At 39.4% G+C, this 72,089-nt stretch overlaps 3 protein-coding genes and 1 non-coding gene across 4 annotated transcripts in view; 2 read left to right on the top strand and 2 right to left on the bottom strand.

Moving 5' to 3' along the window:
* Positions 1 to 25,165: 25,165 nt before the first annotated feature.
* On the top strand, positions 25,166 to 31,623 carry DIPK1A (divergent protein kinase domain 1A). The gene is made up of 4 exons (XM_015819054.1): positions 25,166 to 25,300; positions 25,724 to 25,831; positions 28,686 to 28,862; positions 30,387 to 31,623. The coding sequence occupies exons 1-4, from the start codon at positions 25,181 to 25,183 to the stop codon at positions 31,197 to 31,199; spliced, it is 1,218 nt and encodes a 405-aa protein (XP_015674540.1). The 5' UTR covers positions 25,166 to 25,180; the 3' UTR covers positions 31,200 to 31,623.
* An 8,073-nt stretch (positions 31,624 to 39,696) lies between these two features.
* Positions 39,697 to 50,262, bottom strand: RPL5 (ribosomal protein L5). The gene is made up of 8 exons (XM_015819053.1): positions 50,152 to 50,262; positions 48,278 to 48,347; positions 48,061 to 48,176; positions 46,751 to 46,885; positions 45,153 to 45,355; positions 44,144 to 44,321; positions 43,371 to 43,459; positions 39,697 to 39,859 (listed from the first exon to the last, which is right to left on the bottom strand). Exons 1-8 carry the CDS (start codon positions 50,152 to 50,154, stop codon positions 39,760 to 39,762), a joined length of 894 nt encoding a protein of 297 aa, XP_015674539.1. The 5' UTR covers positions 50,155 to 50,262; the 3' UTR covers positions 39,697 to 39,759.
* LOC114922775 lies at positions 44,447 to 44,542 on the bottom strand. Its single transcript, XR_003810479.1, has one exon. It is a non-coding gene; the product is annotated as a small nucleolar RNA SNORD21 (small nucleolar RNA).
* A 13,417-nt stretch (positions 50,263 to 63,679) lies between the features above and the next one.
* The window catches only part of EVI5 (ecotropic viral integration site 5), a 78,633-nt gene continuing 70,223 nt past the window's right edge, over positions 63,680 to 72,089 (top strand). The window contains exon 1 of the mRNA XM_029284703.1: positions 63,680 to 63,774. The gene's annotated coding sequence lies outside the window, so the exon portion shown is untranslated. The remainder of the gene's footprint in view (positions 63,775 to 72,089) is intronic.

Genomic DNA, 72,089 nt, shown 5'->3' with positions numbered 1-72,089 from the left:
CGGGTGGGTGTGGCCAGGGTGGGTGCGGTCTACTGGGTGGGTGTGGATGGAGTGGGTGTGGCCTACTGGGTGAGCGTGGCCAGCTCCACATTGTTCGCGTCAAGGATGCCTGTGGGGGCCTGGGCAGGAGTGGGATAGATCTGAGGGTCTCTGGCAGAAGGGGGTGGGACCAGGGCAAGTGCCGAGACATGGTCCACTGGAGGAGCCTCACTGTTCCTCTCAGGCCATGCAGGAGGGGGCTTATGGAGCTAAGACTGAATGCGTTTCAGCATTGATGGCCACCACAAAATTGTACATTGGCTCCCAGCTGGCCTGGGCCAGGGCCAAGGCAGAGGTGGGCGTTCCCTCACTTTTTCCAGGATGGCTTCGCGGGCCACATGAAACCACTTCGCAGGCCGCATCCGGCCCCCGGACCTTGTGTTTGATATGTCTGTACTAGCCCATCCTTTCCCAACCTTGTCATGGGGCCCTGACAAGCCTACAGATCTCAGCCAGTATAGCTAAACTGGCTGGGCAAGTTGAATGCTCTAACAGCTGGATACATCTGAAGAGTACCCAGTTGAAGAAGGCTGCAGCGAAGAACAATGGACAAATTAGTTTGACCTTATATAAAAAAGCTGCCCCTTAATTGTGAAATAAACTCTGGTGTCAGCCCCTTTTTCTTCAAGCAGATCTCCTGATATTTTAGGGTCCAAATACTAGCGAGAAAAGTTGGAATTTGAAGCTCAGCCCATATAAATATCCTACCAGGCTGGGAAAAGTTGCAGCAACTACTGGCTGGGTTTATTATCAATCATAATTTACAAACCAGGACTTGTTTTACCCAATCAACACAAGCTCTGCCAAAATTAAACATAGTATCGTTTAGTGCAGTGTGTGAATCCAGTGACAGAATGGCTTTTCTTGCTCTTTCAGCTAATTCTCTACTGGAAGATACACTTGTAATCGGCTGCGTCACACTACTAAACTAAATGCACACTTATTTCTAGGTTCCTTCATGCCTGTCTGCCTGCCTTCCAGCAACTCTTTACACAATATTATGGTTGTTCAATTAATAGAACGAGACTATCAAACTGAAATGCGAAAGATGCTGGAGCTTTGATTCACACATTTTGCCACAGTACATCTGATGCTTTAGAAAGGTTTCTGTTTGCCCAGCTTTAAGTTTACCTGATTGTGAGGGTTCACAGCTTATAGAAAAAGACATTGAAAGGATGTCCTGCTACTTTGCTCTTCTGCTGATCCTTGCATTTCTGCAAAAGGCAAGGAATCAGAGGAGTTAAGAAGGATAACTGAAAATAAATCTACCGAGGCTTGCCAACAGCAGAATAATTTTGCTGGGTGCCAGATTTTATTCATAAAGCTACACTGACTGACGTTGCTTTTGAGGAATTCCAGCAGTGACAGCCGGCTCCCAGCTTTCACGCAGGGTTCCTAATCAATGCCAGGCAGTGTGTGTATTCTGCAGAATCTTTGTGCTGTGCAGCTTTGCAACAGTATTCAAACTCTAGAGAACTGCTGATGAGAGCATTTTGCTATTTAAGCGTTATCTATTCATTCTGAAATTGGCTGGGGTTTTTTTTTTCCAACGGTGCATGTATCTCATAATGAAAATCATGCACATAATGGCAATTCCAAGCTATTTGTTAAAATAATACATTTTCCTCCGGTGGAAAAAAACATAAGCCCGGACTAAGAATTAAGTCTGACTATGTTCAGTGGGGGCTGTAACAAAATGATCTAAGAGGAGCAATTTGGCAGCTGGCCTGTGGAGCTGTAGGGCAGGAGGCCGGTTCCCCCTGCTTTACGGTAAAATCAGGGAGAGTGAGGGGGCAAAGCACACTCTGACTAGTAGAGAGAGACTGATTTCAGTCTGAATCACTGCACAGAGATAGTGAGTAGTAATGTTAATAGAGGGATCACTGCAGCTGCATACTTCTGCACCATAGAGAATTTGGGCCACTGCTTTGCAAAGGTAGAAAATATATGTTTATATATTTATGGCACTGATCATTGAGCTTATTCTTTGTAAATTAAATAGATTTAGATCTTCCTAGAAACCATAACTTTGGGTTTGGGATAATTAAGGTACGATTTGAATCTGCAGTGTTAACCGGCTGGAAAGAGATTTTTAAAACCTGGGCAGGGGGAAATTAAACCATGTCATCTGTATAGGCCCACAGACTTGCACGCTCAGCTCAAACAGAGAAAAAACTCAGGAAGAAAGTCTCTTAAATTCATACATTATGGCTATAAGGCAAATGGGATTGATTAAGAGTTTTCCATACCTCCTGGTTCCCAAGGTTTTACTTAAATGGTTATTGCTGGGATGTGAATTCTTTAAAAGTTTTCCATTAAACTCTAAGAAAGGAAATTCTAAAATATGCTTTTTTTTTCTTTCAAGAACTGGTTGTTCAAGTTCTTCTCATGGTGATTCATTGTAATTCCCCCCCCCCTCTTTTCAAAACAGCTTTATAGGATGAACCCAGAGAGCATAAATGATCGATTGAATTTGCCTGCATTTGACTAGTATAGTTTCTTCAATTGTTATCTACATTCAGGTTTAAATCATTCTGTGGCCAAAATAAATTTGGTATAGTTCTATTTTTGCAAGCCAGCACGACGTACAGCCTCGGGATATTGGTAACATCTGCAATAACTGTCTGCTGAAGACATCTTAAGATACCAGGAATTTGAGTAATGCAAGAATATAAGCGAGCAGAATGTATTTGAAGACCTTCCCATTAAATTTATCAGCGCACTGAAAGGAGGTCTGTCTAAGATAGTAAGTGTCAATAATAATGGAAATGGGCACCATAGAATGGCTAGGTGTAAATGAAGAAGAGACTGCAGCACAGTCAATATAGTGAGCTTTTACAATTTTACTCTTTATGTATGGCTCGCACAGCTTTGCTAAGCAACCATTTGCAAAACTGAATGTCTTGCTGAAACACTCTATTGTGTAAATTCTCATCTTCTCATTTTTCTAAACAATACAATATATAGAAAAAGATAATTAATATAGACAAACTTTTACAGGCAGCACTTTAGCCTATGCCCACTGAACTAATGGAAAGTATATGAGTTGGAATTTATCAGAAACCTTGGAATTACAAAATTGCCATTATTGTTTGTTCTGATCTATGGTGACAGAATTTGAGTGGTCTGTTCCAGGAAAAATATAGTGGCCCACACAGATGCTTCCAATTCTTCCACAGTTGCTTTGTTTGATGCAACAAGATTTCAAACATGTGAAGAACTCATTCTCAAAATTGCTCTGGATTGCTATTGGGATTCTCTGGAATAAGATTATGTCTTAGCAATAGTTGTTATATAGTTCATAATGGAAAAATAATAAACAAGTCTATTGCTATAAGTCTGTAAGTCAATAAATATTGCTTTTTAACATACTTAAATTTGAATTTCTAAATTCTAACTCATCTAGTTTATTAAAATAAAGCTTTTAAAATTATATCAAGGCATTATCTTGGAATTCCTGCAAGAAAATTGCAATAAAGATTGACTTGACATAAACATCCTAGAACAGCTATTTCGGTATTATGATATGGAAATGATATCTCTACTTGAAAAAAAGAAAACCTGGCCAGTTCTAAACCTGTCATCTCTGGTATACACAAATATATAGTAAAATTGCCTTATCCTACAGTTATAGTTCAGTTACTTAGGTAATATCACTTACATCATTCTCTAAGCCCAACTTACCTCACAGGGCTGATGTTGTAAGGAAAATAGGAGGAGGAAGGAGTATTAGGAATGTTCATCAACTTGAGTTATTTATAACAATGATCAAGGTTAAATAAATGAAATTGTAGGAAATTGGATTTTATTATATTTTTATATTTTGATTTTTGCTTTAAATCTGTAAACTTTGCTTTTCAGTTATGAATAAGCAAGTTTTATGAATTCTAAATATGGTTCTAGGATGCCTCTCTCTAAGGTCTTAGGATGACTTATTTTTAACTCAACTCACTACACCTAGATATATTAAGAATAAGGGTGAATATAACCCTGTCAGGATAATTAAGTCATAGAAGTAAGAATATCTGAGAGGAACTTAAATGATATGAGTTATTTATTAAAGGATCTTAAGTGTGATGAGTTATTTATTAGTGCTGGAATCTCTTCAGTGATATAAAAAGATGGCACATATTTAAGGTGTTTCATCCCAATTAAAATGCATCAGACTGCAAAGCACATGTATAGGTCTGCAATGTACAGTCAAGTTCCATGCATGCTTATCTATATATACCAGGAAAACTCTTGTATCTGTTTGTTTGTGACCTTCAATTGGCCAAAACAACGCACCATAGGGCAACAATATTTGAATCAATGTACTTCAAATAGGCTAACTTAAAAAAAATGTGTTCAAAATCCAGGTTCCGTGATTGCCATAGGATTGAAATTTGGCAAAATTGCGCAGCTCCACAGTGGGCTGCAGTCATGCAATCATCCTTTCCAACACTTCCTGCTTCCTACAAGGAAATTCAATGGGGAACCAGGAAGAAGTTAGAAGTCTCTCCTGGTCCCACTGATTTTTTTTAATAAAGGAGAATATTTGTAGCTCAGGGTTAGGGTTAGGTAATATTATCAGTGGTAGCAAGGAGTGGGGTTTGCTCTCAGTTTATACTCTACTGCAGAGGTCCTCAAACTTGGCCACTTTAAAACTTGTGGACTTCAACTCCCAGAATTCCCCAGCCAGCCAAGTTTGAGAACCCCTATTCTAGTGGCTTGCCCCGGGGTGATCTTAGAGGGTCTTTGGTTGGGCTGTTTACTGTTGGCTGGTTTGGCAGCTCCTTGATTGGGGGATTGTTTACTTGATTGTAAGCCACTAGAATGTAAACTGAGAGAAAACCCCACTGCTTACTAGCACTGATGATGTTACCTAGTTTGGGTAATGAACCATCTGCAAGAAAACAACCAAGCTCAGACAGCACCAAAGACATCCCACCCCCTGATTTTTGCCTGCCCACATTCAGTCTGCTTCTCTGTTTAGATAAGGAAACATCTCTGAAACTATGACCAGTGGTGGGATTCAGCCAGTTTGCACCAGTTTGGCAGAACCAGTAGTTAATTTTTTGTTGCCCAGGCCCGGAATAGACTTCCGGAAGCAGCATCCACACAGAGAACCGGTTGTTCACATATTTGAATCCCACCACTGACTATGACCCAATTGGTCATGGGTTGTCTAGCTGCAAAATAAAACTATTACGTTTAATAGGCTTATTTACAACTACATTCTTACATACAATTGTGCAGAAGGGTATTGCACTTAAGATTCAATTTACCTTTAAGTAGCCATGTACTGCCCTTCCTGTCTTTTGACTTGCATTATCTTTCCTCACACAAGAAAATAATTGTTTTGTTTTCCCAATTAGAAAGTGTAGCAAGAGACGGCTGAGTGCCTAATGTGAATGGTGAAGTATTTTAACCCTTGTCTCCTAGAATTCCACTGAGTTCCACTTTTTGGTAATTTAAGGCTACTACCACCGACTTTCCTAAGGCAAGGGAATATCTTGATCCGTCTTCCTTCTACCTTACGAGACAAAAAGAGATTTTAAAAGCTTAAGCATTAGCTAGCCAGTGATTTTGAGGATGGAAAATTTAACTTTATATTATCACTTTCTGGCCTTTATAGCTTTGAGGTGTGTCGCTAGGGAAAATAGGCTCAACTTCTTTTAAAATAGGAATGAAACAAAGCAACAATTCTATACAGTATTTTAAAAATCCAATTCATTAAAAAAAAACTGAAAAGGAAAACTGCCTTTGTATTTTAAAAAGTCAAAATGCCCACAGCAATTGCAAATAACTGACATAAATTATTTAGCCCAGAAAAAAATTACAAACAGCATAGTAATCCATAGTGGGTGACACATGCTGTTCAAAATGTGTAAGATCACACAAATCGACAAGAAGTTAATGTACACAAAATAAAATGAGATTTACATGCTATACTAGAAATAAATACTAGAAACTAGTTTGATCTAGTGGTTAAGGCACCAGATTCGAAGGTGGGAGACTGTAATTAAAGTCCCGTCTTAGCCATGAAAGGCAGTTGGTTGACTTTGGACCAAACACTCTCTCTCAATCCAATCCACCTCACAGGGAAAACTTTTGTGGGAAATGTTGTGGGAAAAATAGGAGGAAGAAAAAGGAGTACTGCATGTGTTCGCAGCCTTGAGTTATTTGTAAAAATAATAAAGGCAGGAGATAAATAAATACAGAAAAATACAGAAAAGAAACATCTAAGCGTGTCTGCAAAATATTCACACTAATCTCATCTTACCACTACTACATAAAGACCAGGGCATATGGCAGGGGTGTCAAACTGCCGGCCGCGGGCCAGATGTATCATAGTGAAACCGCGCCCACCCCGTTGCCAGCAATGGCAAAAAAGTCGCGATATGTCGCGACACGTCACATGACGTTGCGAGTTTGACGCCCCTGGCATATAGGAAATTTTATATCGGCCTTTCAGATGTCAATCTGCTACAACATCAAGTGAGATATTGCTAAACTGAGTTTAGCACAGCTTAAAATTCAATCAATGATGATTTCTGTCTTGTGCTTAGGGCTCAACATTGCAAACTAGGTTCGGTGTGAACCGAGTTTGTCATATTAAGGTGCTTTGTAACTAATAGATATATTCCTCCACATGCTAACTTATTTATTGTTATTATTTGTAACCCACCTTTATTATTTTTACAAATAACTCAAGGCAGCAAATATATCCAACACATCTTCCTTCTCCCATTTTCCCCGCAACAACCCTGCGAGGTGAGTTGGGCTGAGAGAGAGTGACTGGCTTTCTGCTCTCCTATACCCATCTAAGGACCCCATCCTTTTTAGATTTTTGCTTTTTAATTTATATACTTTTTTATAAATTTATCTCATTTTTATGTTTTGGCAACTCTTTTTAGAGATTCCCTATTTTTAGATTTTTATGCGACTTCTCAATTACCATATGCTGGGTTATCATCATAACAAAGTCTCACTGAATAAAAGCTAACTGTCTAGGAAGTGTAAAAAGTCTAAAAAAAGCAAAAATCTAATGTTCTGACGCAGGTTTTTTGCTCCATACCATTTGTGGCTTCCTAATATCAGAGCTGATGGCTGCAGGGCATAAAATGTAGAAACTGTTCTGCAGCTCTGTGTTTATTTGAGAGACTGTTATGTGCAGGGGTGTAAAGCTGTTCGTTCTGCATTGGGGCCCCTGCAAATGGATTTCCTAATGGATTTCCACTGCTACCCCTCTGTCACTTTATCCAGTACTAAAACAATTAAAAATTTAATTTCAATTTACTGAAAAATTGGCAGCAACTAAAGGAATCTTAAGGACTGCACAGAAAGGCTGGAATGGGTATAAATTATTAACTCATGATTTAAGGTAAGCATAAAAATACACTATTAAGATCTTTTTTCCGGTAAATTATAACATTGAATTTATCAGAACCCTGGGTTACTACATTTGCATCATAGTCACCACAGTTTCACTGCAAGGACTAACCTCTGCCCTTTATTGAAGTTGGCTCAAAGACCTGCTCGACAATAAAGTACTTCTAATCTTACTTATGAATTGATCTTTATGGATTTTCCTAGTGACACTGTTTATATGACTTGACAGTGTTACACGCATTTTAAACAGTTTTAGCACGAGATAATAAATATTTAGGGGAGATCATATCCATCACCAAAGATGTGTGAACATTTGATCTATAGTTTCACATATACATTTGGTGTGCATTTCTATATATTAATACTGTGCTTTCCTTTGCAATTTCCTTGTCCCGATACATCAGAATTAACACTAATACTATCCCTCTATGTAGCCGTCCTGGGTTACCTAGGTTTCTGCAGTTGCTTCATCAACATTAAAGTAAAATTAAGTTGCTAATCCAACTGCCTCTGTAGCTAAATTATTTGGGTTTGTTCCAGGCAACAGCTGCTCAGATAAACAATAAAATACTCTGTGCTTCATGTATGTTTTTGGGGTTTTTTAATGAAAATTTTAAAATGGAATTGTTAATATTCCTCTTGAAAGGATATGCTGGAAGATACTTTATGTGCCACCTCCTTAATTTCTCATTGTTTTAATGCATTTGCCCTCTAGTGATGAAGCTATACTGGGAATTACATTAACCTTGATGGAATTTGACCTAAATCTACATTTATTTAGTAATAACGGGTGTTGAGTAACAATAGGTAGTGGTATTTAGCTGACCTTGGTAATTCTGGAAAAAGAAAGAAAAGATGGACCAGGTTGGACATACCATCAAGAAATTCCAAAGCCTAGGAAGTCAACATTCCGGAAATTAATAGCAAACCACTTCCACCCAGTTGCCAGAAAAGAACATGACCTCTTCATGAAACCAGGATTCAAATTTCACTCTAAGGAAACCCTGATTGGTTAGAAGGGTATTTCTTCTTAGATTATAAGTATAGATAAAATTATATTTACATGAACTTCACATTCACCACTTAAATGAACATGAATACGTTTTTTCCCTTTGATGTGTCTTTATTAAAAGCAAGAAATATTTCATGTCTTCAGAGAGAACTTAGATATAAAAACTGAGACCACACTGTGGCTTGCTAATGTACATAAAGCCTGTTGTGAACTGCCAGTGTCATTGCATTTATTAATGATGTAAAAAAAACTTGGGCCATGAACATATAAGGAAGTGAGTGTAATTTTATTCACTCATCAGTAAACTTCTCATTGTTTTTCTCCATTGTACATTGTGATTAATCATCTAATGTCTATTATTAATCGAAAATTGTTGGAGTGAAACAGAAGCCTACATCTGTTTTCAGAAGAAAGCAGTTATTCAGGATTTCCATCAGGTATTTTGAAAGAACAAATGACAGATATCCAGCAGATTCATTCAGTACATTCAAAAGGTGACAGATACACTAAATCATGAGAGTTGCTTTATTATAGAATACTGGATTTAATCTTTTTGTTTCACTAATAATGAAAGTATTTCACTAATAGTGAAAGAATTACACACACACTTTCAACGTACTGGGACCAGAATACTATTTTAAAAGTGGATATCATGAGTTTCTAACCCACCAAAAATAAATCAGATTTGCAGTAGTCTGAAGAAATATTTGATAGGTTTTGGGGTGGAGGGATCGATAGGCTGTAACCGGAAACCAAAATGTTGTTTTAATATTTAAAAAGAGGCTAGTTCACAGTGTGTTCACCATAAGCAGATTGTCACTTTCTCTGGATTTCTTAAATATTAACTAATGTTATTATCTGCCCTGCCTCTTGCAAATGGATAGATTAAAGTCCAGTAATAAACTACATTGAGTCATATCAGTACAATTAAGTTGTATAAATTACATATTTACAACAGCAAGTACTACAGAATCTACAAATGGATGCCCGGCACCTGCCTTTGTTTGCCTTTTTTTTTTTCTTTTTAATGTTCACCTGACATTTTAAACCGCACCTGCCAGTTTGTACATAGCATCACAAAGCGATATTTACTTCTGTCACGGAGACACTAAATCCATTATTTGAAATTAAGCACCACTTGGTTGCAAAGTCAAACTATGACAAGTTATCTAGAAACACGTACAGTACAGCATGTCCCTATTTGGCTACACACATAGCACTTGCCGCCCTCCCCCCCATCTTTTTTTTTTTTTTTTTTTAGAAAAAACAGTGAAGTGTTTATAGATAACTTGTCATAGTTTGACTTTGCAACCGAGTGGTGCTTAATTTCAAATAATGGATTTAGTGTCACGCATGGACCCTGAGCCTCTTGACCAACACCAGCACATGGCCCTGCCCGGATCATCGTCCGGATAACTCCTGGATCTACAGTGCTCAGGATCCAGCTTTAGGCGTATCGGGGTACGAGCCCCAGGACCTGAACCTCCCGCCCCACTTCAGCGGGATTCGTTTAGCCCCACTCCACGCATTTCGCGGCTCTCTGCCCCTCGGGTGGGCACGATCCCTCCCCCTGCAGAGCGGCAGAGCTTAGCTAAGCGCTCCCAGGCTCGAGGGAGGCCGCCCCCCTCCGCCCCCCGCCCCCCCCTCCCGGAGGGCTCAAGACGCTTCCGAGGTAGGCGCAAGGCAGCCGGATAAATTCCGGGCGGCGCGCCGCCAAGCCGCCCTTCCAGAACCGGAAGCCTCCCCTTTAATCCGAGGAGAATGAGGGGGAAGCAGAAAGGCGAGCGCAGGCGGGCTTTGGCGCGTCGGCCGAAGCAGCCGAGGTGCCTCCATTCCTCCCTCCGGACGCGGAGTTGCTCCTCGGGCCCCCCTCCCCTTTAGAGGCTCAGGCCACGAGAAAGCCGCGCTTTCTGACAGTTGCCAAAGGGGGCGGGGCGGAGAGAGACGCCAGAGGAGCCGCCCGCCCCGCTCGGGCACGTTTGCTGCCTCCTTGGCCGGGCGAGCTGAGCCGAGCCGAGCCGAGCCGAAGCCGCAGACCGCCGGTGCCCATCGTTCCTCCCGCCCTTGCTTAAGGCCGGCCGGCCGGCTGGCTGGCTGGCTGGCCGAGCGGGGCGAAGAAGAGCCTCCGACTGCTGCAGCCCGCTGCGGGGATGTGCCATTGCCATGGCGAGGAGGGTCTCTGCGGGGGCCTGGCTCAGGAAGCCCTACTACGGGCAGGTAAGTAGGCGGGAGGGTGTCCACTCGGGACGGGGGCTGAAGCGAGCGAGCCGGACGGGGCTGCGGAGGCGGCGGCGGGGCACACCGGGGCTGGCACTGCGGTTGCGAGCAGCCAGGCGTGGGCCAGGCTGTCGCGAATGGGGGGCGTACGCAAGGGAAGCGGGGGGGCGATAGGCGCTCGGGGTGGTGGTGGGGGGCAAAGGAGACGTAGGATGTGTATATTGGGGGGGGGGAGTAATTGCAAAGGATCCTGGCTACGCGTTACTCAGCGAAGCAAGCCCGAGCAGAAGAATGCCGCCCCGCGGTGAGGAATCCGCGCCATCCGTTTCTCAGGATTTGCCCCCCATCCTTCCTCGCTTTTGGGGAGTCAGCAACTCTAGGAAGAGCAGGTAACTCAACCCTCGCGGCGTCCTTCACTAGGCCGTCGTTTTATAAAGGCTTTCCCTTCCTTTTTTTTTTCCCCTTCTTCTTTTTTCTTTCTCCTTCTCCTCCCACCAATCCTACTTCTCTCCTCCTCCTCCTCCTCCTCCTCCTGGTTTCCCAGCCCTGGCCCAGCAGGCTATGTTGGAGGTTTTGTGACCTGGGCTGATGCCTCCCGCTTTTAAAAAGTCTTTCTAACTGATTATCTCTCCTGATTCCGTCAAGCTTTTTCAGGATTTGTTACCGATTCCCGGATTAAAAAATTTCCAGAGTTGCTGGCCTCTTCGTAATTTTGAAGAGAGATTGTTTTGACAAGTTGCGCCCCGAGGTCAGTGGCCCGAATACTGTCAAAGGCTAAAAAGCAGCACTCGCTCACAAAAAGCCCCAAATGTCCTTTGTAAAGTGCTAACCTTTTAGAAAATGTAAGGGAGGAAAAGGCAGTGGATGCTGGTTGCGTTCCTCTTTATTTCTTCCTATATTGGATAAAGATTTCATCGGGAAGGCAATACATTTTCGGCTCCTTGTGCTTGAGCTTCACTACCTGTTACTCCACATTAAAGCGTTGCAATTGTTAGAGAACAAAAATAGATCCTTGAGATCTTTTTTATCAGAGTTACTGAATGTTACTCTTGAAAAGAGCCTAACCCTCTACAAAAATTCCCGGAAGAGTTTAGAGCAGTGATGGCGAACCTTTTAGAGACCGAGGGCCCAAACTGCAACCCAAAACCCACTTATTTCTCGCCGGGTGCCGGGTGGGCGTGGACCACTGGGTGGACATGGTGGGGTGGTCATGGCAGATTGGGTGGGTGTATCCAAGGTGGGCCTGATCATCTCGATGTTGCTCCTGGGGAGGGACGCCTGTGGGGGCTGGGCAGGGTTGGGGGAGATCCAGGGGGTCTCTGGCAGGTGGGGCGGTGGGCAGGAGGCTTGTGCTGCAGGGTAAGGCGAGGCAGGGCAGGGGTGCCATCGTCGCAGGGCAAGGTGAGGCAGGGGCCGGGGTGGCTGCTGCCTGAAACCATCGGCCCCGCACACAGTGAGCTCATGGGTGTTGGAGACATCTGGCCATGTGGGACCTCGGCAAGTTAGCGGGCAGCTGGTTGAAGAGGGATGGTTGCCATCTCCAGGGCATGGCGTGTGTGCCCACAGAGAGGGCTCTGAGTGCCGCCTCTGGCACGCGTGCCATAGGTGCGCCACCACTGGTTTAGAGACTCACACTTGTCAAAATTCTCTGTAGGCCTTCCCTGGAAGGGTAAAACAAGTAATTCCCAAAATCTATTAAACTATAGTCCAGTGGTCGATCGACCATTTCATGGGGGTCACCAAGCAAGGCTGTCCGCCATTTTTTTTGTCCGCCATTTTTTCCCCTTTTCCGGCGGGTGCCTTACCTCCCTTGGGCTGGGCCAGCTGGTGGTCAGCCTGCTCCGTCTCTGCCGCTTGCCAGCTACGTCTCGGCCAGCGCAGGGGGCGGAACCACACATGCACGGCGCTCCCGGGCAGGGAAAGTCCTCGACTTACGACCGGTTGGGTAGTCCTCGACTTACGACTGGTTTAGTCCTCGACTTATGACCGGTTGGGGTCGCGGCATTAAAAAGGTTGAGAACCACTGCTATAGTCAAACCTTTTACAAAATCACTCGAACCAAAATAGTTGCAGCATCGACATAACTACTTGTATGCATATCTTTGCTGTATAAAAAAAAAAAAATCTTTAGTGACTGTACCTATTTTGTTGTATTGTAGTATTTTTTTGGTTTTTAAAAAGTGTGGTTGAGAAAAGCAAGTTGACATTTTATTTTTTTAATTTTATTTAATCTGTATCTTGCCTTTATTATTTTGTACAAATTACTTGGGGTGGCAAACTTATCGAACACACTTTCCTCCTCTTCCTTTTCCCCACAACAGCATTGTTAGGTGGGTTGGGCTGAGATAGTGTGACTGGCCCAAAGTCACCCACCTGGCTTTCATGGTTAAGATCAGACTTGAACTTACAGTCTCCTGATTTCTAGTTTGGTTCTTGTTATTTTATGGATTTTTCATATAGTTTAATTCTCTGGTGTAATTCCCTCTATAGGATTTTGTATACAGGTTAACAGATACTTGGGATGTACCTATATAGAAAGTCTATATTTAGACATGGAGAGAAGAAATAAATGGGGATGTGTAAAAATGATGTAAAAAGCTTTTGCAGTTACTTCAAATACTGTAGGATGTGAGGAAGGGTAGGTAAAATGTAAAAGACTTTGTAAAAAGTGCTTCTTTCAAAAAATATTCAAATGAGATTAAACTGGCATCATCGGATGAAGAGAAGTCATAGAAGTCTTCTGAAATAAAGATGGGAAAATGTTCATTTTTGTTTTCTCTTATTTTAAAAGTTATCTTTATTTAAACAAAAACCAGGGAAATTTAAATGAGCAACTGCTTTTTAATAGAATGGATTCAGAAGAGGTTTGTACAACACATCCCTTAAGAGGATGGTGTGATTATATGCAAGGGCAATCAAATGTCCTTCTTAGTACAGTATAGTGGCAGAATAATTTTAATACTGCTTTTGTATGTTCTAAAAATAAAGAGCATTAACAAATCTATATTGTGCTCTGAGCAAGAACTGTATCTTGTTTCTATGTTAGAGCTTCCTAATCAGATTCAGTTCACCTATATTTGCACATGGTTTAAACATGTTTAAACTTTTTCTACACTTTGCATAAAGTTGCTTAGCATAAAAGAGTTGCATAATGGGTGTGTATGTTTAGACAAGAGGGAAAGTCTATGCAGTTATTTAAAAAAGCTATACAGGAATAACAGCCACTTTTTAAAAAGGAACAAGCTTGTTTTGATTAAACGTAATAAAATAGCTAATTATTATGGCTTTTGTTTCTTTGTATCATGGCGTTTCAGAGTATAAAATGCATCCTTTATTTTCACAGCCTTTCTTTAGTTTGGAAATCTACCATATCTGAATGTCTTCATCATTCCCCTCTCCCTAATTTGTTCTCAAATCTTTGTGTCCTTGGCACAATTTCAAGCTTTACTTCTCCTCCTCCACAAATACTTTTAAAAGCCCATTAATTCTGTGAAGCATCACAGGACTCATTTGTGATCATTTACGTTTGTGCTCAAACTTGTAGTTGTTTATATTTCCATTTTAAAATACTTTGATTTTAAATTTGACAATTTCATGTAGGATTATATTGACTATTTTCTATAGTAGAATATTCATATATCCAGTCATTGCTTAAGCCCTGTTCTATATGACTTGAGATTGACACCACCACCTGTATTTTTCTCACAATAATTTTGCAGCAATTCCTCTGTAACTGAAAGCCTGGTGCTTTTTCATTGCCAGGACTTCTTGCATTGCCACTATCTCCTTGTCTTTCACATTGCACTTTCTGTTCCCATGAAAATAATGGCTGCTAGGTGCTCATTTTAGCAGTTCCCCAATGCCTCACTGAGTGTGGAGCTGACTAACTTAAGGTGGCGGAAACTTCAGGACACTTCAAAATTTGAAGTGCAACAGCATTAAATTGATGCTTATAGTGGGAAGGGGAGGGATTTATGAAAGTGACAGCTGGGTGGAGGAGAGTTTTGAGTTCTCTACTACATAGCCATTATGTTGATTTACTAGCTTGTGGCTCACTGTATTCTCTGAACCAAGCCACTGTGAAATATTTGTTCATATGGTGAACAAAGTTCACTTAATGTGAATAAAACAAATGGTCACAGCTTATTTGCATTTGCTTAATAAATGGAGAGGATAAAAACATTAATTATTTTAACTTTTTTATGAACTTAAAGTTATATAAAATACTGTTAATTTGGGATTGATATCTGATATGTTTCCTTTTCAGAGCGAATTCAACTACTGATTGTGAATAAATGTGTATTTCTATATTTATGTCTGTATCTGTCCTTCTGTATCTTTCTTCCTAGCAACAGGTATTGATACTGTTTGTATGCCAGTAAATATTTCTTCAAATAGTAGATTGCTTTAAAAATGATTACTAGTTATGTACTTTAACATTTATATTGCAAGTTAAAAAATAGCTTTTATACAAGAATGGACACTAATGCTCTTGTTTCCTTTTTGGAATCAAGTTCCTTTCCTTGTTTTAAACATACTTAGGAGACACATTTCTCTGAGCTTAATTGCAGTTAATGTTGGTTACCATTCTCAGATAATCTAAATTTTAAATGTAATTCTCTCTTCTAACAATGTAGAAATCTACCAAGCCCAGTATTGTATTTCTTATTTATCAATACTAATTCATGAAATATTAACCTGAATGTTACTTTTAGAATTATGGTTTGTTCTCTATATGACACAGAAAGGATTATATATATAAAATGCTTTTAGAATTCCCCAATGTGTTAAATCAGAATGTCCACTGCTAATATGATCTGCTTGCTACCTCTAATCTTGGCAATTCCTTTCTGATATAATACTAAAACTTCTTGTATCCAAATTTCAATTGTGTTTCCTGTTGGGGGTTTTTTACTAGTGGTTTAGTGCAACAAAATTATGAAATTCTGATTGCGTTTTTTCCTTTGTTACCCAGCAGAAAGAGAAAGTTCATATAATAGGAAGATAGAGTGAAAAAAGTAATTAAAGCAAGTAGTACGCATCTCTTCATTTATTGGACTGCTTTAAACTTTTGTTTAATTGAAGAATACCGAAATACACTAGACTAGCTCAATGCATGTGCAACAATTTGTCTCATTCCATCTCAATCTGGTATTAAAATCAGTATTCTATGGAACTATTGAGATGTTATTTTTTGCAGAAATGGTGCTACTTGAAATGCATTTGGCATGATGAATAACTCATTGCCATGCAGTACACATTACTTAACGGAATATTGACTCTGTAAACTCCTTGTCAGGTGTCATCATATGCTTTTTCTTTCAGTGTTTTCTGGATCATTTCCAAAAGGATTAGCAGGAAAGAGAAGAGAGGATCTGAAACCATTTTATTTTAATGGGACAGATATAACAAAATACTTGTTCTTTAAAGTAGTTTGCCATGTTGTAACTGCTTAAAGCATTCAAGGGAGCTGATACAACAGTTTGTGTATTAAAAATATTTTGCAATTAAATATGTTTAACTTTACTGCATTAAGCACATAAAAGATTATCAGTGCTAAAATGAAGAAATTTATTTAAGATCATATTAGTGGAAGTAATTTTATCAATCATTTCCTGTTATATCTCCTGATTATCCATTTTGAAATAAGAGTTTGTAAACCAATATGCTGTGGACAAATGGATGACATGTTACTAGTTATGGGGAAAATATTACCAATGTCCTGAAAAAACTGTTCTAGCTATCTGTTTTTAGAACAAATAAAGATGATTCTTTAATCATCAACTCTGTATGATCTAATTATCTACAAAAAAGTGTGGACTATCATAAATTCTTCCCAGATAATTCTGTTTATTGTTTTTCTGCTCAAGTCTATCTTTTCTTGATGTCAGATAAATAGTATTTTATTTATTGTAAATTGTTCTAATGAATAGTAGTGGGTAATAATCATTTGAAGAGAGTTGGGGTAGTGGTTAAGATGCCAGAGTAGAGGCTGGGAGTTGTAGTCCCATCTTAGGTACAAATCCAACTGGGCTACTTTGGGCTGGGCACTCTCTCAGACCTAGAAAAAAGATCATAGCAAAATTACTCCCAATAAACCTTGCCAAAAAAATTGGACAGACCAGTCCAGGCAGTAACCAGGAGTCAAAACTGACTCAAAGGCACCAAAATCATCATGTGATATTTTCATAAATATGTAAACCTAAGTTTCATTTTTTGTATTATGAAATTGTAGGTTTTATGTTTGTGAGTCTCATAAGTAAATACTGAAAAGTGGAATATAAATCACCTATGACAGTGGCAACCATGGAATATTCTAAATTCTTAATAGTAATACTAGATTCTGACTAGACTTTCAGAAAATTGACAGTAGCCATCACAATTATGATTTGAACTGTAATTATACTGATTGCATATCTTATATTAAACTCTGTCTTAAGTAGTTTCACTAACTTTCTAATTTTGAGCGATACATATGCTTAAATTGCAGGCTGACGTGTACTTTTAGACTTAGAGTTATTCAACAATTCCTTTGCTCATTCAGCGTTCTATAGATAGTAGTTACGTCTGAAATCAAACTATTTTTAGAACTGTTCACAGGATCAGGCGGGGGGAAATATTTAGTGTTCCAGATTACTGATTTTGGGTATGACTTAGTCTTTTCTAAGGATTAATCAGTTACTGTCCTGCAGTGAACACAGTATTTAAATACTCCATTCCCAACAGAATTCACATCAATTTAAATATAACTTGTTTGATTGAGTAATATTATGATAACAAATTCGGTCAGTGCCTTTGTATACTCTACATCAGTGGTTCTCAACCTGTGGGTCGGGACCCCATTTGGGGTCGATCGACCATTTCATGGGGGTCGCCAAGCAAGGCTGTCCGCCATTTTTTTTGTCCGCTATGTTTTTTGTCCGCCATTTTTTTTCCCTTTTCCGGTGGGTGCCTTACCTCCCTTGGGCTGGGCCAGCTGGTGGTCGGCCTGCTCCATCTCTGCCGCTTGCCAGCTACGCCTCGGCCGGCGCAGGGGGCAGAACCACGCATGCGCGGCACTCCCGGGCAGGAAAAGTCTTCGACTTACGACCGGTTGGGTAGTCCTCGACTTATGACTGGTTTAGTCCTCGACTTACGACCGGTTTAGTCCTCGACTTACGACCGATTGGGGTCGCGGCATTAAAAAGGTTGAGAACCACTGCTCTACATCTTTGTATACTTATACAAGATGTAAAGGTGACACTTTGCTTATGTTAAGTAGCTCAGTAATAATGAGAAAATGGCCCCTTCCAAAACCAGCTCTCATTGTTATATCAATAATTTAAACTTCATAATTGATAAATATATAATAAATACTTGTAACATTAGAGGTATATAGATCAGAGGCAAGAATGTCCATGAATTTTTTTAATGATGATGATGCCATATTGATGTTTTAGAATCCAAATATTTGCAGCAAACTCTAAGACTGTGATGGAATAGGTATAGACTTGAAAATTAATATGAAATACAAAGGTAGTTCTGTTTGATAGAGAAAGTGAAGTGAACAATTCCAGGCTATGCATAAATAGAAAAAATAGAACAAGCATATATTTTAAAAATGTTTACTAAAATGTGAAGAAAGATGGGGACCTGCAGAAAGAAAAGTAGTGGGTAATTTGTGATGTGTTGTAAGGAATGAATGTGTCTTGAAAGAAGCAAAATGGCTATATATAGCAACTTACTTCTGCTCGCTTTGTTATATAAAAGTAGTATTTCAGGAGAAACAAGAAGTAGTGGGAATGGATTATTTAAGAAGAATGTAATAAAAGAAGAGACAGGTTAAAGAATAAATGGATGATACATAAATATAGACTGAATGCTAAAGTGAGTGAACAGTGTGAAAGAATTGTGTTGAAGATATTTGTCATATAGAGAGAATAAGGTCTTAATTGCAACTCAAATACTGTATATAAAAAGAAGGATGAATGGGCTAAGAAGAAGGAAAAAGCAAACCTGCAATTGGATGGATTTGAAGAAATCCTTAGGAAATATGAGAAATTCAAAGAACGAAGGTCACTATATTGTATAAATCAATGCTTGGACATGATAGAAACATGGATGGTTTGCAAGATTAGAAAGGTTTAGAGAGGTATAATAAATGAGGTGTTGAAAACTAGATTTAGCTCTATCTCTTATTCTATTAATTTGGGATTACATTTTATTTTGCTTATTATTTCTTGCTCTTTGCACAATGTTTCTTAACTCAAGATAATATCATGATAGATAAGTATGTATGTAGCTCCAGTTTCAAATAAGGTATACAAATCACAATGAAAGTCTGTGTTTAAATACTCCACAATTAGAGAAAATGGTTTCATCAAATTATTGCAACACTTTTAAAAAAATGTTACATATTATCTCTACATACAACAAAAGACAATATTGAAAGACAATATTATAAACAAATTGTATTGTGATCAGATTGCATCATTGCTCTTCATTTTATTTATAGTTTCTCATTTCCTTTCTGTATAATATTGCTTTGAAAAAGATACTCTAAAACATAATTTATACCATGAGGTGTTTACTTCTTTTCTTGCCTAATTAGTCTTTATAAAAATGCCTCTAAAGACCATTAAGCTATACTCTTGGGTTATTGCATGAAAAGTGCTGATTAGACCCAGGTGGGGACTGATGAAAGAGTTAACTGTTCTAAAAGTAAAATCTTTATCAAATCAAGCTCTGACTTCATGGATTTATGTAGGTATTTTTCTTGGCAATGATAGTGAAATGGTTTGCTATTGCTAATTTCTAGGATGTTTCTTTCAATTTTCCAAACCTAGCTTATAGCTATGATGTTCCCTGGTGATTTCCATTCTATGTATTAACCAAGTCCAACCTTGATTTGTCTTTGTAAAAAAAAATCAAAATAAAAATGTGATTAATTTCAGAGCTCAAAAGCAATCACATCTGCTACATTTGTTGAATAAATGCCCTCAAACCATTAAGGAAGAGACAAGAGGAGAGAGAGAATGGAGGACAAAGCAGATTTTAAAATTGAGATTTGCTGTGAAATCCACAGGAAAAGTTGATCCTTGGAAAAAAAGGAGAAACAAATCAAAGTAAAGAGAGTTAGGATTTGGCGAAGATGGTCAGACTAGCAAATCTCAAGGAAGTAAAATATAGACGAGACTAAGACCAGGAAAATGTAGGCAAGATAATTGTTTATCTGTTACATTGCCATATTTTTAGATCTTTATAAGGAAGGGTAGATTTTGGACCATCAGAAACAATTACCTACAAAAGACTATAGAAGTCAGCTTTCAGCTTATATGCCACTACAACTGATTAACTGACCTTTAAAAATACAAGCAGGAGCTGATGGAAAAGAAGATACTTGAACCCCCAAGCTGCCAATCCAATCGGATTGAGATATTGTTTCTGTATGAGGCTCTGTGATGTGTCAGCTGAAGACTAATAAAGGAAAAGGTTGCATTGAAAAGTGTGTTTTTAGTCTCCCTATTATTTCAAGGTACTTTTCCCTTTGAAAAGGGCAAATGTGTGATAATCCCACAGGCTAAGAGAATAAAGTAACTTTAATGATTTAAGCAGAGAAATAAAAGGTATTCTGGAGTAATAGACTCAGCCCAACCCACCTCACAGGGTTGTTGTGGGGAAAATACGAGAAGGAAGGAACTCTGTGTTAACTTAGAAATTTCAAGTATTAGAAATAATTTTGTCTCTTATTTAACCGACTATTTTTAGAATACAAGAAGAGATGTTTCTCTTCTTCCAGATCTGTCAAAAAGATATAGGCAGTGCATACTAATAAACAGCCAAAAGGGAATTGCAATGTGTGTATGCATATAGATGAAACTATAAATCATAGTAATTGCATAGGCATCGAAACAGAACACTGTGGCCAAAGAGTGCTCATTTTCTTTCTTATTTTTTTAATGGAAAATAATGCAATTGATTCAGTCGCTCACTGCAAGAGGAAGAAAATGATAAATACTTTGACGTATACCAGATTGTGAAGTCTTCCTGATATGTGAGAAGTAAACACTCCAGTTAATTTATCAGAATATGGATAATTTTGTTAAAGCAACGTTTCTTGCTATGTGGGTAATACATTTTATAGATTTGTCATATAAAAGGAACAAAGCGAGTTTGATGTAGTATAGCTTTAGCTGGCTGGGTGATCTTGGACTAGTCACTTTCGGTCAGCCCTAGGAAAGAGACTGTGGCAAATCACTTCTGAAAAAGTTTGCCATGAAAACTGCAGGGATTAGTCTAGGCAGTTGCCAGGAGTCAAAAACTGACTTGAAGGAATTAAAAAAATAATAATAAAAAAAAGAAATGAATTTCTTCTTTCACAGATCATGGACAGGTTAGGGACACAAACTGTTTACTTAGTACTCAATAATCTCTTTACTGGTGCTTGCTTTTGATCTAGCACAGTGGTTCTCAACCTTTTTAATGCCGCGACCCCAACCGGTCGTAAGTCGAGGACTAAACCGGTCGTAAGTCGAGGACTAAACCGGTCGTAAGTCGAGGACTACCCAGCCGGTCATAAGTCAAGGACTTTCCCTGCCCGGGAGCGCCGCGCATGCGTGGTTCCGCCCCCTGCGCCGGCCGAGGCATAGCTGGCAAGCGGCAGAGACAGAGCAGGCCGACCACCAGCTGGCCCAGCCCAAGGGAGGTAAGGCACCCACCGGAAAAGGGGAAAAAATGGCGGACAAAAAAATGGCGGACAGCCTTGCTTGGCGACCCCCGTGAAATGGTCGATCGACCCCAAATGGGGTCCCGACCCACAGGTTGAGAACCACTAATCTAGCATATCGCAAGCATAAGAGGTACTTAAATATTGTTTAGCATTGTTTGAAGGTGGCTGCAGTTGCCAAATATTGTCTGAAGTTGGTAAGTAAGCATGATCAAGCCTGATTAGTATTTGGGTAGAAGACAGCCCAAACATTCCAGGGTGACAAATTGGACTGGAATGGAGAAGGAGACAACAGCAAATCACTTTTGTGCTGTTGAGAAGAAAACTGCATAGTTTTAGTCATACAAGTCACCAGGAGTAACCTCAAATTGATGATGTCTTCAATATCTCTCTTTTCCTTAAAACAACAATGTACATTTAGTGTAATCTCATTTGTAATATTACCTGCTGATGAAATGAAGAGAAATAAACTTGGTAATGACATTCTTATTTATTGAATATAGTTAGTCTGTATTTATCTTTATATCTAGGCAAAAGGTAAAAGAAGAATGTGAAGTGAGCAACTTTGTAATAATAAAAGTGTGAGTTACCAGCACTGGGGGTTTTCCTGGGTGTTTGTGTGTGGAATTGGCTTAGTAGTATTTCCCTTTCTTGTCTAAATGATCCTTGATGTCATTTAGTAATAACCTTTGCTATTCTCTTATGAAAAACTATTTTGATTTACTCTGCAACTTTGTTATCATTTTGTTTTGAAAGCAGTGCATAGAAAAACATGTGTAGAAAATAATAGTTCACATTATCTATGAACAAATAATTCTACAGAAGAATCTCTATTGATTTCTAGGTAGAGAATGGTTCAGGTATTTTGGCTTTGTGGTACAATAAACCTAATCCTTTGGATTACTTGTGAGCCCCCAAAACTACTTAAACTGAGAAGTATATCTAATTAAAAAGGACTATATTATTTTTATTACTTAATCATATGTACTTTGTCTTCTCTGTTATTTTGTGGTAACAATTAATTGGGGAAAGTATGAGTTCAAATTTCCAACATAACCATGAAGCTGATATTAAGCAATCCTTCACAAATCAGTCTTTCATCCTATTTATTTTATTGTATTGATAGATAACCTTTATTGACATTTTTTTATATGGGCACAATGGCACACATTAAAAATGAAATTTAATTGCTTGCTCTCAAAGGGTACACATACATAACACACATTTAAACATGCTATAAACAACATATGTATAGACCTACACTCTTACATATAGGTAACATATAAATATTAATCACTGTCCATCTGGAATACATAATGGAAGCAGGAAGCTTTAGACTAGAGTGTGTGCTTTTGAGAGCAGATAAATATCCAAAATTTTATTTTTCCTTTTCTTTAAATAGAGCATTTACTATTTTATGGAACTAATATAACTTTTTGTAGTTTATTATAATGAAATTTTAGAATTAAAAGGAATTCTTTTTTACGTAATGATAAATCCTTTTTTCTCTGTATGAACAATTCAAGTTGCCCATCAGTCAAATGTTCAGACAATAACATTGTATTTTATTGAGCAATCAACATTTAGAGCAATTAATAAACTCCTAGCTTTTGCCTGCCCTTTCAAACTTTGTTTGAAAGGGCAGGCAAAGCTCCTGACTGAAAATTAGTCTTTTTTTTTAAAGTAAGTAATAAACCAAACAATAAAAATTACAATGAAAACGGGGTTTTAAACCTGGACGGTTGTTAAGATGAACCCCCCCCCCCCCCGTTGAGACAGTTGAAACTTTATTCTGATGTTAAGATCTAATGTTAAGTAGTTGCCAGGCAGTGAATAAAACCACTATCTTTTTCCCCCTTGTTTTAATTTCTGGTATTTTTTACTTCTGATGAAAACAGATACAGTAACTCCATGATTTACCAATAAACATGCTATACTTTGAGAGCTATGGATAAATTCCTTTAATGAGGAATAAACACATTTTGTCACTGAATTGCCATTGTCTTGTTTAGTTGGATGTTTTTTATCCTGAAACACTGATTCCAAAAGAATGAGTCAGAAAACAGCATGAAGTTTGCTTTTCTGCAAGATTCCTAGTTGCCTTCCTGGTAGATTTCAGAATAAAAGAGCCACAGGTTAGCTCACTTAAATTTTAATCTCTTCTCTTTCTAAGCAAGTCTTCCTTTTTTTTTATTAGACCAAGACTATTTATTTTACTTGCTACAGGAATTATGCAGCATCCTGCAGAAAATTCTAACTGTATGAAGCCAAAGGATTGTATTGTGCAATCTGAGGTCCTCATAACTCATACTTCGAGGTGATCTGCATCTGCTGTAATCATTTCAAAGGCAATGAGAACATGTCTTCTTTGGGGAAGGAAAACATGTATAAACAGTGGTAGAAGACTCCAGGAAGGTTACAGTGGATAATAATATCTGAACTCTTGAACTGCAGTCAGTATCCTGACTCCTGTGTGTCTGTGTGTGTCTCTGTGTGTACAGTTAAACAAAATATATGCTTAGTTGCCATGCTGCACTAGATTTCCCAGGCAAAAGCACAAATAATAGGATATGCTAACTGCATCATTCTCCCCCAAATCTGCATACAGTCCAACCATCCCTAATTTAAGTATATACAAAAAAAAAGGGTAGTGTTTGAATTTTTAACTACAAGCATTATTTAACATTGGCCATGCAGACTGAGTCTACTATAAGCTATTCTTTTGCAAAATATGGAGAGTCACCAGTCCAAGTCTAATAACGTCCAAATTATGTTGTAGAAAAGAGCAATATTATGAAGAGGCTTGGACATTCCCAAATTAGGAGAAAGTGGGAGAAGCAGTCCAACATACTGAACATTACTCATAGCAGAAGAGGACTTTTGTGTTGAACTTGGCCCTTTCTTCTATTTCACATTTTCAGTCTGTTATTGTTATAGAAAGAAGGGGTCAGGCAAATGGCAAGAAGGATTAATTGAGAGATGAAAAAAATGCTCTGGGGTCAGCTGAGTGGACAGTGAAGCCTATGACAGAAGCAGGAGAGGAGTTCTCTGATGCTATTCTACCTGGGATTTCAAAAAAGGGAAGTCAAGACATATATATAAGCTAGATCTGGGAATGAAAGCGTTTGCTGTGGGATCACTGGTGTATTCTAGGGTAGATAGGCTTGTTGGGTTAGTACCAGAATGAACTAAAGCTCAGGTGGGCTTTGATAGCAGTATTCCAATATCTCTCCCCGACGGTGTTTCTTCTCCCTCAGTTCGATAAAAGGTTCCGCGGACTTCCGTCCTGTTCTTCGTTACCTACCTTTGATTAGTTCCTCTCTTCGTTGGATCTTGATTCCTCTTTGAAGGACTGTCAATCTTGTTAATTGGTCACCTTGTTGGACGGAGGTCTTCGCCACTTACGAGGTTGACTGGAAGTTTTTAAGAGACTGGACAGCCATTTGTCTGAAATGGTACAGGATTTCCTGCCTGAGCAGGGGGTTGGACTAGATGACCTCCAAGGTCCCTTCTAACATTATTATTATTATTATTATTATTATTATTATTATTATTATTATTATTATGTAATTCATACATGCACGTGTGTATTGATTGGTTAATTTCAGGTGGGATGAATGAGGTGGAATGAAAGAAGATGGTCTAGTTCCCTAGATTTTATTTGCCTCTTTAAAATTGTAAAGGAGAGAGAGAAAAACAGAGTCTTTTTTATTGTTATATACTTCATTCCTAGCACAGGGGAACTAAGATTTTCTTAAATATCATAAATATGACTGGAACTCTTCCCTTTCCACTTGTCTCTCTCTCTCTGTCTCAAGGTTCGCTTCTCTTATATGCGGATGAAATATCTCTTCCTCTCTTGGCTAGGAGTATTTATTGGCAGCTGGATTATTTATGTTCAGTACTCATCTTACACAGAACTTTGCAGAGGGCATGACTGCAAGAAAATAATAGTAAGTATATTTTTTAAAAAATTAGATTTATTGGTACTCCTGACTGGCTCTTTCACCTTTAGTATTTGCTTGTAAATTAAATATGAGAGAAATGGTATGAAAGAATTAACTATCTTTGCTGTTGCATTTGTCTAATAAGGTGTAGCAGTAGTTTATGTTCTTGGTTTTTGTTTTATCATGAGAAATAGTATTAGAAAAAAATACATGATGTAGCTTATTAAAATTATTAAATCCCAGTTCATTGGAGAGGAAAAAATAGCTATATATTGTTTAGGAATTATGTGTAGAACTATAGTAGAGAATCAGGGAACATTGACCGAGAGATCTACATTTAAGAAGATATATTATAAAAATCAATGAGTTTGCTGATAGTGAAAAATATAGCAATTCTCACATGGGGGTTTTTTGGTTTCATTTTTCCAGTGTGATAAATACAAGAGTGGGGTTATTGATGGATCAGCATGTAGTAGCCTGTGTACAAGACAAACACTTTATTTCAGAAAATGTTTGTCAACCCAACCCAACAATCAGGTATGAGTACTCTGATTTAATTTTTATTTCAGAAAACAAGCATGAAATGATAAATAATATTCTGTAACCTTATCTTAAATAATGTTTCAGTTGAAGATAGATGAAAATGGACTTCATGTATTAAAGATAAAAAACTACAGATAGCAGTGATTAATGTCTCCTAATAAGGACTTCAGTTGGTTCGTTTGACCCCTAAAATTGGATCCATCTAAATATAGTGATTGCTGCAAACCTAGACATTCTAGTTTTTCTAAGGTATATTAGTTTGTAAATGTCATAGAAAACAGAATTGTTTAAAAAACCAAAACCAACATTGATTTTGCTTAGTTATTTACAGAATCCACACAATATTGCTGGTATCATTTTATGATAAAGAATTGACTTAATCAAGTATTTTATAATATGGAGGAGAATATTAGGCATTATGTTTAAGAACATCCCACCATGCTATTGTTTCCCCTTCTCATTTTCCCCCAGATTTTCTTTTTCCCAATCTACATAATTCTCTTTCCCCTTTCACACTGCAAGAATAGAAGGGTTCTGGACTATGACAAGCCGGAAATGCCAGAACATCCAACAATTTGACAAAACACCTACAGATAGTTGTCAACTTACAACTGGTTGCTTAACGAACATACAAAGTTGCGGCAGATCTCCCCAGGGCTACTTACAACCCAGATTTGAAGTAGGGCTGCCCCTTCATCCCATGATCATGTGATCCTATTTGGGGCACTTGGTACCCAGCTGGCATTTATATCCGTTTGCAGCATTGCACAGTCACATGACCAGGATTTACAATGGGGTTTTTTTTTTGTTAGAAACTGGTGTTTACTTCCGTTTTCCAGCAAAAAAAATATACTCATTGTGACTAATGGATTCACTTAACAATTGCAGCATTCACTTAATGACTGTGGTGATTGACTTAGTGACTTCCACAAAAAAGGTTATCAGTTTAGGCGTGGTTGCTTAACAACTGGCACAACTTAACAACTGTAATTCACATCTCAATTAATAGACTTAAGTCAAGAACTACCTGTATTCAAGGGCTAGTAACAGCACAGAACAGGAGTGCCTCTTAACCAAGAACTAAAAGTTTGGCTTTGAGGGAAGTTATAAGGAAGGGTATACTGTTCTGGACGTGAAACTTGCTTTTCCAGTCTGGAACAGATAGATAACTCAGAAGAACAAACAGAGAATATTGCTTTATTCTGGGAATCCTAGACAAAGACTTACAGTTTGTAGAGGTGCGTCCAAAATAGGTTTCAGCAATCTGATTGTCCCACAGGTAAATTGACATTAGATTTTCCCTTCTTCTCCCAAGCGTCACATGGTGGGGTGCTTGTGGAGTCTCCAGCCGTGTGGCTGCATGTGGTGGCTAAAGAACAAAGGGACTAACCCCAGGCTAGTGTCCAGGGATGCCTTTTGAAGCTCCGCCCCTGACCCTAACCCCTCCCCTTGACCTGTTACATAGGAATTATACATGGATACATGGATACATGGATACATGGATCTGTGATGATCCAGAACAAAGGGTTAAGAGAAAATATTTTAAGCAGCATGCAGAGGGTTAAGTCATCCATTTCATTGTTGAAATCCCACTACCCAAAGTATTTTTAAAAGGTTGAAAATATCAATCATAGCTAGTGATGTTATGACAAATTAATCTTGTCCGTGTCTCCTACACACAAGACTTAATGTAACATGTAGCTCCCCAATCTATAAAACATACCACACTGTATTAAAGCTTGCATCCATCATAGCATTTTGAGGCTTGCAACATCATCTGCTAAGGGACTTGATAAAAGGACACTTTAGGGGAAATTGCCAAACAGGAAGGAATGTTAGGACTCAGATTCAGCTACAGTAGTTGTGGATTTTTTAAAACGAGTCTTACTGTTTAGTCACATCTGATTTTAAGCTGGAACAGCATCTAGATTTTCATTTAAAACCTGTTACTATAAAATAATTTATAGCAGTGTTTTATTACTAATATTCCATTCAAGAAATGTCTAATTTTGTGGTTATTAATTAGAGTCATAAATCAAATGGTGTGAAATGTACATTCAGTAGTGATTTTAAAGTACATGTCAAAATGTACAATAATGTATGAATTTTAAATGCTTATCGGCCATGATTTACTAAAAACTACAGAATATTATTTATCAAATGCATTTTGCTCCTCCATGTTACATACCATATAAAAAAGTATATATACTGGTAAAAGTGATTGATCACAACTGCTAAAATTAATGTTCTAGGAGTACAGATATCACTATGCAACCATTTTGCAGAGATTATATTTGACCAGTAGTCTTTTATTTCCATCTCTGTAAAAGCTGAGTGAAGAAGCTAGTCTCATTATACTGAAATGCATTAAAACATTTCTATATAAAGTAATTTAAATAATGCTATGAACTTTAAACTCCCATTTCACCTGTTTACTGTATGTCACTGTTTTGGGGTTGCCTTGTATCAATGACTTATTTTCAAGGGAGAAGAATGAAGAAATCAACAACTGCTCATCTGATATTTTGAAATCACTTAAATTTAGTACTTTTAGAGACAGCATAAGTGTCATTTTTATATAAACACAGCATATAAGTACTAATTTAGCAGAAGTGGAAATGCTGTTTCTAGGTTAGCACTTGTCAGCTACAGTTCTTTTATAAATACTATGTTTGTATAAATAGCATATACATTTTAAAATTTGTTATCCAGAAAATAAGGTCATCGTATTGAAAATAATCATTTAAGCCAAAAATTTAGTCGGTGAAATACTGAGCACCAATTACAGAGAGCACTTGTGTAAAAGATAATTTCCATCTATAAGCTTAGCTTATTCCATTTTGTACAGATGTATTTAGGAGAATGGGGCAATTTGCAAGGAGTTATAAAATGCCAGATGGAAGAAATTGCTCATATTGATCTCAGAACTGAACTAGAACCAAGGAAGGAAACAATTCTGTTTGATAAACCGACTAGAGGAACCACTGTTCAAAAATTCAAAGAGATGGTCTACGGGCTTTTTAAAGTAAGTATATTATTTCTCCATTGCCTGGAGTGATGATGACTGAGCTGAAAGTAATGATACTAGACCAGTGGTTCTCAACCTTTTTAATGCCGCGACCCCAACCGGTCGTAAGTCGAGGACTAAACCGGTCGTAAGTCGAGGACTACCCAACCGGTCGTAAGTCGAGGACTTTCCCTGCCTGGGAGCGCCGCGCATGCGTGGTTCCTCCCCCTGCGCCGGCCGAGGCATAGCTGGAAAGCGGCAGAGACAGAGCAGGCCGACCACCAGCTGGCCCAGCCCAAGGGAGGTAAGGCACCCGCCGGAAAAGGGGGAAAAAATGGCAGACAAAAAAAATGGCGGACAAAAAAAATGGCGAACAGCTTTGCTTCGCGACCCCCATGAAATGGTCGATCGACCTCAAATGGGGTCCCGACCCACAGGTTGAGAACCACTGTACTAGACAGATTATTTAATTGCTTCAGTAGATTAAAATTAAGACTTTATGTTGGAAAGTTTTATAAGGATTGCATGAAATGAACTTTCTAAGTTTTCCCTCCCTGTTATGATCTTGCTCTAAGTTGGCTCCCCTATATTAGAAATAAAAAACTTCCATTACAATTTAGTTAACAGTCTTTCTGTTACTGCCCTTATTCTTTTCAAGGCTCCATGTGTAGTGTTTAAACACTCTTATGATAACTGTTAAAATACAGCTAGGTCTTGGATTAAGTACAGATATTAGAAATTGCATTGGTAATTCATTTTTAATCTGTGAGGTCCTTGGTGCTCTCTGAGCTTGGTTATTTTCTTGCAGATGTTTCATTATCAAACCTAGGTAACATCATCCTTGCATATTTAACCCATTTTCCCTTTTAAATAGTTTATTGGAAAACAGTCACACAAATATAAAATAAAAGAAGCCCAACTGAAATTAATATTATCAAATTGTGAGAATAATTTATAAAACTATTTATCATTTTAGGAAATTAACCTGAATTAATGCAGAAGAAAATTGTGTTAATGTTGATGGATAACAACCTGTGCTCCTATAGGTCTTTGAACGAAATAACACCATCAAAATTGGATAGAGACCAAACAGGTCAAAGCTGCCCACAAACAGGTTAGACAAAACCATGTGGGTCTGCAGGAAATCTGGTGATGCGATTATATTTGGTGTAGCTAACTCTACTATAAGGAGAGAAAGTGCAGAGGATAAAAGGTGAATGCTTGGTGCTGGAATGGAATTTTTCAGTCACGGTGTCTTCTTACCTTTAGAATGGAGATACTCACTCTTGCTTTGTTCAATAGTTATATGATTGGTATTTTGTAAAGCAGCTACCTTTAAACACATTTATTTATTCTCACCTCTGTAGTAAATTTCAATATTAGTAAATGTGAACCTGCTGAATAGCTTAAGGTTATCTCACTGCTGGGATACTTTTTTTTGTTAAACTCTTTGAAAATTCATCTGATAATAAGCAACAGTTAATTAAAAATAAGAACTGAGTGCACATGATATTTCAACGTATATATGTGACTTCTTTCTAGGCAAAACTGGGAGAGCAAGGAAATCTTCCTGAACTGGTTAATCTCATCTTGACTGTGGCTGATGGGAATAAAGATGGCCGTGTTTCCTTGCCAGAAGCAAAGTCAGCATGGGCACTTCTCCAGTTAAATGAATTCCTGCTCATGGTAATTCTCCAGGATAAAGAACACACTCCCAAATTATTGGGGTTTTGTGGAGATCTTTATGTGATGGAAAAAGTTGAATATACCTCTCTTTTTGGAATAAGCCTTCCGTGGATCTTAGAACTCTTCATTCCTTTTGGTTTCAGAAGAAGCATGGATCAGTGGTTTACTCCGTCATGGCCCAGAAAGGCAAAAATAGCTATTGGGCTCCTAGAATTTGTGGAAGACATTTTCCATGGACCATATGGGAATTTTCTTATGTGTGACATGAGTGCCAAAAACCTGGGTTATAATGATAAATACGACTTAAAAATGTTGGATATGAGAAAAATAGTGCCAGAAATGAATTTAAAAGAACTTATTAAAGATCGTCACTGTGAGTCTGACCTGGATTGTGTATACGGCTCAGACTGTAGAACTGTATGTGACCAAAGTAAAATGAAATGTACTACAGAAATAATTCAGCCAAATTTAGCAAAAGTGTGCCACTTGCTTAAAGACTATCTGCTTCTCGGGGCTCCTTTAGAAATACATGAAGAATTAGAGAAACAACTGTACTCTTGCATTGCCCTGAAAGTTTCAGCCAATCAGATGGAAATGGAACATTCCTTAATACTCAATAACTTGAAAACTCTATTGTGGAAGAAAATATCTCATACAGATGATTCTTAGGTGCTTTGTCTCAGAAGAAGAAACAGTTGCTGCTGTAGGAGCTGACCACTTTTTGTGAAACATACTTTATAGTTTTTGAAACATTAGTTATCCTCATCTTTTATCAGTTCTCTTTCAGATATGTTTTTCCCCAACTGAAGAGTTACACCTGTACTTAAAATGTATGCCTGTCAGACTACTGAAGCCACATGGCTACAACACTCCTGGCTGGAAAGAATACTAATTCCCTGTTACCCTTTTACCCTTCATTGGCTTCAGAGATTTCATAAGAGCCTTCTGTTGTTAGTATTCATTCTGTTTCTTTAGAAACTTACTAAAAGCCAAATTTATACATATGGAGAAAGCATTTGGTATAATCCCAGGAAATCTGTTCTGTAGAATTTATAAACATACATGTATTCAGCTGAACAACTTCCTAAAAGTAAAAAAAAAAAAAAAAATCTAGCATTTGAAATCTAGCCTACCCTTTTCCCTGACATATTAGTTATTAGAAACTGGGAATTCTTGAAGTAGAACAGTATAAAATACCAACCACACTTCCATTTCTAAATAATAGCTAAAGAGAGATACTCCAGAACCTCTGCATCATGAGGCAGTTCCAGTTAGCCAAGCTGCTTCATCTGGCAGTGGAAGACCCTCCACCCTTCCTTCTAGCTTTCCGGAACACCTTGAAGAGCTGGGATTGGTTTCAGGGGATGGCTGGAGTCTTAGAACTGCAAATGGCGATGTATGGAGGAGTCTGTGTTTGAGGGCTCCAGGAACTGTTTTTTGAGAGTGGTTTTATTGCTCCTTTTTACATTTTTACTTCCTGGTTTTCTGAGCTGTCCAGGAGTATTGTACATAGGATGGGCAGCCATATAACTCCTTTGAATAAATGTATTAATTAAAAGCTCCACTTGATAACGTCCCACGTATCAATCGGCCCCCTGGGAAAATACTGTTCCCTGTGCTTTGCCCTGAATCTTTAGCAAAGGGGAAAGTTAGAAGGAATGGAGCGGGATGGGTGAAGTTGGCTGTGTGGGTTATTGTTTTAAAGCACTCTTAGCTGCCATTTTTGTAAATGCTGGCTACCTTATGAAAAAAATCCTGGTGACTCGAACAGACTTCTCATTTGAACTAAATGTGTGCGACGGGAAGAGCTTTGTCCCTAAATTGTGATATCACTTAGTCCAAGCAGATGAGGGACTGATTGCATCTAGGGATCTGCTCTTGTTCCAAAGCTGCCATCTTGCAGACGTGATAAGAAGCTTCCTTATGTTCTTTTGACTTACTATATCCTTTGTGTTCTTGCTTCCCCTCAAAAAGCTACGAAAATGTATTGTGGTGCTTTTAAAAATATTTGATGTGATTTTTAAAATTCTGAAGTTTCTTTACAATCATCAATCTGAAAGAACCCATCACTATTAGATTACCTTTTAAAAATAATATTTTGGGGGTTATCTATTAATTTTAAGCATGGCAGAATTTGCACATTAGTAATTTTTAGAGAAAATTAATGTGACAATTGAAAATATTTTAAAATGGAAGTTTTTCGAACCAGAACTTTTTGTTAGATTTTTACATTTGTATACACATTTACCTCATACATACATTGAATGTTAGTAAGTTTGCTAAATCTCCTAGTTAAAAATAGCTGTTGTACCATTCTACCATTTAAGGATTTATAAATTGCATACACAATCATACACACATACACACTACAGCAATATGAAATATAAGCTTCAATAAACTACAGTAATCAGTTGGATTATATGAACAGATTTATTAAATACTATTAAGTATTATACATTTGAAAGTAAGAAGTCAAAGGGATCCTTAAGCTTTCGTTTGTCCAAACCACAGTTTTAATGCAATCAAATGATCGAGTCCTAGTTTTTTTATCAGCAAAGTATTTAAATCATAGTGGACAATTTCACCAAAAGAAAGCCTATCCAACAGTTAAATTCTATGTATGACTGTTCTGAAGTAATTTCAGTATTGTAGTTGTAAGGTGGAAGATTCCTATTGGGAGATAACCGTATTTGTTCCTTCAACCACCAAATTCTTGTGATTTCACCATATGCACTTTGGAAACTAAAATATTACATTCAAGCTGATTTTGTAAGAATGTATAGGTTTGTTTTCAGGCTATGTGATGAGCTAATTTCTAAATTGCCATTTGTCTTAAGCTAATGAATATTGGTTTTGGCATTGCTTACAAAGCAACAAAATGAAATACAACCGTGATACGATACATGTGTTCACCACCACCACCCTTCTTGGACTTGTTTTTTTTTTTTTAAATATGTAGTACTTTCCATTTCAGTTGTGTATGTTTCTCAGAACTACAGGCCATAGTCCCAAGATCTAGAAAGAAATGGCAACTTTGATCACACATGGATAATCTTTGGAATCTTATTTAGCATCTAGTTAGTTAAACTACATTGTTCAACATAGTTGTTTAGCAGACCTCTTGTGAAACACTTGTGCATGTTCCTCTTGACACTAATACACCTTTAGCTCTTGACTCGATTCAGTTTGTTTTATAAAACAAGAAAATTACAAAAGTTATTTACAATTTCACTTTTTGAAATCAACAGAATATTCTTTTTTTAACCTATCAAACATGCACTTATAAAGGCAAAAGAACTATTGTTCCCTGTATAATGTGTGACATTATTTGCTTTAGGGTCTTGTACGTTTTTGCCTTGTATAAATATTTTTACCAGCAGTTTTCTTGCACAATGTCCACTTTGTTTTTAAATTGACAGAGACAGCATTAATGGTACCAGTAAACATTCTTAAATCTTAATAAGCAAATCCATGGTGAGTAAGTCTGAATGTCAATATTTAACAGTCATTGCTCAGTGGAAAAATATATTTGAAAGTTTGGAATAATGGAACTTGTTAGCAATGCAGTTTGTACTGTATTTCATTTTGATTGCTGTTATACCACTTTCAGGTTTTTATTTTAAATATGAACTGTTTACAATAAACTGGAACTATTTCCCCTTTCTGGTAGTTATACGTGTTGGGTAGAAACACTGCATTTCTGGTAATTATTAGCATAAAATGCTGGCGATAGCAAGAGCTCATTGATTCTGGGTAAATTTGAACAAGGTTCAATTTGATTACATAGTTGAGTCCGCATAATGTGTGCCTTATCCTCTCCAAATACAAGAAACAAATCAATACAACAATTTTAGTGGACAGAGGTGTGTTGAAATAAGTCCAAAACCCCGATTTCTGCTTATAGTTTTCATATTCTTCCAACACAAAATTGATACCTATGACTGAATTGGATTCATTTTATTAAAGGCTCATTGCTGCAAAGCAGGAATAATTAAGGAATAGGAAACCTAAATCTGTTGAGATGACAAGTTTGTTTGATTCTCTGTTCCAGCAGATAGCCCTTTACTGTCCCCTAGTGAAACATGTTGGGGTACAGTTGCATTTAATCATTTTTATATAAAAGTCAATAGAATGCAACAAAAGGTTAATGAAATGAGATATAGGGTACTTCTGCTTTCCTCTTGAGATTGAAGAGTTCATGTGGTAATGGAAGAGATCGGCGAAGGTGTTTCACCATTACACAATTGGTCATTTCTATTCAGTTTCAATTTAGGGATTCCCATAAGAGCCCAGGGTAAAACTCTATATTTCTGCATAAATATGACCTAAAGTGTGATTTGTTCTTCACACAAGCCAAAAGCTAGGTGAAGAGAACCCTATTAAACAATTGAGTCAAAAACATTATAGTTCACGTATTTGAGGAAAATGATCCAAATCTGTGTGGCAAAACTTATGTGAACTTTCGCTTTCAGTAACTGGTGTGCAATCCTATAAGTGCAACTAAATATTTCAGATAACTGTTGTCCTGAACATTGGCTTGGAGGAATTTTAACCAATTCCTCTTATGGAACAGCGTTAATTCAGGGTTGTTTGTGGGCTTCCTTACATGAATTCCCTGCTTCCTACAACATTTCTATAGGATTAAGGTGAGGACTTTGATGGCCCATTCCAAAACATTTTCTTCTGCTTTAACCACTCTTTGATTATACAACACGGATTGTTGTTATGGTGTTGTTGTTATGTTATGGTGTAAGTCCCACTTTCTCTGGAGCCCAAAGTTCACTGACAGATATCCTGATATTTTCCTGTAAAATTTGCTGGTACAGTTCAGAATTCATAGTTCTATCAATGTTTTATCAATGGCAAACCATCCTGGTCCATTATACTGTTACCATCATGTTTCACGGATGGTATAAGGTTCTTATGTTGAGTTTGCCTTTCCCAAATCTAACACTTGTCGTTCAAGTAAAAAAAAAAATCTATTTTGGTCTTATCTGGCCACAGAACATTTTTCCAATTATCTTTTGGGCTATCCACATGGTCTTTGTACATGGACAGCAATGTTCTTTTTGGAAAGTAGTCACTTTCTCCTTGCAATTCTGCCATGCACACCCATGTTCAGTGCTCTTCTGATGACGGTCTCATGAATATCGACATCTAGCAACGCAAGAAAGGCCTTCAATTCCTTAGATGTTATCTTGAGGTTCCTTGAGACCTCCAATATTACATGCCTCACCTTTGGTATGATCTTAGTTGATCAATCACTCCTGGGAAGGGTAACAGTGGTGTTGAATTGCTTCCATTTGTACATGATTTGCCTGACAATGCACTGGTGGAGCCTAACTCTTCGGAAGTAATTTTGTTAACTCTTCCAGCCTGGTGAGCATCAACAACCATTTTTAGATGTCAGAAATCTCCTTTTTCAAACTATTACACACTTCCTCATACCTGTGTTGTGAAGATCAGTCTTTGATGGTGAATACCCAGAATTCAGTCCTTTAAATAAGGCAGAACTTCCCACACTCACACCTGATTATCATCCTATTCATTGGAACACCTCTTATTTCTCCTTCAAATGAACGGATAATTCCAGACTTTCACATACACAAACCATACACATATATAAATTTGGATCACTTTCCTCAATGAATAAATGAACACGTATGCTTTAGACTTAGTTGTTTAAATGGGTTCTTTAGCTTTAGGACTTGGGTGGAAAACAGATCACAACTTAGGTCACATTTATGCAGAAATATGATCAATTTAAAAGGTTTCACAAATTTTAAGTGCTGCTGTAATTGCTGTTAGCTGGAATATAACATTCTGCTCTTTTAATTAATATATTTATTGTAAACTAGTTAACTTTTTAGTAAGCATGCTGCTGAAACAGAGAATGAGATTGAGGATTTCATCAATTTGATCAAATGTTTGGCAATTAAGTTTGGGTGTCCCTGTCCCCAGGAAACCATATGGCCTATGTAGAGAACTACTAGTCCAGGGGGTTCCCAACCAGGAATGCTCGCAGTCCCTGGGGGTGCGAGATGATATTCCAGGGGGTGAGAAAACTTTGTTTTCAAAATTATAGTGTATATGCATAATACGTTGCCGTTATTTTGAACTTTTGTAAGGGGTGCGAGAATATATCAGCATTCTAGGGGTGCAGGGAATAGAAAAGGTTGGGATCCGCTAGTTTAAAGAACCAGGGACCTTCTATTATAGCTAGTATCGATAAAAGTAGTTTTATCCTTTGTGTAGAGATGATTTCATGGTCTGGCCTTAGGGATCTGGTATTGGTCTTGCAAGTCTGATTGTGCTATATACATCATCCTTCTTATACTTCAATGAATTAGATGGGGTCAGCCTGATCTGCTTCTGAATGTTATCTCATTCTAGATTTAACATTTTAGTCCCTTTTCCCCTAGGTAACAGCTTGTCATATTTCCATCAAGATGATTTCCTTATTCTCTACCATCGTTATCTGCCTGACCATTTTGGGTTAAACTGTATAACAAGAATGAAATCAGCCCTCCCCTCCCACATCCAATCTTTTGAAATACTGTCTTATTTCACAAGAATTATGTAAAAGCAAACTTTACTAAAAGAAAAATCAATATTAGTTTAAATAGTAGCATGGAAATAATGATTTAAAAAAAGGAAACAGAGCTGTTACAGAAGTAGCTGCTCATTTAAAAAAGAAAATACCTAACTACAACTGCTACAAATGGTTTCTTTCACCCAAAATCCCAATAGATTGGCACTCTAATTTACAACATCACGAGATATTAAAAGGAAACAAGCCTGAAGCATGATCAAGGCTATTAAAAAAGAGTTCCTCAATTGCTATAAAAGAAACTCAGATTTATCACAACAGAAATTTAATGTAATATAAATTCCTTGTTAGGCTCATTCTACAAAAATCAGATTCTCTAAACTATCTTTCAATACACCTGGATGTCCCCACAGATTTCTGGAGTTTCCAGCTATGGAGCAAAAGCTGTTTGGGGAGGTGATGTACCTCACTTTCTACCCTCCATCCAGCAACTTTTGCCCTGTTTTAAAAGAAACAAAGACATATTTCTTATTTCTAGGAGCAAGAGGAGCTGAGGGATCTCTCTGTATGCATCAGTCCTCCATGAGAATGTTGATTCCGAGTTTGCAGTTTATCTCACAGGATATATATTAGGAATCTCTGAATCATGTATTTAAAATGATAGCAAAAAGCAAAACATACCCTCAATGATAGTACTATTCTAGGTGTAACATCTAGAGCAGTATTTCTCAACCTTGACAATTTTAAGGCATGTGGACTTCAACTCCCAGAATTCCACAGCCAGCATTGCTGGCTGTGGAATTCTGGGAGTTGAAGTCCACATGCCTTAAAATTGTCAAGGTTGAGAAACACTGATCTAGAGCATCTGAGTGTGACTCCAGATATCTTCACATATTCATATAATTTTCTTGGCAACAATGCAGAAGTGGGCTTTCTCCTTGCTGACTTCCAGTGTTTAACTTGCCAAATTGGCATCGTGGTGGTCTAAAATTTATACTCAATACCATGAGATTTCTTAGCCTTTCAAGACCAATGACCAAGGCCAGCTTGGTGATGCTACTTGAGACCAAGTGAGATTAATGGCTAACTACAAAAGATGCTGCATGAAATCACTTCTATCAGGAAGAAACAGTTGATTGGAGTAGATTATACTTCAGCTCTACAAATTCTCCCATCTATTAAGCCCATGATTAGAGATTTGTTTCTGGCTCTTTTGAAGCTATAATTTTGGCTTATTAAAGATAGCCTTGGAAAATTAAAGGTACCCTTATTACTTATAAAGGGATTAAATACCGGTAGGAAGTTTCCCCCCAAAGCTTGTGTCCTTACTGAAGGAGAGTTTGTACACTGCAACACACTAGGGGAAATAAGTTCTTGGACAAGACAAAGCTATTCAGGAGGTCCAGACTTCAAAACCAGGGAATGCCGAAAGGAAGACAAATGGAAGCACGTTAACCCATTCTAAGAGTCATGACTGTTCTCATGGATATCTTAATTATGCAAATGGTAGAAAGAACGAAGAGGTCTTGTATCCCAAACTTTATTCTTATGAAAAAAAAATTCTTCAAGTGAAGATTAGTGCTTTGAGGAAAAAATAAGTTATCTTTTGAGTTCATGATTTCAAGTGGAAAAGGAATTTAAAGTCAGACTTTCCCGATAGGTCCAAATTTAGACACACACCTTCCCGGTATTGGCTTTATCATCAGTTCTATTAAATAAAGGATGTGGATCAAGAACAGTGAAAACATTAGGATGCAGGTCCCGTCTCACCTGAACACGTGAAAAGCTCAAATGGAAGATAATCCTCTCTATTCAACACGCATATAAGCTTGAGATCTGAAGGGAAGTTGTATTTATCTATATAGTTCTCAGAATGACCCAGAACTCAACTAAGGCAGAAATCAGTTAACTTAAGCATAACTTAGTACAGTTTGAACAGATGCTGGAGAAAAGTTGTACTGTTTCTTTCCACAATACGCAGAATCCATTCTTGTTCCGGCGAAAATTATGTTTGGAAAATTTCCAGATGAGATTCCAAAAGTGAGATCAATGTATTCCAGAAGGGAAAAAAAAGTATTTCTGGGATTTCATTAAATGAGTTTCATTAATTGCTAGTCACTGGCTATATAGTGCCTGGGAATTCTGTAAGCTGTATCTCTAGTAAATCTAGAGAGCACAATTAGAAAGTCTGCTTTCAGATGTCCCTGATAAGGAGACCATAAACCCAGATGTTTATCACTTACCTGATGGATTTTTTTTTAATAGTTTGAAGATTTAGCAGCATGTCGGCACCAGTGAGGCATAGTAGTTGAGATGTTGTATTAATAAGACCACCCAGGTCCAAGACCAACTCCATCCATGAAAGCTTCTTGGGCGACTTGGGGCCAATCATATTCTATAAGCCCAGCATATCTCATAATACTGGTGTTGAGAGGAAAACACTGAAGGGAGTGATATGCCTTCAGCCCCCCAAGGAAAAGTGGGATATAGAGGGGTTTCCTACAGTGAAGCTAGACTGGTCTTCTTCTACAAGTATAAAAAGGGAGAGCCAAGAAACCAGCTGATCAATTAATTCAAATGCAGCTAGAATTCAGTCTCAGCAAGTCAACACTTAACAACATTGATTCAATAAGTTTATTCTGTATTCCAAAATCTTCACAGAAAATTATGGAAGGCATCTTAACTATCAGCCACACGTTCCTGGGCCCGAAGGAAGCTAGCTTTCTTTTGAGCCACACGATCTTTCTTCTGAGCAAGGGACAATTTAGGACGGTTCCACCTGCAAAAAAGATGTTTGGGTTTGATTATTCTTGCTAATGTAGAGAACCTATCCGGCATAAATGAATCTTAAAAACAAAACAAAACAAAAAAAGAACTGACACCATAAGCATCCTTAGCATTAATGGTCAGATACTACACTACCAGAGAATAATTACTCATGTAATTGCACAAAGGCATCCAAACCAGCTCTTCTTCTAGTTCAGTGTTTCTCAACCTTGACAATTTTAAGGCATGTGGACTTCAACTCCCAGAATTCCACAGCCAGCAATGCTGGCTGTGGAATTCTGGGAGTTGAAGTCCACATGCCTTAAAATTGTCAAGGTTGAGAAACACAGTTCTAGTTGAAGATGACCTGTACCTTTGCCCACCCATACATGGTTATCTCTGCTCATTACATCCTTTTAACATTTTCATCAACAGAGCCACATTTTATCATCTAATAATTCACTGAGCAGGAGTTCGGCTTAAGGACGCTTCCACCTGTGCAAACGTCTCTATCTACCGGTATTCTTAGGTTGGTTAAACAGATTAATATACTGGACTTGTAAATGATCTTAGAATTAATAAGAATGATTCCCAATAAGCACATTCTAGCAAGCATGACAGCTATTGGCTTTAACAGAAAATACCACTTTTCTATGAGATAATCCATTTCAAAACAGAATAGAAAATTGTACGATTTTAGATCAAAAGGACTAATAATTAACACAAATTTGCTTCACGTTCTGAGGTTTGACACTGGAATAGTGATGCTTATGTAATGGAACCAATTCTTTTCCTTTTGAAAATGATATGTACAATGCAATTCACACCACCGCTCATGTTGTGCTTTGTGGTAGCTGGGAAAAAAATTGTTCATATTTGGACTACTGCTCATTATTTTGAGGGGTCTGTTCTTATATTCCAAGCAAAAGCAGAAATTCCAATGCAAGCAGGCTGCACACAGCTTATAAATATAACTGTAGGATAGGAATGTGCAAAATGTTCCATTTCTAGTGGCCCATGTCTGTAAGAAAAAGCCAAGGATGTGGTGGAGTTGATGGCCAAGGGGAGGTAAGAAAATGAAGAGGCTAGAAAGATTAAGGGTCAGACAGGGCAGCTAGATTGCTACCATTAATTTCCTCAATTTCCAGCATAGCACAAGGAGAGATAACAAAAGACAGATACTGGAAACTTTGGTGGGCAAGCCAGTACAGGTAGCCTGCAAGTTACAACTGTAATGAAGTCTATCCATCACACAACAACAGTTGCGATGCAAATTGGTACATGTCAGACCTGATTTTCCAATTTTTGCAGTGGTTGGTAAGTGAATCACTGCAGGCAAGTGAACAACACAGTAACTAAGTGAACCAATGGGCGTGGTTTGGGAGAAAACCAGAAATGTTATTTTGCAAAAAAACCCTGTATAAATGCAATTGCAGGACACCACAAACAGCTATAAATTTGACTCAGTTGCCAAGATGTGGTCACCTGGCTGTGTGTGTGTGCACGTGCACATTGGAATTTGAATCCAGGTTGTCAGTATCCCCTAGGTCAAGGGTAGGCAACCTTGGCTCTTTTATGACTCATGGACTTCAACTCCCAGCATGGCTGGCTCAGGAATTCTGGGAGTTGAAGTCCACAAGTCATAAAAGAGCCAAGGTTGCTTACCCCTGCCCTAGGTAGGTCTACTGGAACTTCCAGCAGTGGCTTAGCGACCCATCATAATTTGACAACTATCTATATACATGCTATGAAAAGTGGTGCACTAGTCTTCTCCTACTCACTCCTATAAGACCCCTCTGGGTATTCCTGGTTTTGGTTCTGAAGAACCACTGCCCAGCCAAAATGCATCACAGAACTCTCAAGACAACAGTGTTTTTTCCTGCCTGAAACTGAACATGTTCTGCACACACCTCTAATTATTAAATCCAAGAATGAATGTTCATCAACACAGAAAGGTGTGCAAAAAAAAGCAAAACAGGAGGGACTTGGCATGCTCCTGCAATCTACTCAACAAGATACTATACTAAGTAAGCAAGCAAGCTGGAGTTATTTGCTACAACATTAAAACACAGGAACCTGAGTTTAAGCTTCGTATTAAAATTGTATTCTGCTAGGGGGAAAAAACTAAAATCTTAACACAAAATAAAAATTATTCCTTTTTAGCATCCCCCAAATGAATAAATACCCTTCTCACCCTCACGGGTTCTATACATCTTCCTCCATCTCAGATCCTCTATCAGAGGCCTGCGAGTTGGGAGGGTTCTGCGCAAGATCTTAGCTCTAGCACTGCACTCTTCTGGAGAGATCTCGGTTGTTCCTGGGATCTGTTGGATCCACTCTCCCAGCTTATGGGGTCACAGCCCTCAGTGCTCTTATTACCACTGGGACAACTTTTGACATTTACTTTCCACATCCTCTCTAGTTCCTTCTTCGGTTCCTGGTACTTCTCCAGCTTCTCATAATCCTTCTTCCTGAACTTGCTGTCACTTGGCACCGCTGTCTTCTGGTTGTTGTCCACTACCGCAATGTCCAGTTGACTGGTCAGTACCTGTCTGTCTGTCTGTCTGTATATGGAAGTCCCATAAACTAACTTTTACTCTACACAAGTTCTTGCGGGATCCTCCATTTATACATAGGAGGCTCTAGCTCATATTCTATACAGGTGATCCTGTACACAATGTCAGCTACTTGGTTGTGCTGTTGAATGTACGCTGTTCCTGCCTGCCATCTTACACCCTGCCAGTATGTGTTGAACTGTCTCTATGGTCTCTCTGCACAGTCTGTACTTTGCGTCCTGTCTATTTGTAGTAGACCCGCTTCTATGATCTGGTGCTTAGTGCTTGTCTACTATGATCAGGATCAGTGCTGTCCTTTAGTCCAGCTACGTGAGTCCTTGTTATGCTCACCAGGAGAAATCCCTCTTCCAACAAGCAGGCAGAAACCACAAGAAAAAAAACCACAACCCCTTTTATTCTCAAAGACCTGAGTCAATGTCCAAGGTAAACAAACACAATTCACAGAAACTTGATCCTCAACACGACCAGCACTCCTACACCTTCCCTTTTATAATTCAGCCAAGACGTGGCTTCCTAATGCCCCATTGCATTCCTCTGTCCTACTCCCTTCTCTTGCCTGTGCATTCGTGCATCTGGGATTTGTCCCAACTGTTGTTCAGCACTGTCCAACTCAGGCTCCCAGCACAGCTGTGTCTCAGCCTGAGCGCGAGTAGAGGGGCCAGGCTCCTCGTCCGACTGTAAGTCTTGGAGCTTCTCAGAGCCTTCCTCTGACTCTGATGTCACTCCAGGCCCCTCCTCATCTGAATCCTCAGACTCAGTTGCTGGGTCCACAGGCTGGCGAGGAATCACAATAAGCCCTTTCCAGACAGTAGTAGAATTTCCCCATATTCCCTATATTTCTATATACAGTGTGTGTGTATTATTTCAATGTTTATACATTCCTTCACTAATATACAATTACATGTTTCCTATGGAACCCCTCTTAGGACAAAAAAAAGGTCATCTTACCTCTTCTTTTTAACTTCTCTCTTAGGTTTCTTTTCGTGGGCAGGGTTTTCACGTATTGCAGCATGCGCTTTTCTATACATTTCTTCCATCTGTGGCAACACATTTAATCGTTAATTCATACTTACTACATATTTAGTACTTATTAGACTTTGGGGGAAAACCAAACGGGAGACGGGAGCATTACAATAAAGTCAAATGGAGTCCTTCCCTATCTACAACCCCAAAGTCAATTATACCACAAATGCACACTAAAGAAGGATCTGCAAAATGGTTCATGCACGTCACAACTGGTTTCAAGTGGCCTATATCCAAACTGAAACATTCGCGTTTTATCCATGCGGGGACCAAAAGTGGAACTGTTTTATGCCCGATAAAAACCAAACTGTGGTTTTTCCAGACAGCAAAGTATTTTGAGGGAAGAGGGAATTAACAGTAAGAAAAAGCCAAAAAGCCAACAGCTACTGGAGTACTTCAGGGAAAAGATGGAGGGAAACCTTCCAATAGCAGAAAGCAAGCTAGTAGATGTGCCAACAATCTTGCACACATTGCAAACAAGCAAGCAGGAAAGCAGCCACACTGCTGAGGTGCATTTGTCAATGTTATATATGGACAAGATACTTATTGAACAAGCCATGCTCAAGAGTGCATGTAACCATGCAGCAATGACATCAGGTCCAATTTTTGGTGACCTACAAGTTTGCTTTAGCAATTCCTTAACTACAATGAAATGGTCTGTTGCTAAGCAGTAATTCAAGGACTTTATGATGTATTACCATGTCAGGTGTTACATTGTTCTTGATATACTGAGAGAACTGTTTTTTATAAGCATCTTCGTCTTCTTCCATCAGGTATCGCATGTAATCTGCAACGTTTTGGCCCATGATATGCTTGCGGTGGACTTCTGCATTGAATTCTTTGCTCTCTGAGTCATAACCAGGGAAACGCTTGGTACTATGAAACAAAGAGCTGAGCATTATACACTCTGGGAGCAAACTGGATAAGGTGTGGCGCATACATTGTGAGATTCCAAAAATGGGGGGTTTTTTTGGGGGTGGGAGTCAGATCCAAGAGTTTCAGCCACCATCAGTCCCGTCTTGAAACACCAAGATCAATCATACACACACCAAGGACCAACTACAGAGTGTTCAGTCAGTGGGATATCATCACACAGTAGCCAGTTAAAAGCAAAACAAAAGATGGGATGATTATAGAACGCCACAATGATCCTATTTTACTCATCTTCTCATTCACAAAATCTACTAAAGTGAGAAAGAGAATCAGATTTTTGGGCATCCAGTTCATGTAAGATTTTAGCGGTGAATTGCATACGGCAAATAAGCACTGAGTCCGCTACAGAGAATAGAGTGTTGTCGATGGCAACAGAAAGCCAGTTTGGTGTTGTGGTCAAATCACCAGATTAGAAACGAGGAGACACTGAATTCTAGTCCACTTTAGGCATGAAAGCCAGCCAAGTGATTTTGAGCCAGTAACCTTCCTTCTTGGCTCACCTCACGGGGTTGTTGTGATGGGGGGGGGGGGAAGGAGGAGGTTCACCACCTTGAGTTATTTATAAAAATAATAAAGGTGGATAAAAAATGGATATAGATTTTTTTAGATTAAAAAAAACCTATAACACCCCCAACAGAATACAAATGACCTCAAACACAGTTATATCCTCAAGAAAATGAATATATTCAAAATGTATAAAAAGAGGGGGGGGGGGAATCCATATAACTTAATGGCTGCCTGAATGTGAACTGAATTCAGAAGGGAAGAAGTTACCTGTGTGGAATGGAAAGACCACCATCCACAGCTCCTTTTAGAGCACCAAAGACTTTGTTTCCCGTAGTCGTCCGAGCGAGACCAGCATCCAGATAACAAGTAAAGGCACCAGGCTGTCCATCCACACTTTCCACATTGTATTCATCACCAGTCACTTCAACTTGGCCTTCGTAGATCTTATCGAGACCAAATTTATTCAGAAGCTGCAAACAACAGCATGTGTTAAAGTTTTCCTTGCAAAAAAAGTTCACGCTTCATTTATACAGCGATATGCAATGCTTGCCACCTAACAGGAATGAAATCAACATACCCTGTAAAGCTGGGGGGGAAAATTAGATACGATGTTTTTAAGGAGCAACAATGAAAGCTTGATTTATGACAATTTATTGGATTCTGTTACAGCAGATTTCAAAAGCACTGGATCATGTTTCCTCAGTGATTTACCTCATTTGAATAACATAATCATGCCATTTGTAAAAGGGGCATCATGATGACACTTATCACAGATAATCTACACTGCCAGGATGATGTACTTTCATAACAGTTCAGAATACTATTATAATTCTACTCTCCCCAAGTAGTCCTTTAAAACAAGGTTTCTCTATAATTATGTCCTTGAGTTGGTTCTCATTAAGCCATGCCATTTTTGCTCATTTTTCAGATTTTTAATTTATTACATTTATATATTATCAGTCAAGATTCCAGGAAGTTCAAAATGTAAAACACAATAAAATGCTATAAAAGAGAGGTCTCCAACCTTTCCGGGCTCATGGCCCGGAAGGAGAGCAGGTTCCAAATTGGTGCGCGTGCACACATGCAAACAGTGCCACGTGTGCGCGGCATTAGCAGCCGTTTGCCCATGTGCACACCCGCCTGGTGCTAGCAGCCCCGTTCGCCCATGCGCAAATGGACCGTGCACACACACCCAGGGCTAGCGGCCCCATTCATGCCTGTGTGCATGTACAAACGGGGCCGCAGGCTCTAGCGTGAGTGTTGGGGAGTGCATGCGCACCGGCCATTCCTGTGACCCGCTGGCCAAGAGGCCGCAGCCGCTGGTGGGCTACAGCCCATACGTTGGGGACCCCTGGTCTAAAATACAGAACACAAAAACATACACATTAAATCCCTATTTTATCAACAAAATTCCCAACAGAAAATGGCAGCCCAACATTACTTCAACAGCTCACCTGAACAATGTTCTAATTGACTTGGGAAAGGCCAATAAAGAATCCAAGCACACCTGCTACAAGGTCCCCCACCTTTTCTGTACACTATGGGGTGCAATAACAGACCCCCTGCAAGGCACCGATTAAAACTGGAAAAATCTATATGGTGCTACAAAAAAGGAGAAACGGATCCCCTTTAACACCCAAGCTTAAATCTCTGTAGCTATTTAACTTAAACTCTATAACTTAATGCCTTTTATAAAAATTGCTAATTTAACACATTATTTTCACTGAACTTGAGGGACTAACACAGAAAAGCTATGTGCCTACTGGTTATTAATTTGTAATTCATTCCCATATTATAATATCAATGACTGCAGATCTTCCATATGATAAGAAGGCACGAATAACAACTTTCAAAGAGATACATACCCTGCGGGCCATCAGCAAGCCCGTGCAATAAGCAGCAGCATAGTTGGTCAAGCCTACTTTCACACCATACTTTGGCAACTCGTGAGAGTATGCAGCACAGACAATCATGTCGCCTTCAATTCTGGCATATGCAATCTAAAAAAGGGAACATTGGTCTCAAATCCATTCATTGCAATTGTCTTATGCAGCAAATGCTCCCAAACTGAGTCTCCTTAATCTAGGAAATAGATCCATGAGTCAAGCCAGTATCTGAAAGTCCCCCATATATATAGCCAAACGTGGTTTCCCAGGTTTGCAGAAAACACATTTAGTTTACTATGCAAAACAGAAATCCAGGAATGGCATATTCCTTTATGATCTGTTTTCATCTCTAGCATCTTATAAGGTCTATTTCTCTTTTTGACAGTCCTTTTCCACATTTGCCCACTTCTTCCATTCTCAACTGCAAGAAGACTGAATTTAGGTCAAAGGCTACATGTTGTTCACTCTTTCTCTAAGCATAATTACTGGTGAAATATTAAAAAAAAATATTTATTTTACTATATTTAGCTGTTGCCTAATTCCAAAACTCTTGGCAGCTCACAACTTAAAATACTATAAAAATTATGTGATACAGCATAAATAAATCGGACAGTATCTATCGAAAAACTACACTGTATTAATAAGGGAGCCACATCCATTCTACCCACAGCCAGGGTTTCAAGACCTTTCAGAATTATCATCAGAGTGAGAACCACAGAAATCTCTTAGAAGGTAAGCCATGCGACAGAGAAGGCATGCTTCCCAGGTCACAAGAGATGTCACTGTTTAATCATTGGGACCAAGTATAGGAATTACGAGTCCAAAAGAATCCCAAGATTGCACACACTGATTTGAAAGGGGAAGTGCAATTCATTGTTTTATAAAGCAATGTAATTAATCTTGATTTAAGTTCTGAATAGTACAGGTATAACTTTCTTCTAAAGCAGGGGTGTCAAACTGCCGGCCCATGGGCCGGACGCATCATCTGGAAGCCACACCCACCCCATTGCCATCAATGGCAAAACCATCCCGACACGTTGCGCGATGTCACGTGACATCGCAAGTTTGACATGTCTGTTCTAAAGGAAAAGCATTATTAAAAGCATGAACTACTCTAGTTTCAGAATATAATTTCAGTCTAAAAAAAAAACCAATATGTTGGAGAAAAAGCCTAGGTAAACATGCTCATAAGGATGCTATGCATTATAAAATATCTACACAAAATCACTATATAAGAGACATATGCAAATTGGTTCTTAACAACAGCCAAAATCAAAACATGCCCTTACCTGGCAAATGATATCTCTGTTGGTGACACGTACAATCATCCTGTATTTAGGAGTGTTGTACTTGTTTTTATCTTGAATCACCAAGCGCTTACGAGCATAGTAATCAGTCTTTCCCTCTGAATAAGAAAAAAAAACAGATCAAATAGATTTAGGATTTTCTTCTTTATGCCACGATCCGTTCAATGTACTGAAGCTCTGTAAAAGAAGCAAAACAGACCTCTCCTTCTTCGGAACTTGACTTGGTACCTCTTAAAGTAGGCCTTATTCTTGACAACTTTGACAAAGCCCTTGAATAAATGGATAAAAAAAGTTAGAACATCTGTATGACAATTTATCAAATGAAAGGGGGGGGAAGCTTAGAAGAATTAATGAAACAGATGTAATTTTTCATGATTGTTTTATGCTGGTCTATGACAGAGAAGAAGATCCGAGAACCAAGAAGCTGAAAATAAAGAATAAGGTGCAAAATGGAAAACAGTACTGGAAAACTCATTCTGGCAGTAGAGATGCTTACAGAATTCTACCTCAATTACCTGTGAAAACACTGGAAATCATCAGAAGCACTGACAACCTATATAGGAAAGTACTCAATTTTTTTTCTCATTACTACCCATCTATAATCAACAAATTACATATGATGAATTTAGCTTTTGTTTATATTTCCCAAATTACATACTACCCATCTACCCTTGTCTCATGAAAATGTCTGCGGCTGGAAAAAAAAGTCAATAGTGAACTAAATTCTAAAAAAAACAGCAACCATACCTATTCTATCAAGAAAAAAAATCACCTATTAAATTTCCTTTTGCTGATGAAATGGGTTCAGTCTTCTGCCTTTCCAAAGTAAATAAGCCTGTAACATCACATCCTAGTCTGCTAGGACCAACTAGGACCCCTTTTCATTTGAAAATACGCTCCTCCAGAAACTATTCCTGGATACATTTGCTGCCAATCAGCCCTAGAAAACAATTGTGTATTTTTTTTTTTAATTTAAACTTTTTATTTATAAAACAATTAAAAAAAAAATTGATTTGACGTGACCTTTCAGTATATACATTCTTATCAGATTATACCATATTTTACAACAATTGTGTATTTTTTACCCAAAAAACCAAGCATGTCAGAGCGATACAGACAGCTTTATTTAGCTTGACAGACTGCCAGACCAATGCTTTCTCTACATTATTTAAAGTCGTTTTTTAAAAAAAATTAAACCTGTTGCTGTGCCCACAATTAGAGATTTATCCATTCAGTGGGAAAATATAATGCACGAAGCAACCCTGAACCAGTCTTTTAAACTATGTGCTGTAGAAAACAGCAAACCCACATATCCAGATCCAGCAAACGTCAAGGAAGCTTAGACACGTTCAGGGATAAAAAAGGACACATCTAGGAGAAGGCTCATAATTAGGGCTTCTCTGCAAAACCCATTAAATGGCACCAAGTTGGCTCCCCCTGTTGTTTCTCATTCATTCCACAGGCCCAAATCCTGCAGGGATCGCAGCTCTCTTCCTTAAGCCAAGCCCAGTTCCATGTGTGTACGTGCATCCCTAGGAAGCCTTTCATACATTCAAGAGCTTCAGTGTTTCTCAACCTTGACCATTTTAAGGCCTGTGGACTTCAACTCCCAGAATCCCACAGCCAGCATTGCTGGCTGTGGGATTCTGGGAGTTGAAGTCCACAGGCCTTAAAATGGTCAAGGTTGAGAAACACTGGTCTAAACTACCCTCCATTTCCCAGAGAGAGAGAGAGAGAGAGAGAGAGCTAATGAAAAAAGGGGCCTGAGGAAGAAACTCTTAAGTCGGAATGGAAACAGGAGAAGCAAAACGAGAGAACGGGAGAAAAGCAGACTCGGAAGACAATCTGAACGAAGCTCTGGGAGGCCGCAGCTCTCCCATCCAGCAGCAACTTAAAAACACAGCGCGAGCAGCCATTCCAGCCACGCTGGAACTCGCTTCCGCGGCTGGGCCCACCGCTTCCCAATCAGGCTCCATCCAGGCAGCAGGAGACAAACCAGAAGCTGCCCGAGCTCGGGAATTGCAAAGCCGGTCCCGCCCTGCCCACCACGGCTCGTTTGGGCCCGGTACTGACCATGATTGCCGGCTGTATCCCGTTTCGCTTTAGGCCGAGGGCCGCCTAACGAAACGTCCGCGACCCGTACTGCTGCGAAAAAAGGCCGAGCTTAGGACGCAGGCGCGGCACGTGACCAGGAAGACGCGGCAGTTTCGCATCAGGAGGAACCAGTCGAGAAAAGAATGCCGCCCTCTGGAGGGCTGGAGGAGGGGTGCTTGCTCCGCTTCCCCCGCTCTCTTCCCTGCGCCGCCGGCGCTTACGTCGGTTCAGCTCCTCGGAGTAAGCACGCTTTATCCATTAGCTGCTGTTATGACATCACTGTGGCAAAACTTCCGTTGACAACTCATAGCATTTCAGCTTGGTCCGGTCTGGATTCGTGCAGCGAACGTTTTAGAGCAGAGGTTTTTTTCAAACTTGGCGGCTTTTAAGACATGCGGGCTTCAGCTCTTCGTAGTAGCTACAGAATTATGGGAATTGAAGTCCTCCCTTCTTAAAAGTTGCCAAGTTTTGAGAAACCTGCCTCCAGAAGCGGTGAATGCTCCAACACTGGAAGTTTTTAAGAAGAGACTGGACAGCCATTTGTCTGAAATGGTAGAGGGTTTCCTGCCTGAGCAGGGGGTTGGACTAGATGACCTCCAAGGTCCCTTCCAACTTTAATAATAATAATAATAATAATAACAACAACAACAACAACAACAACAATTGTCGATAAGAAAGACAAAAAAGTCTGGATAGTGGACGTGGCAGTGCCTGGAGACAGCAGAATAGAGGAGAAAGAACTGGAGAAGATAACAAAATACAGAGACCTACAAATAGAAATAGAAAGACTGTGGCAAAAGCAAGCAAAGGTAGTACCAATAGTAATAGGCGCCTTGGGTGCAATCCCAAAACAACTGGAGCACCACTTGAACACCATTGGCATTGACAAATTCGCTATTAGTCAATTGCAAAAGGCAGCCTTACTAGGAANAATGAGGAGTAAGGCTCCCTCAATGAGACATACCCGTGGTTGTAATTTACCATTGTTGTTTCAACTTCTCCATATAGTTGGCAGCTCAGGGATTCCCTGAGAGTCTCCCGTGCAAATATTAGCAAGGCCTACCACTGCTTCTCAGCATTCAGCAGCTAAGTATTGCTGAATATTGCAAAATTTAACCAACATATCTGGATGGTAATGGTGGAAAATGCTCTTGCAGATTTTTCATTTGTGTTAAATCTATATGGCATTTGAATAGATTTAACATGCTGACAAGCAGTTAATGGATTGCTTATGTATCCTCAAGTTAACACTGACTCTTAGTTACTACCTAAACAGATTTTCTCTTGGATGCTCACTCCCCAACCTGTCTCTTCAGGTCTTCCAATGGTGCCCCAATCCCCACTGTAAGTCCATACATTTTGCTGCTGGTCTTTCTGTTTTCTTCTTTCCTTCCTCCTTTCCAGCATTAGAAACTTCTTAAGACAGCTTGGTCTTCATATAATGTTTCCAAAATATGATATTATAACTGGAGCTTGATCACTTGTACCTCAAATGAGACCTCTTTTTATTTTATTTGTTCTTGCTATTTGTTTCTTTTCCTGGCTACCAACTCTTTGTGTTTTCCAAATCATCAACATCTACTAAGAGTAGAAATACGTTTAGCTGGTATACATACTGTCATATGAATCTACCTTCCCTGAAAAATATTAAGTTTCAATTCCACAGTTTCCAAATGGGCATGCTGACTGGAAATTATAAGAACTTAAATCAATTACAACAGGAGCTAAATAGAGTAGTGAATGAGTAACACTTGCCCTGGTGTAGAAACAATATAGTTTCAGCAGGTTTAAGCAGAAGATGAATACTACATGAGTCAGAAACATGTTTTGCATTCAAATATCTTTGGGTCATTTTCCACTTTCACTAGAATTATGAAGCCTGAGGAGATGATTCCAACAAGATTACTCCTGGTGAGGCCACAATGACACTGATCCAGCCCAAAATAAATAGGATCTTATGCTTAGAATCAATCTTATCCACTATAAGGTGTATACAGAATACATGTCAATCAGTCACAACATTATAACAATTCCATGCTTCATTTAGTTTCATTGAAACAGTATTTCCATTAGCTACAATGCTTACATGTACACTTTAATCTATTAAACTCAATCTATATACAGAAAATCCTCAGCTTATGACCAGTTGCTCAGCAGTCCTCCCCAGAGCTACTTAATGACCCAATTTTGAAGTTACGACAACTATCCCACTTTCAGTTTCTGGCAAAAAAAACAAACCCATTGAGTGTAATAGGTTCACTTAACAATCGCCACAAAAAAAGGTCATCAAATCAGGTGCAGTCATATGGTGACCTGCTTAATGACTGGCACAACTTATGATTGTAATTCCTGGCTCAATTACAGTAGTACAGACATGTCAAACTCGCGATATCACATGACGTCGTGCAACGTATCGGGAGAGTTTTGCCATTGCCGGCAATGGGGTGGGCGCGGCTTCCGCATGACGCATCCGGCCCATGGGCCCGCAGTTTGACACCCCTGCAGTAGTAAGTCGAGCACTTCCTGTAATGCCAATTACAAGATAGGAAACAGCCATTATTTGTTTCAGATATTTAGAAATATTTCAGAAGTTTTTCTTTCTTCACAAGATAAATTTTCAAATACTGTTTCCTGTTCAAACATATACACTCCTCTAAGGTTTCAGTTCAATTCAAAATTCGCAAAATGTCACTGGGATCACCTACAGATAATCCCTGAGTTAAGAATGGCCAACAACGCGTACTTACAAACTGATTGCCATAAAGCCTATTACATTAAAATTTTCAGTGAAATACAATGGTTTGTAATAATGAACATACCGTACATACTACTTTGTGGCATTCGTGAAACATTGCGCTGCTTCAGTTTCTTGGCTTGAGGAAGGAGAAACACCGTTCGCCATTATAAATCAGATCATGTTGCTATTAATAATATATTGCGTGTGCAACTTTGTGTTTGGCTTAATTTTTTCTCTTATTTACCCTTGTAACCGTGCCTCTCAACTGTAAAACAGATGCAAGTCCTGATGCATCAAAGGAAACAAAAAAGATCACAATTGAAAATAAAGTAGAAATAATGAAGCGATCAGAAAGAAAGGATTTAAATATAGTAATATAGATAGTTCTCGACTTACGACCAAAATGTTTAAGTCAGACATTTGTTGAGTGAGTTTTACTCTTTTTTATGAGTTCTTAAGTGAATCACTGCAGATTAGTAACATGGTTATTGTCAATCTGGCTCCCCCACTGACTTTGTTTGTCAAAAGGTCACAAAAGGTGATCACACGGCCCTGAAACATTGCAACCGTCATAAATACGAGTCAGTTGCAAAGAGTCTGAAATTTTGATCACATGATCATGGGGATGCTGCAACAGACATAAGTGTGAAAAATGAACATAAGTTACTTTTTTCAGTGCCTTTATAATCCTTCAAATGGTCACTAAACGAATTGTTGTAAGTCAAGGACTATCTGTAATCTATAATCAGCCAGCTCTTGAATCTGGAACATGCAGTTTCCACTATTTTTCAGGGATGTATTTTGAAAACATTTGCTCTGAACTAAGATTTCCTTAGAAATGTGGGATAAGAAGGCCTCTTTAGATGCTTTCTGGTTTGTTGAATAGGAATCTCTGCATCTAAGTGAGGCATATGTACAGGTGTTTCCTTTATCACATCCTACGGTATACATAGCTGAGTAATTTCATATATATGCATTATGTGTCTGAAATTCATTTTATCAATTACTGTGTATTTAGCACCTTCAAATATTGACAATTCTCAGTTTGGTAAACACTACTATTTTTCTGGATGTCATTAAGTGGTTTTGTCTGGACAGTCATGTTCTTTTAAATGATGTATAATTTTAAATATTGTAAGCTACCCAGAGTCTTTTTAGCAGTTGAGCGACCTCAAAATAAACAAAATAAATGTAGTGAAGCAAAAGTTGCAGTACATTAATAGCGAATACCACAAAAATTGGGCTAGCAGAGTCGAAAGAGAAGAGAGGCCATACAACTTTAATAAGTGCAATAATAATGATTTTAAAAAGAATTTTAAAAGGCAAAACTCTAAAATATGTTGCTTTGTCCAATTAAGAAACAAACATGTTATGCACAAAAGCAATAAATCTTTTCAATGCTCAGCTAATTAAATCTAATTATGTTCCATGCACAAGGCCAAGATTTAGTTTACACAAAATATCTAGTTTATTAGCTATATTTTGCTAATACCCAGAATTGGCTGAATTTCCCAAATACTGTAAATTAGGTCTATTATATCTAGATTGCAATGATCAGTGAATGGAAGCTAAGAGACACAGGAAATCCTTTGCTGCCACCTAATCATTATCTGGATTTTTGCAGCCCAGAAATGTTCATTTCTCCTAAATGTTACATGGCAAATATCTGTTAATAAAATAACTCTTAATAGTAGGAAGCTGTAAAAATATATAATAGTGTTGTTATCAAGCTGTGTATTGCTTTACAGGTAATAAAACCATTTATATCCTCCTCCTTGCTGTTTCCATACTCAAACTGCACTAATCATTTATATATCAGCCAATTGCCTAGTGATGAAATAGTATTATTAGAACTTTTTTAAATAATAGAAACAACTTTGGCTTCAGTAGAATTACGATAAGGGAAATAAGTGTACAATATACTGTTGCTTTGTGTCTTATGTAACTTTTTAATTTGCATCTCAATCTGCATTTTTCTTGATATTCAGGTTAAGTAGTAATCCATAAAACTGATTAAAACAATTTTGCAATGCGGCAAATATACACCATAATTATAGCATGGCTGCCAATGACATCACAAATGCTTCCAAGTTACTCATTTGTCTTTAAAGAAAGTAATTGACAAAGGTTCCCTTTATAGATTATCTTAAGCAATAATGTGGTTTAGTCACACAGTTATGACTCACGAAAGAGCCCAATTTTTCTGTTGCTAAGCAAGCAGCTGTTAAGTGAGTTTTGCCGCATTTTGTGACTTTTTAATGTCAGAGCTGTTAAGCAAATCATTGCAGCTGTCAAGTGAATCATGCAGTCGTTAAGTGAATCTAGCTTTCCTCATTGACTTGGCTTGTTGGAAGCCAGCCAGAGAGCTTACAAATGGTGATCACATAACTCCAAGGACAGCACAACAGTCCTAAATACGTGTCAGTTGCCAAACACCCAATTTTTTTTTTTAAACAAGTTTTACTGGTTTTTTAATTTTTACATCAAAGTGCTTAAGAAACACCGTGGTGATGGGGACATCAATCACCCAAAAACAAAATTATACATATATAGCTCAGGTTAATTCATTAAAAAATTCCCTCTCTATTTCCCTCATATAATATTGTGTATTCAAATTAATACATTTCTGAATAAAGTTCAATCAATCAAGTCAGTCATCAATCCCATTTCAGCTATAGAAATCCAAATCCTGTTTTTAAGCTTTACTAATTTACAATTTCCATATTCCAATCAGCCTTAAATAAACATATTATTGACACTTCGGGTATCCCTCATTTCCCTTTTTCCCTAACATAGTAATTATATCTAAAATGAATATATTATTCCAACAATAACATTCTTATATTTTCCACATATAATCTATTTCTTAGTCTAATAAATCATTTATTAATACCATTTCTTCTCTTGTCACAAATCCCTCTTATTCTCCTTCCATTACAAACTAAATATCCATTACAAACACCCAAATTTTGATTATCTGACAACGGGGATGACATTAACAGTTGGAAATGTGAAAACAAGTCATAAGCCAATTTTTTTCAGTGCTGTTGTAACTTTGAACAGCCACTAAACAAATGGCTGTAAGTCGAGGATCACCTATACTTATGGCCTGTTCAATCTTGATTTAAATTGTGTGTGAGTGCAGTCTAAGATTAAAAACTAAAGTATGTTTATATTTTTGTAACACTGTAAACCATACACCACATTTTACAAAGCAATCCTGCCACATCAAAACCAAACAAACCACACTATGTTGTAGCATATGCTGTAAGGAGATTACATAAAGACATTACATGAGTTGATACAATAGATCCAGTTGCAAAGCACATCCGTTGGGAGAAAATGCGGTACATAGGAAATGTATATAGTAAAATAAGCCAGAGAGTCAAGAATGAATGGGTGATGAATGAACGTGAATTTTAATAGTAGTCTTTGATTTATGACCATAATTGGGATTGGAGTTTTCGTTGGTAAGGGATGCAGTTGTCAAATGGGTCGTCACATGATCGGACCCTATTTTTAAACAATTTCTACTGCAGTCATTAAGCGAATCAGGCGTCGTTAGACCAGTTTCCAAGGCTATGTCGTTTATTTAGAAATATTGAAAACCACTGCAGAAGTAATTGAATTAAAATAACCCTGTAATTGCCTTCATACAGTGAAAATTACAGTTTCTATATATGTCTATAAAGAATGCAAAGAAATATTTTATAGGACTAATTTTCCATAAACAAATGTGATCGATCTTACAACATGAAAGGTACACATGCCAACCGTTGTTAAAAAGGCAACAATGTCATCAGAATGAGATAAATTCCAGCATTGTTTGAAAATTGAATTCTACAATCCCAGTTAAAGCAGGCAATTTGTACTCTTCCTAATATTTGTTTGTCCAGTTGCCTCTTTCATGATGCTTATTTCCTCTTATTATGCTGCAATAACGTCTGCCTTTGTATCTAGTGCCATGGTCAGCAAATAATTTTGCTAGATGCCTAACTTGGAGAAGGAAGTGGGTAACTAACTGTTGATGTTAAATTTCGCTCTCAGAAAAATGCTTACAAACAAATGTTGGGGCCACAGACATTATTTCTCCCATGCAGCCAACTTAGTTCCTGGGTGGATACATTAAAATTGGGTAAGCCGTCTTTGTTTAATTCTTACCTATGGTTAATTTAGCCACGATTTAACCAATTAACCATATTTCCTGCAAGGCTAAAATGTAATTGACCAGATGGAATCCCTTTAACATTTAAGAGACACCAGTTACTGATCTCTCAAATGAAGGATGCTTTTGATTCTAGACCAAGTGGTGGCGAACCTATGGCACGGGTGCCAGAGGCGGCACTCAGAGCCGTCTCTGTGGGCACGCGCGCTGTCGCCCCAGTCCTAGGCCTTCAGCTAGGTTCAATCAGTCAATTTCAACTTCTCGTGGGAAAAAAAAAGATCTTGCAAAGTTGGAATTGATTGATTGAACTTTTTAGTCCCACCCAGTCTGCTGTTACCACTGCAGCCACGCCCACCCAATGGGCCACACCCACCTAATGGGCCACACCCACCCGGCACCCGACGATGCATAAGTGGGTTTTGGGTTGCAGTTTGGGCACTCGGTCTCTAAAAGGTTCGCCATCACTGTTCTAGACGTATCCTCAGATAATGAAACTAAACAATCTGTTACTCATTGGGTCATCATTTCAGAGATGTTTTCTTACTAGACTGAGAAACCGAATGACCACAGGTGGGCAAAAGGGTAGTAGAAGCAGGAGTGACTTCAGACCTCTTGCCAGCTTCCCCTTTGAGTTTTCTTGAGAGAAGCTGGCAGGGAGCATCAGAAATGTTGCTATCCTATCCTATCCATCTTGGTGCAAAAGTATGTGTGTGTGTGTGTTAAATTTAGATTTTGCTGAGAAAGAATTAAAGGGAGACTAGTATAGCTATTTCGAACTATTTAGTTCTCATTAGCTAGCCATATATATTGCTCCTATCCAGTATACCAATGATGGCGAACCTTTTAGAGACCGAGTGCCCAAAAACTGGCCTGCCCCTGCTCCTGCCCTGCTCCGCCCTCACCCCGCCCACCCTCAGGGCCACCCACGGCATGCCACAGATCACCCTGGCGGCCCTGCAACGCCATGGTGGCCACGCCCTCTGCCCACACCCTGCAGCGTCATCTGCTGCCCAGCTGCCATGTGCTTGGCTGTGCAGCTCCGCATGGGCCGCACCTGGGGGTGACTCTCCTCCGGGGGGGCTGCTGGTGAGGAGGGTGTTATGGGGGGAGGCGGGGCTGGGGCAACGGCATATGTGCCCACAGAGAGGACTCTGAGTGCCGCCTCTGGCACTAGTGCCATAGGTTCGCCACCACTGACATATACATTCAGAATTTAAAACTGTATATTATGCATAATGAACGGAGCAATCCCTATTATACTGTATATACTTGTAAGTAATTTTGCAGAAACTGTAGAGACTTCCCCTCTATGGTGCATACAATTGAGTGAACCTTCCTTTTGCTGTGCTGGGATTGAAGATAGCTGGAGCACTGGTCCCTACACAGATGGCATCCCTTTAGCAACTGACACATTTAGTGACCATTCACAGTTAACAACTGTGATGAAAAATAACTGTGCAGCTGATCCTTGCATTTATGAACTTCTCAAGTATGTAAAAGCTTAAATAGGATCAGAAGCCCATGCTTCACTGAACAATTTGACTTGTCGGTCACAATTGCGGTTTGCTACATGGGGACTAACTCTAGTACAACTCTTACCATTGCTTATATGAACACTTGCCTAGCGAAACTAAAGAACAGGCTAGAGTAAAAAATAGTTCCAATCACAGCAGACATACGGTTAGTTCTTTAGGTTTACAACTTATGACCACAATTGCGACAGGAATTTCTGTTGCTAAGCAATGCAGTCACAAAGCGCAACATCACGCGCCTGCATTGCTTAGCGATGGCAACTTGGCTGATCTCATAACTCTAGACACGTGTGTCATTAAATGAGAAGCAGAGGAAGTTCCAGGTAAGGAGCATGGAGATGGTGCAAGCAACTGAAGAAGATTCTGGGAGGCCTGGCCCAGGCCAGACACAAATTGCAGGGATGGGGGGGGGGGTTTCTGCAGTGCAGTATGAGCTCAGGGAGGCCAGGGCAAGAGGTTGCAGAATGCCTGTCTGCATGTGTTTGAACACAGGGAAATCTGGGAAAGAATGTGCTGCAGTTTAGAGGCTTTTTGGCACATTGTGGCTCTAGGGCTGCAAAAAGGCCAAGTTCAGCATAGCACAGGGGTAGTCAACCTTGGCTCTTTTATGACTCGTGGACTTCAACTCCCAGAATTCCTGAGCCAGCACAGCTGGCTCAGGAATTCTGGGAGTTGAAGTCCACGAGTCATAAAAGAGCCAAGGTTGACTACCCCTGGCCATAGCACAAAGCTACAGCCATCTCAGCTCAGCAGCATGGTGCAAATCAGCTGTGCCCCAGGAAGCCCTGGCAGAATGGCACAAGGCTGCAGCACCTTAGAAAACACATAGGGGCTTTTGGGCATATGATATCCCTGGGGTTGGAAGAAACTCCAGAGCCGCAGTGTGGCACAAAGGGGCTACTCACTGCCTCGGATAGCCACAACCAGCCCAGCCCATTCCCAGCTGCATCCACCCTTGCCAATTTAGCACTTCAAGGCCCCTGCTGTCTGTGCTCTGCTGTCTGTCCTAGCTGACCTTTGCCATCTTCTTGGTCCCGCTGCAGACAAAGCATGTGTGGCCTGGCCTTTCAGGACGGCAGTGGCTGACCTTGTGACCTTGTGAAGTCTTCTTCTACAAGTCTCGTGAGGAAATTACCATGCGCAACCTGGAGAAGGAAGCCTCCTGTGGCTAGCAGTTGTGCTGTAAAGAGCCAGCTGGACAGGTTAACGAAGAAGGTGAAGGTCAACTAAGGCAGTGATGGCAAACCTTTTAGAGACCGAGTGCCCCAAAACTGGCCCCACCCCCACTCTACCCCCTGCCCTGCCCCCGCTCCGCCCCCCATTCCCCGCCCCGCCTGCCTACAGGACCACTTACCACCTCCAGGGCCCGCCCCAGATCACCCAGGCAGCCCAGCAGGGCTATGGCAGTCATGCCCTCTGCCCGCACCCTGCAGCATTAGTTGTGCACAATGGGGTGTGAGGGCAGAGTCTTGTCTACACTGCCTGGCTGCCATGTCCTTGGCTGCGCTGCTCCGTGTGGGCCGCGCTCAGGGGCGACTCTCCTTCAGGGGGGCTGCTGGAGAGGAGGGGGTCATGGGGGGAGGTGAGGCTGGGGCAACGGCACATGTGCCCACAGAGAGGGCTCCGAATGCCGCCTCTGGCACCCATAGGTTTGCCACCACTGAACTAAGGTATCAGGGACCCTGGAGTGCAGGGGGCCAAAAGGCCATAGATAGGTGGGGAGATAGATATGGAGGGGCGGGAACTGAAGCACCCCTGTGGACATTAGTGCAGCAGGTGGCTGGCAAACGCCTGAATTTTGAGCACACGAGAATAGGGGTGCTGCAATAGCTGTAACCTCAGGGACAGGTCATAAGTCCCTTCATTCAGTGCTGCCGTAACTTTGAACAGTTGCTGAGCAAATGGTCACACTATAAGTCAAGGACTACCAGTATAAGCAACTTCTAGGAGAATACTAACTCCATGCCCATCCTCCATCACGGAGGGAGAGATCCTTGGGACAGCACAGTAGGCAAAGAAGAAAAGAACAACTAATAACTTTTATGATGCAAAGTGACAACAGGTAGTCCTCAACTTTATGACAATTGAGCCCCAAATTTCTGTTACAAGAGACATTTGTTAAGTGAGTTTTGCCCCATTTTTATGACTTTTCTTGCCACAGTTGTTAAGTGAATCACTACAGTCAATAAATTAGCAAGACAATTGTTAAGTGAATCTGGCTTCCCCATTGACTTTGCTTGTCAGAAGGTTGCAAAAGGTGATCCCATGACCACGGGACACAGCCAAGCACCTGACTTTTGATCACATGACCATGGGGATGCTACAAAGATCGTAACTGTGAAAAACGATCATAAGTCACTTTTTTTTAGTGCTGTTGTAACTTTCAGTGGTCACTAAATGAACTGTTGTAAGTCGAGGACTACCGCTACTCAATTTCTGCCCATCATAGGGACTTTCCCCTCTTGCACATCACAGTATGTTCCACACCCCCCGTGTTGCTTTCTTCTTGTCCCCAAACCATCACTTTATAATTGATGGCTTTAATGTTTTTAATTTTTTAATGTTTTTATTTGTAAGCCTCCCAGAGCTGTTGGATGTGAGAGGGGCGGCAAATAAATTTCATAATAAAATAAAAATAAACAAACAACGGAGAGAATTTAAAATACTTTGGCGGTCAAGTGATAAAATAATGTTTTCCTTCTGAAGGAGCCAATAGCCTTCAGTGAGTTTTAGTGCTGCCCGATGTGCTTTACAAATCATTTTGTTGGTAGCTCTGTTAGGCAACGCTTAGGGAGTAGGATCAGCTCAATGCCCATTGGCTACTTTATACTGGTGCAGCCATATTGCATCCTCCTTCCCAGAGCCTCTTAATGCAGTACTGCTTTCAGCAATGGATGAGTTTGTTTCTTTCAAACCAGATTCTTCCCTAGTAGATACTAGTTCTCAGAGCTCTTCCCCGACTTGGGGACCTGGATAACCCAAACAGCAGCTGGTCAGCAACAACAGTGAGGAAGAACTGTGCCTTGAAGCAGTATAGAATACAACATAGAATAATAAGAGTTGGAAGGGACCTCGGAGGTCTTCTAGTCCAACCCCCTGCTCGAGCAGGAGACCCTATATCAGGGGTAGGCAACTTTGGCTCTTTTATGACTCGTGGACTTCAACTCCCAGAATTCCTGAGCCAGCCATGTTCATGAACAGCACTGAGGGGGGAGGGTCCTTCTTGCAGGTGTTTCATTATCCAAACTAGGTAACATTGTCAGGGCTGGTGATGTGCTAGTGATGAACAAAACTTCCTGCCTTTATGGCTGGCTCAGGAATTCTGGGAGTTGAAGTCCACGAGTCATAAAAGAGCCGAGAGGTTGCCTACCCCTGCCCTATACCTTTTCAGACAAGTAGAAGTTTTCTCTTTTCTTGCAGGCCTTCCCACCATATCTGGCAGCACTTGGAGCTGCTTTGGAATGTAGGCTCTTCCAGAAAAGCCTTATATCTCATAGCATCAGGGTCAGTGGGGGTGGTTGCACAATGCAGTGGAGGGAAGCTGGCTTGTGCGACCTTCTGGGTGCCTGTCAGCTATCTTTGAGACTGCTTTGAATAAGGTTTTATTCAAAGTGGCTTTCCGAAGAGGTTAAGAGCATTGTTTGCACAACAGCTCATCTTATGCCTTTAGGCCAGTGGTTCTCAACCTGTGGGTCGGGACCCCATTTGGGGTCGATCGACCATTTCACGGGGGTCGCCAAGCAAGGCTGTCCGCCATTTTTTTTGTCCGCCATTTTTTCCCCTTTTCCGGTGGGTGCCTTACCTCCCTTGGGCTGGGCCAGCTGGTGGTCGGCCTGCTCCGTCTCTGCCGCTTGCCAGCTACGCCTCGGCCGGCGCAGGGGGCGGAACCACGCATGCACGGCGCTCCCGGGCAGGGAAAGTCCTCGACTTACGACCGGTTTAGTCCTTGACTTACGACCGGTTTAGTCCTCGACTTACGACCAGTTGGGGTCGCGGCATTAAAAAAGTTGAGAACCACTGCTTTAGGCTCTTGTTTGGGTTGATCCCAGTGTTCTAGCTTCCCTCTTTCCCTACCCTCTCTGCCAGCCCCACAGTTAACACCCAGCCTGAAAGGGGGCAATTCTGACATATGGCTAAACCATAGATCTAACCATCATTACCAATCATAACAGTGATGTTATTGACAGTCGTTTTTCCTGCTGGTTGGTGACTGTAGAGAGAGAAAGCACAGGCTTCATTTCTGGGAAATGAAGCTATTGACCTCCTGCTGCAAACTAAAATATAGTAGATGTAACTGAGGTGACAATAAAAATAATAATTTAATAATGATAATGGGAACAGCAAAATCCCTGCTGGTTTAATGTTCCGCTAGAAGAGCCCACTCACAGAGTTGGTTCTCACCAACCTTTGAAATAGAAATCACAAGCCTGGGGTTCACACAACACTCTAAACCTCAGTTAAACCCAACGCCTTTGGATTAGCTCTTCAGAAAAAAAAAAAAGTGGACTCCTTTCCTTATTTTGACCTTCTCTAATCTAGTTGGTGCCGGACTCTTTCAGGCAGCCCAAGGAGCCGCGCGGCAACTCGCGAGAAGCAAAAGGTTTTTTTAAGGAAGCCGGCTTCGCCGTCTCCAACGGGGCTGCCCGTTAAGGACGTCTGCATGGAATCTAGCGAAGTACACGTGCAATTCAGGCACGCCCGCTCCAGCTTGCACCCTCTCCGTTAGGCCTCTGTCTGCGGCTCCGCGTCTCTCTCCCTCGCCCCCCCTCCCTCCCCCGTAGCCCCCTTCATCATTAGGCTTTATTTTGTCAGAGGTCTTCGGTGCAGATTTGAGGGGGGGGTCCTCCCGACGGCAGACGGGCCTGCGCACCGGGATTGCGCCTGCGCGCGTGACACACACACACACACACACGGACTGACACACACATACACACAAACATTCTCCCAGCCGAGGGACATGGGCCGGTTTCTTGAGAGAGGAGCGGCTCGCGGGGTCTAGGAAAGGGAGGGGGGCAGGGAAGGAAGCAGAAGAAGAGTCGAAAGGCGGGACGCCGTCCGGGCGGGGAAGCTCTTGGCCAAGAGGCAGCTGCAGCCGCGGCGGCTCCGGCCCGGGCTGCAGGGGAACCCGATGCACGCAACGCTTCGCCTGCCCGGCAAAGGCTTCCAAGGTGAGGGCGGCGGCGGCGGCGGCGGTGTCGCCTGTTTGTTCTCCGTCCGCATCTTCCACTCCGAGCCAGCCTTTCTGGCGAAGCAGGGAGGGAGGGAGCCCCGCTGCATGTCTCCGTCCTACGGCGGTGATCGGGGGGGGGCGCAGAGGACCCTCTTCTAGGGAAGGACCCCCGGCCGTTCTCCGCTTCTCTCCGGACCGACTGCCACGTTCTTGGGCCTGTTTGTGGCCTTGGAAAAACTCTTGCCTGGGCGTCAATGAAGTATCGGCCGAGCACGAATTGTGGCATATAAATCTTGGAAGAGTTCTGCCTATAGGTTTAGGCTACGCTGTCGTCACGCTCCCAAGTGATTTCCCCCCCTCCTCTGCCTCTCTCTCACCCACTACCCACCGGATTTCCTCTCTGTGGTGGCGGAGGGGCTGGGGATGCCTTTGGGACTGGGTGGCTGCGGTGGAGTTTTCGACTCTTGTGATCGCGTCCCTTTGTTTCCACGGGGGACGCTGAGAAACGCCTGGGCCAAACTCTCAGGAAGTGTAGTGGTCTGAGTGTCAAAAAGTTTTTTTTCTCCTTCCTGACAAGGTTTTTTCCTGGGAGATGCAAGGAAAGCAAGAGTGCCTCTGAGATTCTACCGAGTCTATTTTGTAATTGGTGTGTGTGTGTGTGTGTGTGTGTGTGTGTGTGTGTGTGTGCTATCAGATTTACAGGAAGAAGTGGCTCTTTAGGGTTTGATGGCCCCATCCCCATCTCTCTGAATGGTTTCTACTAATCTTACTGTTTTTACAAATTATTATTTCCTTAGGGGGGCCATCCCATTTTTGTGGGGGTTTTTTTTCCCGTTCCCCCAGATAACCCCAGGAGCCTTCTGTGCATACTTCTAAGGCTTCTGTTGGAGGATTTTTGATTAATGCTTCTATCTATGCTGCATGTCATACAGCATGCTTGACTGCAGCATATATAAGATAAATTTCTCAATTCTCTCCCCTTAGAATAAATAGTTAAGATAGGAGGAAGATGCCTGGATAAGTGATGGTACTTGCTCTGATCAGGAGTTCAAGAAGAGTGAGCTGATGTATTAAAAAAAAATTTAACAGCATTAAAAACATTTTTAACACAATGTTTTTGTTAAAAGCACAGCTCACTCTTCTTGATCTCCTGATCAAAGCAGTACCAGTGCTTATCCAGGCATCTTCCTCCTATCTTAACTATGTGAGTTAAGTTCAAAAGTTAATTGAACTTTTCTTTGTTCAATTAAACATTGAGAGATTAGGAGAAAATAGTTTGGGATAGACTTTCTACCCATCATATGACATCCAGTACTTTCCTGTGTCTCTGAATGGTTATAATTACAGAAGATACTGGAATCCCAGTTCTTTAACAAGGGAAAGGGCAAAAATCCTAACTCTGTAACTTGGTAAATTATTGGGTTTTTTACTTTTAACAAATCCACAATACTGAAGGTTACCAACCCAACTTTATATATAGCCTATGAACTGAATAGTTTAAAAAAAGCCAGTTAAATATGTTCAAATTTTGCCTAAAAGAATTATTTAACCAACTTATTTATTTCATTTTGAATTGTCTCAGAGACGGTGATCTTGTACTGATCTAAAATTGTTGCTTTCATTGGACTATGATGTATATTAAATTGAAATTCAAATTGCTATTTGAGAGATAGTAATTTATGCTAATTTCTTTACTAAGGTGGTCCTTTAGAAAATTTCTGAATATTTTATTGAGACAGCTTTAAGGCAAAGATCCTCCTCAATATAAGCCATTACAAACATTAGTGTTAATTATATTTGTTCCTTGACTTTATCCCAAAAGCTCAAGGCAGTGTAAACATTATTTCCCTGTTCACCATTATTCTCTTAATAACCTGGAAGGTTAGACTGATGGACAATACCTGCCCCAAAGTCATTTAGTGAATTTTCATAGTTTGAAAATAGATTTGAATTTATACGTCTCTAGTTTTTGTCAGGCATTCTTTTCTATAAAAATAGTTTTAAATGTCAAACTTACATCTGCTAGTATTCTGTTTGGAAAAAAATTGATTTTTTTATTTATCACGTGGGTTACTGAAGTTGCATAAGAAAGAAGATAAATTAGTGATTAAACTTCCTTTCTGCAAAACATATTCTCTGCAAGAAAAAACTAGTCAAGTCAGCTATTCTTATACTTGGCATGATGTAAGTTATCCAAGGACAGCTTTCCAGGAAGTTTAGTTTGCTTGTGGAAGGATTAAATTCTTCCTGAAAATTTCCTTCAGAAAAACATAGGTAGCTTATCAAAATAAATGAAACTAGAGTACATTTTATACTGAAAAAAGCAGATATGCCAGCTCAAATTATTTTGACCTAATTATAGTAATTGCATAGTATCAACAAAATATTATTGAACTTTTTAAAGCTTTCCAAGTCAATTATTTTTCTGCATGTGAAAATAGATTTTTTTTTATCAATCCCTATTTATTCCCCCCCCCTTCATGCCATTTTTAAAATCTACATTCTTTTCTGCTCTAGAAATTCAATTTTGGTTCCTTTTTTCTGCTTGAAATTCTTTTGACTTTATTCTTATGCCTTGTTCCATCTCTGCTCTGACCATTTTTTATTTTCCTCATCAATCTAGCTGAAAACTGATTCTGATTCCATGCTAAGTCATAGTTGAAAATGGATTCCATTTGGTACTTCTGAATCCCTGGGGGGAAAGTGAATAGTGATGTGGGCATTTTGTCATCATATTCCTTTCTTAAGGGGAATGGTTTGGTTTTTTGTTAAAATGTGTTGTTCCCAAAGGAGAGGGCAAAGAACTTCAAACTGTGGGTACTTGGAACACTACCAACACCATGAAGTACCAAGAGGAGGAGGGTGTGGCTTTATTTTGTTCAGGCCTATTGTGAAGAAATGCTGAGGAAGAAAAGATGACCTTGAATAAGGTAACAGATCCGTAGATCTGCGGTAGACAGACTTAATAGTATTAGGAGATTTGTAACTAATCTACTTTTTCAGTTTTAACTTAATACTGTAGAGTTGAAAGGGGAGAAGTTAATTTGATTAAGAGAAGGCTTATTTCTCTCTTGCATTCCCATTTGTCATTGTTTTTCTGAAGCAATTCTGATGGATTTGATATGGAGGCCTGTAGACAAATGTTCAAACAGATCTTCTAAACACAACATTGTAAGATGGAAGCATGGATTTCTCTGCATAAGATGCAGCTTTTACTGCATCAATGTTTATTTCTTTGCCAGAAAAATTAAGGTTTTTTTTAAAGATAGTCATTTTAATTAAGGGTTTAATTTTGTTTTTGCTTTTAGATATCTTCTGATTTCTGGAGTTTAAGCCAGGGCAGAGAAGGTCCTAGAAATAATTGTGAATGAAAGTGAAATCCAGGCATTGACATAAAACATATGATATTGTATATATCTTATAGACTAAATTGTCACGTCTTCTGCACATATTTAATAGATTTATATTAAGTTTTTACAATTAGAAATTTTGCTTCAAATGACAATTGAAGGAACATAGAAGAATAGACCTCACTGAATCATAGATTAGTAGGAACATGAGTTATAAATTTGTGCAAATAGTTTTATATTTTTTTAATATTTTAAACTTATTTTTTTATATTGGGAAGAAAAAGTCATTTGAATAGGTTGTCATTTTGACTTTTATATATGTTTACCATATGCTTTAGGCAGTCGCATGCAAAACAATAGGCTTTTTTATAGAATGAAATAAAAATGTCACCTTTGTAAAGGTTCTAATATTAGGACAAGAATTTAACAAAGTGAAGTGATTGAATTAGCATTTAACCCTCAGTATTTCCCTTGAAAGTGAAGGGATTAATTTTCAAGAGCAGTAAAATAAAACACAGTTAAGAACTTGGGAACTAGGTAGATTGCAGTACCTAGCTGATAGCAGTTAATCTCAAAAAGTAAACAGGGTTGGACTGGATTTATAGTGAGTGGAAAATCACTAGGAAATTTGAAGGCTGGTGATAGACTGGCATTAAAAAAATCTAGAAATTAATTAAAATAATTTCTGTGCTGTTGCGAGGAAAATTACATAGATGCATCCATGAAGGCATTAAGAGTTTAGCTTGGCTTGAGGGAATCTTCATTACAGATAGTCCTCGACTTACAACAGTTTGTTTAGTGACTATTCAGAGTTACAATGGCACTGAACAAAGTGACATGACCATTTTTCGCACTTATGACTGTTGCAGCATCCCCACGGTCACATGATTTACATTTCAGTGTTTGATAACTGGTTCATATTTATGTCTAGGGGTCATGTGATCCTCTTTTGCCACCTTCTGACAAGCCAAGTCAATGGGGAAGCCAGATTCACCTTAACAACCGTGTTACTAATTTAACAATGGCAGTGATTCCCTTAACAAATGTGGCAAGAAAAGTCATAAAATGGGACAAAACGGGCAAAACTCACTTAACTCACTAACTTAAATGGGACAAAATTCATTTAATTCACTCACTAACTACATGCATCTACGTGTATGTAGAAAATGTAAAATCATATAAATGCATGTGAAATACATGTATATTGCTTAGGGCTCAAGAATGGATGCTGGTGCTTCCTGAGGCATTTAGATGTGGTGTCAAATTTAAAGGAGATATGGTAATCCCTTTAGGACAACATGAAATACATACTGTCTTTTACAAATTAACTGAGTTGTTTAAAATATCTTTTATCCATGTAATTTCCAATATCAAACTCTGAAATTTTTAGCTTATTTTTTAAAATTATGACTGAGTATCATTTTCCTTAGCTGGTTAGTTAACTTTGGGTCTGTCACTGTTAGCTGACAATATCAGATTCAGGCAACAAGCTAGTTGATCAATTCTTGTCACAACCAAATGGATCAATACTTGATTGATCTGAAAAAAAAACACCACCCTGTATATGAGGAAAATGCTAGGAAGAAAAAAAAAGTTTTGAGATGTTTGAGATCTGCTTATTTCTAGACATTCTAATTAATATATGATCTCAGACTTTCGGAACAAAAGTATCTTGGTGTACATATGTGTGCGAATATGTTTTAAAATTAAAGTGCAGTAAAGTTACTATTAGTAAGTTTTATAAGATGTATGGTTATTATCTAAATATAGATTATACTGTTTCTGTTTGAGGTTATGTTTTTTTTCCCATTCAGGTTTTTACAAATAGTTTGATGTGGTATCTTGTTCCAGCTGAGAAATATTAATTATGCACAAGGAATAGAAACAGAGTGGAATTAGTTTTATGCAGAGCAGTTACATTAAGATACATTCCATAGGATGCCTTAGTAAGTTATCTTCTCTATCAAAAGCTGTGGATATGTCTGTGTTTGTATGTGATTTTCAAATCTTTTATTAGTTTTAGTATTCGGATACAGCTCTGTGCTTGACCTATGATGGCAATCTTCAAATATCTGAAAGGCAACTGAAAGGTAGATTTATTGTTTATGTAAACGCAAGATAGATTTATTCAGTTTATAAATTACAAAGAACTAGAATTTTATTGAACAGCTAAAGTAAGAATTGTTCAATATAGTAGTGTTGGAAGAAAAGTCTTCATCGTGGTTCAGTCCAAGCCGGGGATAAACAACATGGTGACTGCTTTAGAAAGAAGGTTGCAGTTGATTGAAGAGGAGAGCCAGACAGAAAGATGGCTCTGGAAGAAAAAGAGAGAAAAAGGGCTTAGCACATGTAGGGAGTGGGTTTTTATACCGTCTGGAGCCTTTTGTTTGGAGGTTATTTCCTGTTCCTGTTTGAGGCTTTGTATTTCCTGTGTTATGTATTTTGACCTGTGTCCCTTTGGGATCTGTGAGTTAATCCTATTATGTCCTATCTTAGACTTTGGGTGAGGTATGTAGATTTTAGGTGTCTTTGTCTTCCTAAGCTTCTAGCTCCAACTTTCCTGAATGGTCTGCATCTGCATTTGTACAGAGTTAGTTTCTGCTTGGGGGAGGGAGACCTGGGGCTATTAAGAAAACTGGGCATGCTTTTCTGCTTTTTTAAGATCCTTTGAGGAAATATATTTTTCTGCCCTTTTAATATTTCCTTCTCTGGGGGGGGGCTGACTTCCCACAGTAGAAACTATCCTGGGAGTTGATGGACTCTTTCTTTAAAGGTGTTTGCAAATAGAGACTATAATCATCTGCCAGAGAAGATACTTCAGTAGCAGATTCCTGCACTGGGCAGGGAATTAGATTAAATGATCTCCAAAAATGTCTTCCTCCCCCCTTTACATTCTGTGATTGTATTATATTTAGAATGGCATCAAGCAACGGGGGCATATTTTATTGACTTGCGAAGGGCTTTCTAAATGCTCTGAAAGGAATCTGCAGAAAGCATTTTCTTAACTAATCTTTGAAGTACCTTTTTAATATTATTTTGTTGCTTTCCTTTACGTATTGGACCTTGTGTGACTTTTCTGCAGGACATCCTTTTTCTACCTTTCATTCATTCAGTTAAATTGCCTCCTCGGAGATCTGATGTCTTCACTTTTTGATCTACATCTTCTGTTGATCTCATTTAACGTGGGAAATCCCCTCATAGCTTTGAGTGTTATATGTAGTCCTCAGCTTACGATCACAGTTGAGGATTGAATTTCTGTTGCTAAGCAAGTGAATCTCACCTAATTTTATGACAAGTTCAGTAAAAAATTGTTTACATCTTAATGGCAATATTTTTACATAGCACACACATACGCTGTGCTTCTTGAGTGCAAATTGACAGTAGACAGGAGTTATTGTGAAATAATTGAAGACCTAGATCTCTGTGTCCCTTTTTTGAAACCATTATCAGGTTTTATGGTAATTACCATAAATAATCCACTGTGGTTGCTCCTAAATCTGTCTAGTCCTTAAATTAAGTTTACATAGGTAACAAAATAAATTGCTATAATGTTATGGCTTGAAATTTTGATATATTGGTGCTCAGCAGTTGAGGCAGGCTAGAAAGGCCAGATTTTCCTTGACAATGCAGTTTCTTAACTCTGACTAAACGTAGGGGTGTGATACACAAGAAACAGAATTGCTGACCATTGCTGATCTTTCCAAGTGCCTGCTATTCTACAGGCATTCAAATGTATTTAAGTTTTTCAAGTTCTCTGGAAACCCACTAAGAAGATAGGATACCAACTTCCCTATTTCTGTAAAAGGCTTCAGCTCTGTCACACTAAAATTATAAATATTTACTTTTTTCAGATTAGGGTAATGGCTATGAAATTTATGGTAGTGTTAAATTTCTCTCTCATAAAAGCAAAGAATCTCAGTAAGTATTTATTTGGGCTTAGTCACAACCAATGTCTGCTTTGCTCTTCATTGCAAGCATGATCTTCTGGAGTTGGTACTGTTCTCTTTCTGAATGAGAGAGATGGATCACAATTGTCTGTAGTCTCTTTTTGCTTCTCATTTAATTGTTTGCTTGCATATTTCTTGGTTTTATTACAGAACTTAAAGATAGAGGTGCTATAGGACAAGAGAATTGGGGGTGGGGCTTCTTTCAGTTTTTATTTCTGCTTTTTAATTTGCCTTTATCCTGTCTATGCTATGAATTACTTTGGTTAAGGTCACTAATGAGACTGAAAGGATTACAATCCATGCAGATAGTCCTCAGGCAATTGGGACTGGGAATTCCATCACTAAGCAACACAGTCATAAAGCATGATGTCATGTGATCCCATGACCGCACTGACTTATGACAGCAGTTTCAGCCATTCCAGTTGTTAAGCATACCCCACACAGATTGTTTGTTTGTTTATTAAAATTTCATGCTGCCCATCTCCCCTCTAAGGTGACTGTGTTCTTAAGTGTGACATCATGTGATTGTCATTTATGATCTCTTGCCAGCTTCCCGATTGACACTGCTTGTCAGAAGTTGGCAGGGAAGGCAACACATTCATTCATTCATTCACCAAATTTATATAGCTGTCCATCTCACAAGAAGTGACTAGGCCCGTGGTGGCGAACCGGTGGCACGCAGAGCCCTCTCTGTGGGCACGCACACCATCGCCCCAGTCCTAGGCCTTCAGCTGTGTTTTATAAAAACTTTTTGCTTTAGGCTTCTGCCGCCGTGTACAAAAAAAAGGTTCAATCAATCAATTTCAACTTCTTGTGGGAAAAAAATGATCTCGTAAAGTTGGGATTGAACTTTTTAGTCCTACCTAGTCTGCCGTTACCACCATAGCCACGCCCACCCAATGGGCCACGCCCACCCGGCACCCAATGATACATAAGTGGGTTTTGGGTTGCAATTTGGGCACTCGGTCTCTAAAAGGTTCGCCGTCACTGGACTAGGCAATCTACAGCAAAAAATA

The sequence above is a fragment of the Protobothrops mucrosquamatus genome, unplaced genomic scaffold, assembly GCF_001527695.2.
Source record: "Protobothrops mucrosquamatus isolate PMUCROS unplaced genomic scaffold, P.Mucros_1.0 scaffold854, whole genome shotgun sequence".
Lineage (NCBI taxonomy): Eukaryota > Metazoa > Chordata > Lepidosauria > Squamata > Viperidae > Protobothrops > Protobothrops mucrosquamatus.
This window is presented reverse-complemented; position numbering and strand designations above follow the sequence as displayed.

What these genes read in the sequence shown, in the direction of transcription:
- DIPK1A (XM_015819054.1), top strand. Translation starts at nt 25,181, where the DNA reads ATGCGGATGAAATATCTCTTCCTCTCTTGGCTAGGAGTATTTATTGGC. An exon ending in ATGACTGCAAGAAAATAATA is followed by an intron (nt 25,301 to 25,723) that starts GTAAGTATATTT and finishes TCATTTTTCCAG; the next exon opens with TGTGATAAATACAAGAGTGG. An exon ending in TGGTCTACGGGCTTTTTAAA is followed by an intron (nt 28,863 to 30,386) that starts GTAAGTATATTA and finishes ACTTCTTTCTAG; the next exon opens with GCAAAACTGGGAGAGCAAGG.
- RPL5 (XM_015819053.1), bottom strand. An exon ending in CAAGTTCCGAAGAAGGAGAG is followed by an intron (nt 48,177 to 48,277) that starts GTCTGTTTTGCT and finishes TTTCTTATTCAG; the next exon opens with AGGGAAAGACTGATTACTAT. An exon ending in AGAGAAGTTAAAAAGAAGAG is followed by an intron (nt 39,860 to 43,370) that starts GTAAGATGACCT and finishes TCTTTTTTGCAG; the next exon opens with GTGGAACCGTCCTAAATTGT.